Source organism: Cherax quadricarinatus, chromosome 18, assembly GCF_038502225.1.
Source record: "Cherax quadricarinatus isolate ZL_2023a chromosome 18, ASM3850222v1, whole genome shotgun sequence".
Classification (NCBI taxonomy): domain Eukaryota; kingdom Metazoa; phylum Arthropoda; class Malacostraca; order Decapoda; family Parastacidae; genus Cherax; species Cherax quadricarinatus.
Window position 1 is genome coordinate 40,229,170 of NC_091309.1, and position 72,089 is coordinate 40,301,258.

General features: G+C 43.3%; 2 protein-coding genes across 10 annotated transcripts in view; both read left to right on the forward strand.

Annotated features, from left to right (window-relative positions):
• Positions 1–12,692: 12,692 nt before the first annotated feature.
• Positions 12,693–50,822, forward strand: LOC128689499 (arylalkylamine N-acetyltransferase-like 2). 9 transcript variants are annotated; one of them, XM_053777863.2, is made up of 7 exons: positions 12,747–12,834; positions 14,438–14,564; positions 14,804–14,904; positions 41,572–41,703; positions 41,880–42,062; positions 42,212–42,358; positions 47,231–50,822. In XM_053777863.2, exons 3-7 carry the CDS (start codon positions 14,890–14,892, stop codon positions 47,432–47,434), a joined length of 681 nt encoding a protein of 226 aa, XP_053633838.1. In that variant the 5' UTR covers positions 12,747–12,834; positions 14,438–14,564; positions 14,804–14,889; the 3' UTR covers positions 47,435–50,822. The 9 variants fall into 9 exon arrangements, with proteins under 9 accessions (XP_053633840.1, XP_053633841.1, XP_053633844.1 ...); XM_053777862.2 differs by lacking the exon at positions 12,747–12,834 and adding an exon at positions 12,874–13,013; XM_053777864.2 differs by lacking the exons at positions 12,747–12,834; positions 14,804–14,904 and adding an exon at positions 12,875–13,013.
• Positions 50,823–69,401: 18,579 nt separating this feature from the next.
• Positions 69,402–72,089, forward strand: part of LOC128689246 (peroxisomal N(1)-acetyl-spermine/spermidine oxidase-like) — a 504,316-nt gene continuing 501,628 nt past the window's right edge. Inside the window, exon 1 of the mRNA XM_070086437.1 lies at positions 69,402–69,540. The gene's annotated coding sequence lies outside the window, so the exon portion shown is untranslated. The remainder of the gene's footprint in view (positions 69,541–72,089) is intronic.

Sequence of the window (72,089 nt, forward strand, 5' to 3'; positions counted from 1 at the left end):
TTTCCTGTCCACATGTCTTTCAACACTGCGAGAGGACCACGCACTTGGTGTCCGAATATTAATTCAAATGGACTAAATCCGAGACTTTCTTGCTCACTTTCTCTCATAGCAAACAGAAGAAAAGGTATACCCTCATTCCAGTCTCTAGAAAAATGTTCACAATAAGCTCTCATCATGGACTTCAGTGTCTGATGAAATCTCTCTAGAGCACCTTGTGACTGTGGATGATAACTGGTTGAAAGTACAGACTTTATTCCTAGGTGGGATAATGCTTCTCGAAAGATCTTAGAAGTGAAGTTAGATCCCTGATCTGATTGTATCTCTTGTGGCAATCCAACCTGGGAGAAAAATTTCATCAGCGCTCTCACAATAGCACGAGCATTAATTTTTCTCATAGGAATAGCTTCGGGATAGCGTGTTGCAGCGTCCATAATAGTAAATAAATATTGGTTTCCTAGTTTGGTTCTAGGCAAAGGACCAACACAATCAATGATAAGACGTGAGAATGGTTCACCATGCACGGTGATAGGAATGAGAGGTGCAGGTGGAGGTGTGTGCGCTGGCTTGCCTGTCACTTGACACACGTGGCAACGTCACACATGATCAGCAACTGTTTCCTTCATCTTTGGCCAAGTAAAATGTTTTACCAGTTTACCGAGTGTCTTCTTGACACCCAAATGTCCTCCTATGGGACTATTGTGAGCAAAATCAATGGCTCTGGTGGCCTGGTGGTTAACGCTCTCGCTTCACACGGCGAGGGCCTGGGTTCGATTCCCAGCCAGAGTAGAAACATTGGACGTGTTTCTTTCCACCTGTTGTCTATGTTCCCCATCAGTAAAATGGGTACCTGGGTGTTAGTCGACTGGTGTGGGTCGCATCCTGGGACACTGACCTAATTTGCCCGAAATGCGGAGCATAACAAGGGACTTTCTATATAGTAGTATGTCATTGTTATCAGCTAGGACTGTATACCTTGTACATGTACTTGTAGTAAAATAAAGATATTATTAAATGTAACTGGTAACACTACGAGATGCTTGACTGTGGTGGAAACACTATCAGCTGACAACTTACATGTATTTTTCTCCATCAGTACACCGTTGCTATAATAGTAACAATTATCGAGATCCTTTGCTTCACTCTCAGTAACTGCTATATCTCTCAGTCTTTCCAGTGACTGATCAACAAACTGATCCTTGATTAAATCATCATGAGTTAGAAATTTAACGTCAGTTGTGTCCTGACTAGGTTGATGACAGGGGGGAGTCAGTGTTAATGATCCGGGGCGCAGAGCGTCACTAAACAACATATTCAACCCCAAATCATTGTCATCAACTAACTCAACAGGAGACAGGGATGGTTGTTGCATCTTTGACATAGCTCTAGTAATTGTGCTGAGAGGAAATAAAATAGGTTTCTCTTTACAGGCTTCAATGGCATAAATATCATCAGTGTTATTATCAATCACAAGTGGTTCTTTTCATATACCAGCATGAAGGATATCGTTCCCTATCAACAAGTCCACCGACCTGATGGGAAATACACTACTGGATATACCCACTGAAATATAACCAGTATAATAGCTTGTTTCAACATAAACTTTGTGCAGAGGCACTTTTATAACAGCCCCTCCATAGGCTTCTAACAATACATCTATTTTGCAATAGGTATCATCAGTTATGGGCAGAACATCTTCTCTTAGTAACGCGAGATAACTGCCAGTGTCTCTGAAAGTAACTATTTCAGTTAGATGTGATTCGTCAAATCCTATTCTACCTCTTGAAAAGTAAGGACTCATCGCTGAACGAATCTTTTCGTCAGATACACTTTCTGACGCTAGTCATCTGTTCTGAGTAACATTATCTAAAACAGTAGGATCAGAGGTATTACTAGGATTTTGGTGCCTTTGTTGCTCGGAAGAGGATACGACTTGTGTGGGGGCGCCAGCCGCACGACTGCTTCTCGTATCTCTTTCTAATTTATAGCAATACTCTCCAGCATGTCCTTTTCTGTTACAATAGGTACATTTAACTTTCTTCTTCTCGATATCAGATTTCTGTCTAGCCACAGAGACAGATTCAGGATTGTGAGTTTTCCTGGTAAAGGTACGAGAAGTTACAGTAGCAGGTACATCAGGCCGGCAATGAGCAGCTGATTTAGGTTGCCAACTTCTAGGACAATTTTTAGTTACCTTGTTTCTGTGTGTTTTAGTACATACAGGTTTGTGAGAAATCTCGTAATTGTCTGCTAATGCTGCAGTTTCCAGAATATCCGAGGTAGTATGATCGATCAGATATTCTTGTATGTCAGCAGGCATACAGTTGTTAAACTCTTCATGTAGTAACAACTGAACAAGGCTGTTGTAGTTGTTACACTTGGCAGCTCTAGACCATCTCTCAAAAGCAACTTTTTTCTGTAATAAAGTTGGTAGAATTACCGACAATATGTAAAGTAAAAGGACACAAGTGCAACTAATGTGACATTTATTGGGTAACTTGTTACCCAAGTAATAGCTTTTATATCGTTAGGTAAGACACATGTGCAACAGTTGGGTGTCTTTGTTTCGAAACGTTTCGCCTACACAGTGGGCTTCTTCAGTCGAGTACATAAGAACATAAGAACGAAGGAACACTGCAGAAGGCCTACTGGCCCATGCGAGGCAGGTCCAAGTCTCCTACCGGCTTAAGCCAATGCACCCAACCTAGTCAGGTCAGGTCACATTGACTTAAGGGAGGAACACGGCAACTGACCTGGTAGCACAAGCTATCAGGTCTAACTCACACCCACCCACATCTACTCATGTATTTATCCAACCTATTTTTAAAGCTACACAACGTTCTAGCCTCTATAACGGTACTTGGGAGTTTGTTCCACTCATCCACAACTCTATTACCAAACCAGTACTTTCCTATATCCTTCCTGAATCTGAATTTTTCCAACTTAAAACCATTGCTGCGAGTCCTGTCTAGGCTAGATATTTTCAGCACACTATTTACATCCCCTTTATTTATTCCTGTCTTCCATTTATACACCTCAATCATATCCCCCCTAATTCTACGTCTTTCTAGAGAGTGCAGTTTCAGGGCCCTTAGTCTATCCTCATAGGGAAGGTTTCTGATACATGGGATCAACTTTGTCATCCTCCTTTGTACATTTTCCAGAGAATTTATATCCATTCTGTAATACGGTGACCAAAACTGTGCAGCATAATCTAAATGAGGCCTAACCAAGGATGTATAGAGTTGAAGAACAACCTGAGGACTCCTATTATTTATGCTTCTTGATATGAAGCCAAGGATTCTATTAGCTTTATTGCGAACACTTATGCACTGTTGTCTTGGTTTCAGATTACTGCTAACCAGAACTCCTAAATCTTTTTCGCAATCCGTAATATTAAGATCTACATTATTTAGTTTATATGTGGCATGGTTATTGTCCTGTCCAACATTTAGAACTTTGCATTTGTCTATATTAAACTGCATCTGCCACTTCTCCGACCACTGCATCAGTCTATTCAAATCTTCCTGGAGTGCTCGAATGTCCTCTTCAGAATGAATTCGACGGCCTATTTTGGTGTCATCGGCAAACTTGCCGATGTCGCTCTTTATGCCCTCATAAAGGCGTTTCGAGGTAGAGATGCCTAACTGTTGCATACCTGGAGTTTACCTGGAGAGAGTTTCGGGGGTCAACGCCCCCGCGGCCCGGTCTGTGACCAGGCCTCCTGGTGGATCAGCGCCTGATCAACCAGGCTGTTGCTGCTGGCTGCACGCAAACCAACGTACGAGCCACAGCCCGGCTGATCAGGAACTGACTTTAGGTGCTTGTCCAGTGCCAGCTTGAAGACTGCCAGGGGTCTGTTGGTAATCCCCCTTATGTGTGCTGGGAGGCAGTTGAACAGTCTCGGGCCCCTGACACTTATTGTATGGTCTCTTAACGTGCTAGTGACACCCCTGCTTTTCATTGGGGGGATGGTGCATCGTCTGCCAAGTCTTTTGCTTTCGTAGTGAGTGATTTTCGTGTGCAAGTTCGGTACTAGTCCCTCTAGGATTTTCCAGGTGTATATAATCATGTATCTCTCCCTCCTGCGTTCCAGGGAATACAGGTTTAGAAACCTCAAGCGCTCCCAGTAATTGAGGTGTTTTATCTCCGTTATGTGCGCCGTGAAAGTTCTCTGTACATTTTCTAGGTCGGCAATTTCACCTGCCTTGAAAGGTGCTGTTAGTGTGCAGCAATATTCCAGCCTAGATAGAACAAGTGACCTGAAGAGTGTCATCATGGGCTTGGCCTCCCTAGTTTTGAAGGTTCTCATTATCCATCCTGTCATTTTTCTAGCAGATGCGATTGATACAATGTTATGGTCCTTGAAGGTGAGATCCTCCGACATAATCACTCCCAGGTCTTTGACGTTGGTGTTTCGCTCTATTTTGTGGCCAGAATTTGTTTTGTACTCTGATGAAGATTTAATTTCCTCATGTTTACCATATCTGAGTAATTGAAATTTCTCATCGTTGAACTTCATATTGTTTTCTGCAGCCCACTGAAAGATTTGGTTGATGTCCGCCTGGAGCCTTGCAGTGTCTGCAATGGAAGACACTGTCATGCAGATTCGGGTGTCATCTGCAAAGGAAGACACGGTGCTGTGGCTGACATCCTTGTCTATGTCGGATATGAGGATGAGGAACAAGATGGGAGCTAGTACTGTGCCTTGTGGAACAGAGCTTTTCACCGTAGCTGCCTCGGACTTTACTCTGTTGACGACTACTCTCTGTGTTCTGTTAGTGAGGAAATTATAGATCCATCGACCGACTTTTCCTGTTATTCCTTTAGCGCGCATTTTGTGCGCTATTACGCCATGGTCACACTTGTCGAAGGCTTTTGCAAAGTCTGTATATATTACATCTGCATTCTTTTTGTCTTCTAGTGCATTTAGGACCTTGTCGTAGTGATCCAGTAGTTGAGACAGACAGGAGCGACCTGTTCTAAACCCATGTTGCCCTGGGTTGTGTAACTGATGGGTTTCTAGATGGGTGGTGATCTTGCTTCTTAGGACCCTTTCAAAGATTTTTATGATATGGGATGTTAGTGCTATTGGTCTGTAGTTCTTTGCTGTTGCTTTACTGCCCCCTTTGTGGAGTGGGGCTATGTCTGTTGTTTTTAGTAACTGAGGGACGACCCCCGTGTCCATGCTCCCTCTCCATAGGATGGAAAAGGCTCGTGATAGGGGCTTCTTGCAGTTCTTGATGAACACAGAGTTCCATGAGTCTGGCCCTGGGGCAGAGTGCATGGGCATGTCATTTATCGCCTGTTCGAAGTCATTTGGCGTCAGGATAACATCGGATAGGCTTGTGTTAATCAAATTTTGTGGCTCTCTCATAAAAAATTCATTTTGATCTTCGACTCTCAGTCTGGTTAGCGGCTTGCTAAAAACTGAGTCATATTGGGACTTGAGTAGCTCACTTATTTCCTTGCTGTCATCTGTGTAGGACCCATCTTGTTTAAGTAGGGGCCCAATACTGGGCGTTGTTCTCGATTTTGATTTGGCATAGGAGAAGAAATACTTTGGGTTTCTTTCGATTTCATTTATAGCTTTTAGTTCTTCCCGCGATTCCTGACTCCTAAAGGATTCTTTTAGCTTAAGTTCGATGCTTGCTATTTCTCTGACCAGTGTCTCCCTGCGCATTTCAGATATATTGACCTCTTTTAGCCGCTCTGTTATTCTTTTCCGTCGCCTGTAAAGGGAGCGCCTGTCTCTTTCTATTTTACATCTACTCCTCCTTTTTCTTAGAGGAATAAGCCTTGTGCATACATCGAGTGCCACCGAGTTAATCTGTTCTAGGCATAAGTATGGGTCTGTGTTGCTTAGTATATCTTCCCAGCTTATATCGGTTAGGACTTGGTTTACTTGGTCCCACTTTATGGTTTTGTTATTGAAGTTGAATTTGGTGAATGCTCCCTCGTGACTAGTCTCATTTTGTCGGTCTGGGGCTCCTCGCATACATGTCTGAACCTCAATTATGTTGTGATCTGAGTATATTGTTTTTGATATGGTGACATTTCTTATCAGATCATCATTGTTAGTGAATATGAGGTCTAGTGTATTCTCCAGTCTAGTAGGCTCTATTATTTGCTGGTTTAAATTGAATTTTGTGCAGAGATTTAAAAGCTCGTGTGAGTGTGAGTTTTCATCAGAGCTGCCTCCTGGTGTTATTACTGCAACAATATTATTTGCTATATTCCTCCATTTTAGGTGCCTTAAGTTGAAATCCCCGAGGAGCAAGATGTTGGGTGCAGGAGCTGGAAGATTTTCCAGACAGTGGTAAATTTTTAACAGCTGTTCCTGGAATTGCTGGGATGTTGCATCCGGAGGCTTGTAGACTACCACAATGACTAGGTTTTGGTTCTCGACCTTTACTGCTAAAACTTCCACTACGTCATTTGAGGCATTAAGCAGTTCTGTGCAAACAAGTGACTCTGCATAAAATACAGTCTGTTGTCTTCCCAGACGAACATTTTCTCTTTGGAAATCTTCTTCGTTCAATTTCCTCTGTGCCTCTATTTGTGCAGTCTGCAACATTATGAGGCGTTCATACCTCTCAAACTGTTCCTGAGAGATAGGACCAGTGGGTAATGGAGGAGTAAGGAAATTAACGTGGTCTGGACGGTCCTTAGGTCGGACACTTCGTCCAGCCGTCTCTAGAGAGTCTAGATCTGGTCTAGGATAAGTAGATACAGGTGTAGCATACACTGTACTAGTATTAGGCTGCGTCATCCAACCAGCTACACTCTGTACTATAGTGTCAGTGAGGCGGGAAGGTGTGAGCGGAGGTTCACTAGGCTCAGACACTTCTGCCATAGTTGCTCTTTCTTCTACGTCATCAAATAGAGTCATACTTCCTAATTGTGACACTAGACTTTCTGAATCTGAATCATAATCAGACATCTCTGTAGGAGCAGGAAACAATATATCTTTAATCAACGCTCTGACAGTTTCTGCGGTGTAATTCCTGTTATACGTCACACCGAGATATTTGGCTACTCGCCAACACGTCTGAAGTTTAATGTACTTAACTCAGACAAAGTCAGAGTATCAATTGTTTCACTTTGGCATACATCACGAAAATAATTGTACTACGAGAGAGTGATTATGGGAAACTATAATCCTAATAGGAACTTTAGTGTTGGTTATCTTAGAGTTAGAACTCATAAACAGTATTTCCATCTCCTTGGATCAAGAGACTCAGTCAGGTACATACATCCACCTGGTATGTTGTACAAGACTAAACTCAAAGTCTTCAGATTAGGAAAGTACTCAAAGTGTTTGACCATAGAGTTACTAGTATGTCAAACTGGACAATTTCTCCAACACCTTGGATCAAGAGCCTCCCGGACAGGCCCCCATTTGTTACAAAAAACGCGATTCTAAAAGCTTAGAGATCTCCAGTGAATACTAGAAAGGACTGCCCTTCTAGCATCCAGCCTGTTACTGGGTTTTCGTAACAAGTAGTCAGTATCCTTGTCCAATTATCCATTAAAATTTAATATTATTCAGTAGTGCTTCAGGATTACAACTGGTAGGCTACTAACTAGAGAAATTAAAATTTAATAATTTTATTAAGTCTAGAGGTATATTATCAAATTAAATTAAATTAAATTAATCACAATAATCAAAATAATATCACTTCTCTCGAGTTCAATATTATTGTGCTGAAAGCACATATCACATTTATAATTCTTAAGTACCGTCTGGTACATTAACATTTAATAAGATATTACAAATATGTACAAGTAAGTATGTATATGTGTAAGTGCTCTAAGTAGTTCTCTGTCTCACGACTCGACTAGACTTAAACAAGTGACTGACAAAGTCCTCACATAAACTAACTTGAACATTAAAATGGTATAAAATACCGACAGGTTGTTAGGTAAGACACATATGCAACAGTTAGGTATCTTTATTATGAAACGTTTCGCCTACACAGTAGGCTTCTTCAGTCGAGTACAGAAAAGTTGATAGAAGCAGAAGATACTTGAAGACGATGTAATCAGTCCATCACCCTTAAAGTTTTGAGGTGATAGAAGCAGAAGATACTTGAAGACGATGTAATCAGTCCATCACCCTTAAAGTTTTGAGGTGATAGAAGCAGAAGATACTTGAAGACGATGTAATCAGTCCATCACCCTTAAACTTTAAGGGTGATGGACTGATTACATCGTCTTCAAGTATCTTCTGCTTCTATCAACTTTTCTGTACTCGACTGAAGAAGCCTACTGTGTAGGCGAAACGTTTCATAATAAAGATACCTAACTGTTGCATATGTGTCTTACCTAATAAACTAACTTCTTGACCTACTGGCAACCAGAACAGTCTGCTTGAACAACAAAAAGTATGCTAAGCCCAATAGCAATATAACAAGCAACTGCGACACAGAATTAGGAACAAGGAGATAATATAACGACACTAAGTAGGGACCATCAGCAGATCCTCCACAAAAGTTACAAAACTCCCATACTACTGAATCTAAGTTCAGCATAAGAAAATCCCAGACTGTGATAATACACAGAAACCAGTACAAATTAGGTCATAAGCTATAGTTCAGGACCTGAGTTACTCAGAGTGTCTATGAGACACACAACCTCAGTACAACGTCGAAAATCACTAAGTCTATACAAGGTTCTGTTAACAGAACTCTACAGAACTAACAAGAATAATGAGACAGACAATCTGTCCAACCACCAAGCGAGTCTAGAGCAGACTGAATACTTCAGACGAGGTGAGGACACCCCCCCTCGATCACGTGATAGCTCCGTGGACAGCAGTCGCCCAGCAAGAAGCCGGCAATATAACGAGCAAACAGCGATAATTACAGTAGTTAGACAATCAAGACTTGAACTGAGCACATAACATGTTACATCCTACCTAACAAAGGAAACTACGTCAAATAACAATATAAAGCAATACATTTACGATTTAGCTATTATCGCAAATATAAGCAATATAAAATTAAATGAAAAAGTAATAATTGTATATATACATAACAATCATTGCAACCATTCAGGGGTTGCAACACCTCTGCCCCCGCACTATCCCCTGCCCTGCTGTTTTCTGTAACCTACTGATCATCCCTCCCCCCTTCTGCAGCCCAATACCCTGGCTTCCTTCCCTACCCTGAAGCGCTGTATAGCCCTTGTGGCTTAGCGCTTTTTTTTTATTATAATAATCAGGTATACACAAATACAGTTACATAGATCATCATACATAGCAGCATATGTGTAGAGAACCTGGGATAACCCAAAATAGTCAAAGTGACTTATTTCAAAAATAACGAAAATGCAGGAAAGTAAAACCTGTGTCATCCTCACACATGGAGAATGTGCTGATTAAAGCGGGAGGTGAACAAACATGGAGGATAAATAAACAAGATGAGAAGCTGGTTACACCCAGGCATCAGACGACGCCATTAACATTGTTCTGTAAGTAGCTCACTAGTAGGCTTTTTTTTTTTTTTGTCAAAATAATATTTATGGAGTTTAGTCAGAAAAATGCACCCTAACATACGTCTTTGTCAAATAATTAGTCTTCCAGTGATTAGTCTCCACTGGTTTACCCCCCCCCCCCTAAGTTTACATATTTTAAAAAAGCAGAGTATTATTACATAGTAATGTTGATAAGTAAAACACGTGTGCAACAGTTATGAATCTTTATTGGAAACCCTGGACCCGTTATGTACCACTAACCTGTAAATACCTGTAAATACCATGATTGTGACCAAATCTACCTGGAGTTCATTACCTTCGTAACTAGTTCAGTTATCATAACTTTGGGGCCCAGTCCCTGGACCCATTGTATACCTCTGTAATCTTTTAACTACCACCCACAGGATGGGTATGGTGTGACTACCGCCCACTGGATGGGTATGGTGTGACTACCGCCCACTGGATGGGTATGGTGTGACTACCGCCCACTGGATGGGTATGGGGTGACTACCGCCCACAGGATGGGTATGGTGTGAATACCGCCCACTGGATGGGTATGGGGTGACTACCGCCCACAGGATGGGTATGGTGTGACTACCGCCCACTGGATGGGTATGGTGTGACTACCGCCCACAGGATGGGTATGGTGTGACTACTGCCCACTGGATGGGTATGGGGTGACTACCGCCCACAGGATCGGTATGGTGTGACTACCGCCCACAGGATGGGTATGGTGTGACTACCGCCCACAGGATGGGTATGGCGTGACTACCACCCACAGGATGGGTATGGTGTGACTACCGCCCACTGGATGGGTATGGGGTGACTACCAACCACAGGATGGGTATGGTGTGACTACCGCCCACAGGATGGGTATGGTGTGACTACCGCCCACAGGATGGGTATGGTGTGACTACCGCCCACAGGATGGGTATGGTGTGACTACCGCCCACAGGATGGGTATGGGGTGACTACCGCCCACAGGATGGGTATGGTGTGACTACCGCCCACAGGATGGGTATGGTGTGACTACCGCCCACTGGATGGGTATGGGGTGACTACCGCCCACAGGATCGGTATGGTGTGACTACCGCCCACAGGATGGGTATGGTGTGACTACCGCCCACAGGATGGGTATGGCGTGACTACCACCCACAGGATGGGTATGGTGTGAGTACCGCCCACTGGATGGGTATGGGGTGACTACCAACCACAGGATGGGTATGGTGTGACTACCGCCCACAGGATGGGTATGGTGTGACTACCGCCCACAGGATGGGTATGGTGTGACTACCGCCCACAGGATGGGTATGGTGTGACTACCGCCCACAGGATGGGTATGGGGTGACTACTGCCCACAGGATGGGTATGGTGTGACTACCGCCCACAGGATGGGTATGGTGTGACTACCGCCCACTGGATGGGTATGGGGTGACTACCGCCCACAGGATGGGTATGGTGTGACTACCGCCCACAGGATGGGTATGGTGTGACTACTGCCCACAGGATGGGTATGGTGTGACTACCGCCCACAGGATGGGTATGGTGTGACTACCGCCCACTGGATGGGTATGGGGTGACTACCGCCCACAGGATCGGTATGGTGTGACTACCGCCCACAGGATGGGTATGGTGTGACTACCGCCCACAGGATGGGTATGGCGTGACTACCACCCACAGGATGGGTATGGTGTGACTACCGCCCACTGGATGGGTCTGGGGTGACTACCAACCACAGGATGGGTATGGTGTGACTACCGCCCACAGGATGGGTATGGTGTGACTACCGCCCACAGGATGGGTATGGTATGACTACCACCCACAGGATGGGTATGGTGTGACTACCGCCCACAGGATGGGTATGGGGTGACTACCGCCCACAGGATGGGTATGGTGTGACTACCGCCCACAGGATGGGTATGGTGTGACTACCGCCCACTGGATGGGTATGGGGTGACTACCGCCCACAGGATCGGTATGGTGTGACTACCGCCCACAGGATGGGTATGGTGTGACTACCGCCCACAGGATGGGTATGGCGTGACTACCACCCACAGGATGGGTATGGTGTGACTACCGCCCACTGGATGGGTATGGGGTGACTACCAACCACAGGATGGGTATGGTGTGACTACCGCCCACAGGATGGGTATGGTGTGACTACCGCCCACAGGATGGGTATGGTGTGACTACCGCCCACAGGATGGGTATGGTGTGACTACCGCCTGTTGAACAGCGGTTTACTGCCGATGGAGGTAGCGTAGGTAGCAATGATATGGCCGTGGACTAGTTTGGCTTTAATTGGAAAGGAGTACACAACGGGCAATGTGAGGGAATGACCGCTAGCCAGTCCGTGGAGGGGAAGCACTTGTGGCTATCAATTCGGTCGGCCGGGGAGTGAGGGCGAATGGGCCCAGCCTCCCACTGACCTGGGTGAGCCTACAGAGGGCAGCACTTAAATGCCGCAAAATATGAACTAGCCAAAACAGACGGCTTAGGCTGTCTGTTCTGACAGTAAAGGCTGTCTACACGCCCACAGGATGGGTATGGGGTGCATAATAAACATATTAAACTAACTAAACTAAACTACACACTAAGCGTCTTTAGTCAAGTACAGTGTAAGTGAAACATTTCCGAATAAAGATACTTAAATGTTACAACCAGCTTGTGCTGTATACCATCCTCATATCAACAGTGTGGTGGCGGGTGTAGTGGTGAGTCACAAGACTGTGAGAGCTGGTACAGTGTGGTGGCGGGTGTAGTGGTGAGTCACAAGACTGTGAGAGCTGGTACAGTGTGGTGGCGGGTGTAGTGGTGAGTCACAAGACTGTGAGAGCTGGTACAGTGTGGTGGCGGGTGTAGTGGTGAGTCACAAGACTGTGAGAGCTGGTACAGTGTGGTGGCGGGTGTAGTGGTGAGTCACAAGACTGTGAGAGCTGGTACAGTGTGGTGGCGGGTGTAGTGGTGCGTCACAAGACTGTGAGAGCTGGTACAGTGTGGTGGCGGGTGTAGTGGTGCGTCACAAGACTGTGAGAGCTGGTAGTGTGGTGGCGGGTGTAGTGGTGCGTCACAAGACTGTGAGAGCTGGTACAGTGTGGTGGCGGGTGTAGTGGTGCGTCACAAGACTGTGAGAGCTGGTAGTGTGGTGGCGGGTGTAGTGGTGCGTCACAAGACTGTGAGAGCTGGTACAGTGTGGTGGCGGGTGTAGTGGTGAGTCACAAGACTGTGAGAGCTGGTACAGTGTGGTGGCGGGTGTAGTGGTGCGTCACAAGACTGTGAGAGCTGGTACAGTGTGGTGGCGGGTGTAGTGGTGCGTCACAAGACTGTGAGAGCTGGTACAGTGTGGTGGCGGGTGTAGTGGTGCGTCACAAGACTGTGAGAGCTGGTACAGTGTCAGGGAAGCTGTCACAAGTGTACACTGTTAAGTTTAAATAAGGGACATATTGGCCTTTTGAGAAATTATTACATATGTAGTTATTGTACACATACGTGAAGCTTAGCCAGGGTAGACTTGAGAAGATGTGTTTATTTGTTGTATTGTAAGTACCGTTAACAATTATTATACAGCCTTACATGGTTAATATGTCAGTGAACGAGGTTGTGGCACTGTTATGTACAGTTGTTGATCACGTCACCATCACATGTCAGTGCATCTCAGTATACATGTCAGTGCATATCACTGCACATTCACCTGACGTTAACGCCTGAAATAAGATTATTGTTGACAATGAACAATGTCTATTTGTTTGTAAAACTTACAATGTGTGCTATATATGTTATAAAATATTTATTACACAGAAGGTCACTGGTCCTGTCGGGCAGACTAATAATAATTCTTACTCTGTGTTGATGTAACTCACGGAGACGTATATTTGAACATATATTATTAGATATATACATAGATACATAATTAGATACACAGATCATTACATTTATAATAAGTAGTATAAGCATATAACAATATTACAAATGGTAAATTTAGTAATGTATTGTATTTGCATGATTCACTGTTTCTGTGTTACTGTGACATTCTAGCTATCTGTTCGTTCTTGTATTATGACGTAATGTAATATTACCATACGTTATGATCATTGTGCAATTATGATAGTTATATCAGTGACGTCACACTTGCTCCTCCTATCTCTCTCTCCCTCCCTCTCTCTCTCTCTCTCTCTCTCTCTCTCTCTCTCTCTCTCTCTCTCTCTCTCTCTCTCTCTCTCTCTCTCTCTCTCTTCTTCTCCTTCATTCGCCTGGTGTCAGTAGGAGGGAAACAATAAGTCAGGGTCAAGACGCCTTAACAACAAGTACATAATTATAATCCTGATTTTTAAAATTGTGGAGGGATGAGTGGAAGGTCTCGGTCAGATCACCGAAACTCTCCAGTGGAGGATCATGGTACAACTCAGGGGTGGTATAAGCGTGCCAGGGAAAAAAAATCGAAAAAAAATACAGAAATTGAGTTAATCGCCTAGAAAAATAGCTTAACTGATTTTAGAATCAATGTTCTAAAATGTTCGTATATTGAATTATAGTCATTTATAACATGTATGGTGACACCGCAGCTTCTAACATCCACATGCACATCCAGTGTGGAAATTTATTTGGTCCAAATAGTTCCACAGCTCAGATCCAGTATGGCCGTCAGGACGGCCGAGCCGGACGGCCCTTAAACCCTCCCAAACCAACGAAGCATTCTCTGGTTGGCGGTTGTTGGTAAGCTTATTTAATTTATAGATTTACTCTTCAGGGAAGGAGTAGGTAGTTTTACTGGTAGTACACTAATATTAGGTTTACTAAGGCATCTGTAGATAATGATAAAGTAGACCTAAGACCTTAACATAGGTAGTTATAGGCCGATAATGTAGGCAAACACTAGGATAAGTTAGCTAGGGAGAACTGGCAGCCCTAGCTTGATTGAGGAGGCGCGGGTCACAAAGACAGAATAGCGCCCTTCTTACAACAGACACCGACTGGACAAGACGTGCCGTGAACAGCAGACGGCGCCCCCACGTGTCTTCACATCTGAGACCTGGGAATCTGGTAGAGGCACCTCGATGTACCGTAGATGATCTCCTCCATCAGCCCATACAGTAAGACAAGATCTTCACTTTTTCCCGTAGGTTCTGGCCAGTGTCTTGGGAGATTGTGGGTTGAGTTAACTGTGGGCCCGGCATGCTACAGAGAGAGCATGCCCAGTAAGTACCAGTGTCTCAGAGCCGTCTGAAGCTAGTGTCTGAGTCTGCATAGTTATACTAGGGGATACATACCCTCTTGGATATAGGAATTTCTGAGGTGCAGGCAGGACACTAATTACGATTGAATATTGCAGGAATTAATGCTCCCGGTTGCACGTGGTTTCTGAGGGGAAGTCCAAAGGGGCTAAAGCTAGGCTTAGGAAGTTGAAGATCAGGATATATGCTGCAACACCAAGTAAGTTAGTCCTTTATACATGCATGCAGGCGAGGTTTCTTGCAATACCAATCATTTGTGAAAATCTGTTCCATAAGCCACTTGTGAGGCTGAGGTACCCACCTCAGAGCTCGGTGTCAACAGAGTTTGCCAGGGTAGGCGACTCACTTGGAGGCAGTCCACACAAATTTTCACATCCAGTAAATTTTTAGATTTTTTCCCTTTTTTTGTTTTGCTATGTCTTGTATTATTCTTTGTAATATAATTGAGGATTTGTGATGATAAGAGAGTAGGTGGTGCTACTACATAGTCTGAGAGTTAATTAGGAACAGTCTGGGAACATTTGCTTACGTCAGTGGAATTCCTGAGTCTCGAGGGGAGTTTACTTAGTAATATATTTATTATGCACACCATACCCATCCTGTGTGGGGCGCAGGAAGGAGTTCTTAGTCCCATGCTATTTAATATTCTGATTAATGCTCTCCTAAATGCTCTACCTGCCTCACCTAAACATATAGCTATAAGCTATGCTGATGATATCATGATCCATACAACAGGGCATAAGAAGATGAATACCATTCTTAATGAAGTTCAAGCAATTTGTAATCGACTAGGCCTCATAATATCTTCCTCTAAAACAAAGATATTAACAAGCAAACGACATCCCCCACCCATCTATTTGCAGGGTGAAATCATTAGCTACGTTAAAACTTACAGATATCTTGGTGTAGATGTACCCTTTAACAAATCCACTATACCACAACTAAACAAGAAATGTAAAGCTAGGCTAAATGCTCTCAAAGCTGTTGCTGGCTACAATCCCAACTATGGTGCTAATGTGAGAATCGTGAGAATGATGTACATAGCCTATGTTAGGTCCTTAATTGATTATGCTGCTCCCATGTTGATATTAGCTAGAGAAAGTTCCCTCCGACCCTTGGAGTTAATGCAAAATGAAGCTCTCAGGACTATTCTTGGCTGTCCTAGATCTACAAAAGTTCTTAACATGAGGAAGGAGCTTGGTATTTCTAGTATCAGTGATAGGATTGTTGAAATTAACACTGTACTCGGTATTAGAATGTTGAGAAACGAACCAGACACTGTCACAGTGAATCTTACCAAGTGTCTAGAGGTAAATACACACAGATCTAAATGGATTGTGAAAACGTGCAATTGCATTAAGTTTTATAACCTGCATGAACTGTATCACTGTAGGCAACAAGAGCATTTCACCCCTCCATGGAAGATGTGTTCATTTAATATCACATACCTACAAGTCCCTCCCAAGAAGCTCATTGCTAGTAATCCCTTCCTTAAATCTCTTGTTAGAGCAACTGCTCAAGAAGAAATTTTTCGCCTAGCTGGTAGTAATAAGTTATCACAAGTTATATACACTGATGGATCTAAACAGGAGTCTTCTGGCAGGGCTGCATCTGCTCTTGTTGCCACCTCCCTAGTTAAGAACGATAATAAATTTGTTGAGTTAGGCATAAGAATTAACAACTGGGCGTCTACACTGCAAACTGAATTGTTTGCAATCCTAATGGCGCTAAAGCTAACCTATGACACTGAGCTTGACTCTATCATCATTACTGATTCTATGTCATCATTGAAGGCTCTTGGCTCATATAATGACTCCAACAACATGCTCATTGGGGAAGCCAGGTATAGATACTCAAAAATTAGGGACAAAGGAATTAATGTACAATTGCTATGGATCCCATCACACATTGGATTACTCCTTCATGATAAAGTTGATATGTTAGCCAAGAAGAGTATCCAGAAGGAGAACGTAGAATATAACTTTGGTATAACTGTGTCTAGCATTAGGAATAATATTAGGAGAGAAGTAAATAATGAAGATGATTGTTATAGGAATGCAGTTAGAAGCCTGAGTAGATCTATAACCCACTATGATAACATGAACGTAGATAAGTATGTTTATGGAGCAACTTGCAATGTGAACAGACTGACTGATGTTGTAGTGGCCAGGCTTAGGCTTGGTTACAAGTACTTCTGGCAGTTTGGGAGACACACAGATGATGATCAAACTAAATGTAAATTATGTGATCAGGCATATGGTCACTCTCTTGAACACTATGTGCTTAATTGTCCACTTATTGAGGAATACAGAGACAGACAGTATAATAACCTATGTGACATGTCAAGATATCTTATTAATGAAAATAAGATACCAGATATACTAAGCAAATTTCCTAAATTTGCTTGTAACAGATAAGTGAACTATAGATATGTAGATATAAATCCATATGTATTCCTGTTAACCCTTTGGGGCCTAGTTCCTAGGCATTTTGTGTATCCACATGCTCTCGCGCTACCGTCCACAGGATGGATATGGGGTGCACAATAAACTAGCCACTTCGGTGGCAAAATCTAAATCTAATCTAATCTATCCTGTGGGTGGTAGTTACCCCATACCCATCCTGTGGGTGGTAGTCACACCATACCCATCCTGTGGGTGGTAGTCACACCATACCCATCCTGTGGGTGGTAGTCACACCATACCCATCCTGTGAGTGGTAGTTACCCCATACCCATCCTGTGGGTGGTAGTCACACCATACCCATCCTGTGGGTGGTAGTTACCCCATACCCATCCTGTGGGTGGTAGTCACACCATACCCATCCTGTGAGTGGTAGTTACCCCATACCCATCCTGTGGGTGGTAGTCACACCATACCCATCCTGTGGGTGGTAGTCACACCATATCCATCCTGTGGGTGGTAGTCACCCCATACCCATCCTGTGCGTGGCAGTCACACCACACCCATCCTGTGGGCTGTAGCCACACCATACCCATCATGTGGGTGGTAGTCACCTCATACCCATCCTGTGGGTGATAGTCACCCCATACCCATCCTGTGGGCGGTAGTCACACCATACCCATCCTGTGGGTGGTAGTCACACCATACCCATCCTGTGGGTGGTAGTCACCCCACACCCATCCTGTGGGTGGTAGTCACACCATACCCATCCTGTGGGTGCTAGTCACACCATACCCATCCTGTGGGTGGTAGTCACCCTATATCCATCCTGTGGGTGGTAGTCACCCCGTAGCCATCCTGTGGGTGGTAGTCACACCATACCCATCCTGTGGGTGGTAGTCACACCATACCCATCCTGTGGGTGGTAGTCACACCATACCCATCCTGTGGGTGGTAGTCACACCATACCCATCCTGTGGGTGGTAGTCACACCATACCCATCCTGTGGGTGGTAGTCACCCCATACCCATCCTGTGGGTGTTAGTCACACCATACCCATCCTGTGGGTGGTAATCACCCCATACCCATTCTGTGGGTGGTAGTCACCCCATACCCATCCTGTGGGTGGTAGTCACCTCATACCCATCCTGTGGGTGATAGTCACCCCATACCCATCCTGTGGGCGGTAGTCACACCATACCCATCCTGTGGGTAGTAGTCACACCATATCCATCCTGTGGGTGGTAGTCACCCCATACCCATCCTGTGGGTGGTAGTCACCCCATACCCATCCTGTGTGTGGTAGTCACACCATACCCATCCTGTGGGTGGTAGTCACCCCATACCCATCCTGTGGGTGGTAGTCATCCCATACCCATCCAGTGGGTGGTAGTCACACCATACCCATCCCGTGGGTGGTAGTCAAACCATACCCATCCTGTGGGTGGTAGTCACACCATATCCATCCTGTGGGTGGTAGTCACCCCATACCCATCCTGTGGGTGGTAGTCACCCCATACCCATCCTGTGTGTGGTAGTCACACCATACCCATCCTGTGGGTGGTAGTCACCCCATACCCATCCTGTGGGTGGTAGTCATCCCATACCCATCCAGTGGGTGGTAGTCACACCATACCCATCCCGTGGGTGGTAGTCAAACCATACCCATCCTGTGGGTGGTAGTCACACCATACCCATCCTGTGGGTGGTAGTCACCCCATACCCATCCTGTGGGTGGTAGTCATCCCATACCCATCCAGTGGGTGGTAGTCACACCATACCCATCCCGTGGGTGGTAGTCAAACCATACCCATCCTGTGGGTGGTAGTCACACCATATCCATCCTGTGGGTGGTAGTCACCCCATACCCATCCTGTGGGTGGTAGTCACCCCATACCCATCCTGTGTGTGGTAGTCACACCATACCCATCCTGTGGGTGGTAGTCACCCCATACCCATCCTGTGGGTGGTAGTCATCCCATACCCATCCAGTGGGTGGTAGTCACACCATACCCATCCCGTGGGTGGTAGTCAAACCATACCCATCCTGTGGGTGGTAGTCACACCATACCCATCCTGTGGGTGGTAGTCACCCTATACCCATCCTGTGGGTGGTAGTCACCCCATACCCATCCTGTGGGCGGTAGTCACACCATACCCATCCTGTGGGTGGTAGTCACCCCATATCCGTCCTGTGGGTGGTAGTCACACCATACCCATCCTGTGGGTGGTAGTCACTCCATACCCATCCTGTGGGTGGTAGTCACCCCATACCCATCCTGTGGGTGGTAGTCACCCCATACCCATCCTGTGGGTGGTAGTCACCCCATACCCATCCTATGGGTGGTAGTCACACCATACCCATCCCGTGGGTGGTAGTCACCCCATACACATCCTGTGGGCGGTAGTCACACCATACCCATCCTGTGGGTGGTAGTCATCCCATACCCATCCAGTGGGTGGTAGTCACACCATACCCATCCCGTGGGTGGTAGTCAAACCATACCCATCCTGTGGGTGGTAGTCACACCATATCCATCCTGTGGGTGGTAGTCACCCCATACCCATCCTGTGGGTGGTAGTCACCCCATACCCATCCTGTGTGTGGTAGTCACACCATACCCATCCTGTGGGTGGTAGTCACCCCATACCCATCCAGTGGGTGGTAGTCACACCATACCCATCCCGTGGGTGGTAGTCAAACCATACCCATCCTGTGGGTGGTAGTCACACCATACCCATCCTGTGGGTGGTAGTCACCCTATACCCATCCTGTGGGTGGTAGTCACCCCATACCCATCCTGTGGGCGGTAGTCACACCATACCCATCCTGTGGGTGGTAGTCACCCCATATCCGTCCTGTGGGTGGTAGTCACACCATACCCATCCTGTGGGTGGTAGTCACTCCATACCCATCCTGTGGGTGGTAGTCACCCCATACCCATCCTGTGGGTGGTAGTCACCCCATACCCATCCTGTGGGTGGTAGTCACCCCATACCCATCCTATGGGTGGTAGTCACACCATACCCATCCCGTGGGTGGTAGTCACCCCATACACATCCTGTGGGCGGTAGTCACACCATACCCATCCTGTGGGTAGTAGTCACACCATATCCATCCTGTGGGTGGTAGTCACACCATACCCATCCTGTGGGTGGTAGTCACTCCATACCCATCCTGTGAGTGGTAGTCACCCCATACCCATCCTGTGGGTGGTAGTCACCCCATACCCATCCTGTGGGTGGTAGTCACCCCATACCCATCCTGTGGGTGGTAGTCAAACCATACCCATCCTGTGGGCGGTAGTCACACCATACCCATCCTGTGGGTTGGAGTCACACCATACCCATCCTGTGGGTGGTAGTCACACCATACCCATCCTGTGGGTGATAGTCACACCATACCCATCCTGTGGGCGGTAGTCATACCATGCCCATCATGTGGGTGGTAGTCACCCCATACCCATCCTGTGGGTGGTAGTCACAACATACCCATCCTGTGAGCGGTAGTCACACCATACCCATCCTGTGAGCGGTAGTCATACCATACCCATGCTGTAGGTCGTAGTCACAATATACCCATCCTGTGGGCAGTAGTCACACCATACCCACCCTGTGGGCGGTAGTCACACCATACCCATCCTGTGGGCGGTAGTCACACCATACCCATCCTGTGGGCGGTAGTCATACCATACCCATCCTGTGGGTGGTAGTCACACCATACCCATCCTGTGGGCGGTAGTCATACCTTACCCATCCTGTGGGCGGTAGTCACACCATACCCATCCTGTGGCAGTAGTCACACCATACCCACCCTGTGGGCGGTAGTCATACCATACCCATCCTGTGGGCGGTAGTCACACCATACCCATCCTGTGGGTGGTAGTTAAAAGATTACAGAGGTATACAATGGGTCCAGGGACTGGACCACAAAGTTATGATAGCTGAACTAGTTACAAAGGTAATGAACTCCAGGTAGATCTGGTCACAATCATGACAAGTTACAAAGGTAATGAATCAACCTCACTCCTATACATGGTTACAGTCATGAACAAATTACAAAGTAATGAGCCACTGATACGTCCACACCTGGTCACAATTGTAATGAGTTATAAATACAAATGTTAAGGGGGTCATACATCCACACGAGCGCGCTCGCACACACACGGGGGCGCACGCACAGACACATGGGCACGAGCGTACAAATATATGCATACACACAAGCCCGCACACCCACACACACACACACACACACACACACACACACACACACACACACACACACACACACACACACACACACACACACACACATCATAGCAGTCACAGAAACAAAACTCGCTGAGACAATAACAGACACAATCTTCCCAACGGGATATCAGATCCTGAGGAAAGATAGGAGTAGAGGGGGGAGGAGGGGTTGCACTGCTCATAAAACAGCGATGGGGATTTGAGGAAATGGAAGGCATGGACATGATTGGAGAAAGATACTACATTGTAGGTACAATTCCTTCCGGAGAACATAAAGTAGTCATTGGAGTGATGTATAACCCACCACAGAACTGCAGGAGGCCAAGAGAGGAGCACGAAGAAAACAACAGGGTGATGGTGGACACACTGGCTGAGGTGGCAAGAAGAGCTCACTCGAGCAGAGCAAAGTTACTGGTAATGGGCGATTTCAACCACGGGGAGATCGACTGGGAAAACCTGGAGCCACATGGGGGTCCCGAAACATGGAGAGCCAAGATGATGGATGTGGTACTTGAAAACTTCGCGCATTAACATGTCAGGGACACTACCAGAGAGAGAGGGGAGGATGAGCCAGCAAGACTGGATCTTGTGTTCACCCTGCTCACCTGGAGTTTACTCCAGGTAAACTCCAGGTGAGCAGTTCAGACATTGAGGACATCACTTACGAGAGGCCCCTTGGAGCTAGCGATCACGTGGTTCTGAGTTTTGATTATATAGTAGAGTTACAAGTGGAGAAGGTAACAGGAATTGAAGGGGACAGGCCAAACTATAAAACGGGGGACTACACAGGTATGAGAAACTTCCTGCAGGAGGTTCAGTGGGACAGAGAAATGGTAGGAAAATCAGTAAACGAGATGATGGAATATGTGGCAACAAAGTGCAAGGAGGCAGATGAAAGGTATGTTCCCAAAGGAAACAGAAATAATAGGAAGACCAAAACGAGTCCTTGGTTTACCCGAAGGTGTAGGGAGGCAAAAACTAAGTGCAACAGAGAATGGAAAAGGTACAGGAGGCATAGGACCCAGGAAAACAAGGAGATTAGTAGAAGAGCCAGAAACGAGCATGCACATATAAGGAGGGAGGCCCAGCAACAGTATGAAAACAACTTAGCATCGAAAGTCAAATCTGACCCAAAACTGCTGTGTAGCCACATTAGGAGGAAGACAACAGTCAAGGACCAAGTGATAAGGCTGAGGAAAGAAGGTGGAGAACTCACAAGAAACGATCAAGAGGTATGTGAGGAGCTCAACATGAGATTTAAGGAAGTATTTACAGTGGAGACAGGAAGGCCTCTGGGGGGACAGACCAGATGGGGACACCAGCAAGAAATACACCAACAAGTGTTGGACGACATACATACAGTTGAGGAGGAGGTGAAGAAACTGCTAAGGGACATCGATACCTCAAAGGCAATGGGACCGGACAACATCTCCCCGTGGGTCCTTAGAGAGGGAGCAGATATGCTGTGCGTGCCACTTACCACAATCTTCAACACGTCCCTGGAAACTGGGCAACTACCTGAGGTATGGAAGACGGCAAATGTAGTTCCCATTTTTAAAAAAGGAGACTGAAAAGAGGCACTAAACTATAGACCTGTGTCATTGACGTGTATAGTATGCAAAGTTATGGAGAAGATTATCAGGAGGAGAGTGGTGGAGCACCTGGAACGGAACAAGAGTATAAATGCCAACCAGCACGGATTCATTGAAGGCAAATCCTGTGTCACAAACCTTCTAGAGTTTTATGATAAAATAACAGAAGTAAGACACGAGAGAGAGGGGTGGGTTGATTGAATCTTCTTGGACTGCAAGAAGGCCTTTGACACAGTTCCTCACAAGAGATTAGTGCAGAAGCTAGAGCATCAGGCGCATATAACAGGAAGGGCACTGCAATGGATCAGAGAATACCTGACAGGGAGGTAACAGCGAGTCATGATATGTAATGATGTATCACAGTGGGCACCTGTGACGAGCGGGGTCCCACAGGAGTCGGTCCTAGGACCATTGCTATTTTTGGTATATGTGAACGACATGATGGAAGGGTTAGACTCAGAAGTGTCCCTGTTTGCAGATGATGTGAAGTTAATGAGGAGAATTAAATCAGATGAGGACCAGGCAGGACTTCAAAGAGACCTGGACAGACTGGACACCTGGTCCAGCAAATGGCTTCTCGAATTTAATCCTGCCAAATGCAAAGTCATGAAGATAGGGGAAGGGCACAGAAGACCACAGACAGAGTATAGGCTAGGTGGCCAAAGACTGCAAACCTCACTCAAGGAGAAAGATCTTGGGGTGAGTATAACACCGAGCATGTCTATGGAAGCACACATAAACCAGATAACTGCTGCAGCATATGGGCGCCTGGCAAACCTGAGAACAGCATTCCGATACCTTAGTAAGGAATCGTTCGACAGGAGGGTCAGGGGAGACATGATAGCGACATGTAAAATACTGCGTGGAATAGACAAGGTGGACAAAGACAGGATGTTCCAGGGAGGGGACACAGAAACACGAGGCCACAATTGGAAGTTGAAGACACAAATGAGTCAGAGAGATATCAGGAAGTATTTCTTCAGTCATAGAGTTGTCAGGCAGTGGAATAGCCTAGAAAATGACGTAGTGGAGGCAGGAACCATACACAGTTTTAAGACGAGGTTTGATAAAGCTCATGGAACAGGGAGAGAGAGTGCCCAGTAGCAACCGGTGAAGAGGTGGGGCCAGGAGCTAAGACTCGACCCCTGCAACCACAAATAGGTGAGTACACTATTGGTAAGCTTTAGAATTACTGGTATTACTACTGGTATTTATTAGCAGTATGAATACTTAGAAGTGGGGGCACACACACACACACACACACACACACACACACACACACACACACACACACACACACATACACACACACAGGAAAGGGCAAAGAAGACCGCAGACGGAGTACAGTCTAGGGGTCCAGAGACTACATACCTCTCTCAAGGAAAAAGATCTTGGGGCGAGTATAACACCAGGCACATCTGAAGCGCACATCAAACCAAATAACGGCTGCAACATGTGGGCGCCTAGCAAACCTCAGAACAGCATTCCGACACCTTAATAAGGAATCGTTCAGGACCCTGTACACCGTGTACGTTAGGCCCTTATTGGAGTATGCGGCACCAGTTTGGAACCCACACCTAGCCAAGCACGTAAAGAAACTAGAGAAAGTTCAAAAGTTTGCAACAAGACTAGTCCCAGAGCTAAGAGATATGTCCTACGAGGAGAGGTTAAGGGAAATCAACCTGACAACACTGGAGGACGGGAGAGATAGGGAGGACATGATAACGACATACAAAATACTGAGAGGAATTGACAAGGTGGACAAGGACAGGATGTTCCAGAGATTGAACACAGTTGGAAGTTGAAGACACAGATGAATCACAGGGATGTTAGGAAATATTTCTTCAGCCACAGAGTAGTCAGTAAGTGGAATGGTTTGGGATGCGATGTAGTGGAGGTAGGATCCATACATAGCTTTAAGCAGAGGTATGATAAAGCTCACAGTTCAGGGAGAGTGACCTAGTAGTGACCAGTGAAGAGGCGGGGCCAGGAGCTTGGACTCGACCCCTGTAACCTCAACTAGGTGATTACAACTAGGTGAGTACACTAGAGAGCTAGGAAGTCCTCTCTCAATGTGAGCAAGGAATAGGATAATAACCAGCAGTAATTGATACTTAAATCCAGAAAGGACAATAAGTGGAGAGACTCAAATTTCATACACATATACAACAAATTTCTAAGAAAATTTCCAAGACTGTAGGCATACTATCGAAGATACTATGTTCCACAGTCAGCCCTCCTGGCCCTATATCACTCTCTTATTTACCCCTATCTCACCTATGGAATTTGTGCATGGGGCTCAACAACAAGTAACCATCTCAGACCACTAATTACCCAACAAAAGGCTGCAGTTAGAATGATAACAAATTCTCACTATAGGCAGCACACTCCACCAATATTCAATACACTAAACCTACTCACCATACAAAACATCCATACTTATTACTGCACCTATTACATACATAGAACACTTAACTCTGATATTAACCCTCCCCTCAAACATCTCCTTGCCAACCTCAACAGAACACATGACCATAACACAAGGCACAGATCACTCTTTGATGTTCCTCGTGTCCATCTCACACTATGCAAAAACTCAATGCACATAAAAGGCCCTAAAATCTGGAATTCATTACCTGTAAATATAAAAGAAACACTACCTGTTTATAAATTCAAGTCTCTTCTCAAAGATCACTTACTCACCCAAAACCAAATAAATACTGAATAACTGAACCTTATAAATTGTATATCTTAAATGTTTCTCACAATTATATCACATAAATGTTAAACCTAAAACCCAATCTAACTTTATTATTTTTTAAATACACTACCTAACAGAATACTCCATTCTACTGAATGTACAACAATGCATACAACCATAAGTTTATATTATAATTCCTACCATCTGTCCATTTAACTTTGCTTACCATTACTTAATTTTAGTCCCTTATATATTTTCTCCTTTATTTTAGCTTTATATAACTATCCTAGTTTATATATTCACAATTGTTAAAATAATCAAGGTGCTATTCTTAGGTGCTAAAGTAGAATAAATTCACAATTTTGCCATTATATTCCAAAGCTCATTTATTAGATTACCACTTTATTATTCACCACAACCTATATTAGTCCCTTTTATATTATAATTTTATACTATAATTCTAACTTTAAAAAATTACCTTTATAGTACTACCTACTATCATATTCCCAAGCTCCACTATTTGATCATCACTTTATTTGTATTAGTCCCTTAGCTCATTATTTTACATTTGTTAAATAATCCAGGTGCTATTTTTTAGCTTAAGACTATTTACTTTGTTTTTATACTTAATTCAAACTATAGATTCACTACAAATCTTATGATTACAAGCATTGATCCTGATACCAACCTCTTATCTAATGACTTAAATGAATCAAACAGTTACTGTAATTACTACACTGCAGAACAATCAAAGGCACTTCTCAGTGCCAACAACAACATAACTATCTTTAACTACAATATCAGATCTTTAAGCAAGCATTACGATGACCTCATAGCATTACTAAATTCCTTACATGCCAATATGTCCATCATTACACTAACTGAAACCTGGCTAAAGCCTGATAGTACAGATGTCTATGCCATTCCTGGATACACAGCCATACACAACTGTAGGCCAGACCAACAAGGGGGTGGCACAGCCATATACTACTCAGACCAACTAGAATGTATCATTAATACTTGCACAAGGGATGAACATGGGGAATATATAATAGCTAAATTCAAATCCAAGTACCTACAAAAACCTCTCACATTGATAAACATCTACAGAGTTCCACAGTCAAACATTAGCCAATTTAGTCAAAATCTAGGAAGTATGATAACTGATGCACGCATGAACAAAGATCACTTACTACTCTCAGGTGACTTCAATATAAATCTCCTGCAAGACCAGGACCCACACGTTACTGAATTCACAAACACAATGAGTAACTGTATGTTACTACCAACAGTAACAAAACCTACAAGAGTTACAGAGACTAGTGTTTCTCTACTTGACCACATCTGGACCAACACCATATCCCCTTTAAAATCAGGCATAATTACAGATAATACCACAGACCACTACCCTACTTTCCTCATAACAACTCTTGGTAAACTACCCCAAGACACTACTAAAGTCACCTTCAGACTTCACAATGAGGCAGCCATTAATAACTTCACAACAGCAATAGCAAACATTGATTGGCACACCGAGCTAGAAACTTATACAGATATTGACGAATGTATTAATAATTTTCTAAAAAAAAAACCAATACCTCTATAACAAGCACTGCCCTAAAAAAACTAAACAGATGACAGCAAAGAGACTGAACAGTCCCTGGCTAACACCCAGCATTCTCAAATCCATAAATACAAAACACCAATATGAAAAACAGTACAGAATGGGTCACATAACCAGAGACCAAACAAAACGTTACTCGTCAATCCTAACCAGCCTGATAAGAAGGGCAAAAAAATTGTATTATGAGAACAGATTATCCAACTTACGAGGTGATATAAAAAAAGACCTGGAAAACCCTATCAGAAATTCTGGGAACAAAAAAGATATCACGAAATAGCGAAATAAAATTAGCAAAATCAGATGAACCCCAACTCCCACCAACAGAAACAGCAAACAGACTCAATGATTTCTTCTCCACTATAGGACAAAACCTTGCCAATAAAATCCCAAGCTCAGATACCCCACCAAATGACTACCTCACCGGCAACTACCCGAACACTCTGTTCCTAGCTCCGACTAACCCATACGAAGTCTCCCTTATTATCAACGCACTAAAAAACAAGGCAGGAGATTTAAATACCTTACCACCCTTTATATACAAAAAAGTGTCACGAGTGCTATCACCAATCATTGCAACACTCTTTAACAAATCCACTGAATCCTCCACCTTCCCTACAGTTCTCAAAATAGCAAGGGTCACCCCGATCCACAAAGGAGGAGACCAAACAGAGTTGAATAACTATAGGCCAATATCCAACTTACACCCTCTCTCAAAAATCTTTGAAAAATTAATTCATAAACGAATCTACTCCTACCTTATCTCCCAAAACATACTCAACCCCTGCCAATTTGGATTCAGGCCTAATAAAAATACTAATGATGCTATTATACACATGCTAGAACATATATACACTGCAATAGAGAAAAAAGAAGTCCCACTGGGGATCTTCATTGACTTACGTAAAGCTTTTGATACAGTTGACCATGACTTGCTCCACGTAAAATTGTCACACTATGGTATAAGAGGGCACTCCCTCAACTACCTCAAGTCATACCTCAGCAACAGAAGCCAATATGTGTACGCAAATGGGGCAAACTCTTCTGCGCAACCAATTACAGTTGGTGTCCCACAGGGAAGTGTCCTTGGCCCTCTTCTCTTTCTCCTATACATAAATGACCTTCCAAATGCTTCGCAATTACTCAAACCCACACTATTTGCAGATGACACTACATACGTCTTCTCTCACCTGAGCCCAGTCACGCTAGCCAATACTGTAAATACCGAATTACAGAAAATATCTACCTGGATGAGGACTAACAAACTTACACTAAACATTGACAAAACCTACTTCATTCAGTTTGGTAACAGAGCTACAGATGTCCCTCTCAACATAATGATAAACGGATCACCTATCACAAAACTAACAGAGGGAAAATTCTTAGGAATCCACCTTGATAATAGACTCAAATTTCATACACATATACAACAAATTTCTAAGAAAATTTCCAAGACTGTAGGCATACTATCGAAGATACGGTACTATGTTCCACAGTCAGCCCTCCTGGCCCTATATCACTCTCTTAGTTACCCCTATCTCACCTATGGAATTTGTGCATGGGGCTCAACAACAATTAACCATCTCAGACCACTAATTACTCAACAAAAGGCTGCAGTTAGAATGATAACAAATTCTCACTACAGGCAGCACACTCCACCATTATTCAATACACTAAACCTACTCACCATACAAAACATCCATACTTATTACTGCACCTATTACATACATAGAACACTTAACTCTGATATTAACCCTCCCCTCAAACGTCTCCTTGCCAACCTCAACAGAACACATGACCATAACACAAGGCACAGATCACTCTTTGATGTTCCTCGTGTCCATCTCACACTATGCAAAAATTCAATGCACATAAAAGGCCCTAAAATCTGGAATTCATTACCTGTAAATATAAAAGAAACACAACCTGTTTATAAATTCAAGTCTCTTCTCAAAGATCACTTACTCACCCAAAACCAAATAAATACTGAATAACTGAACCTTATAAATTGTATATCTTAAATGTTTCTCACAATTATATCACATAAATGTTAAACCTAAAACCGAATCTAACTTTATTATTTTTTTAAATACACTACCTAACAGAATCACTACCTAACTGAATGCAACCATATGACCTGTCTTTGTAATACTCACTTGTGCTTTATAGTAATCTGTTTACATTAATGTTTTATCACTGATTTCATCATTGCTTAGTTAATCTTAAGTTAATTTTAAGCCAGCCCGTAATGCTATGCATAGTATAAGTGGCTTTGGCATACTGCTCTTATCTGTATTTTTTTTGTACCTCTGTAAGTGTGCTCAAATTATAAATAAATAAATAAATAAATAAATATGACCTGTCTTTGTAATACTCACTTGTGCTTTATAGTAATCTGTTTACATTAATGTTTTATCACTGATTTCATCATTGCTTAGTTAATCTTAAGTTAATTTTAAGCCAGCCCGTAATGCTATGCATAGTATAAGTGGCTTTGGCATGCTGCTCTTATCTGTATTTTTTGTACCTCTGTATGTGTGCTCAAATTTTTAAATAAATAAAAATAAATAAATAAAAGAGTAGCGTTACTAGGAAAGACAACTGGGACTAAATTTCAGCCTACGGTATAACGGATTTTTCAACCACAACTACCCCTCCGCTACCCCCCAACCATCTCTCCCTCACACACACACACACACCAGTGGGGTTTTGGGGAAATGGAAGGAATGGATGACACGGGTGAAAGGGACTACTTAGTAGGAACAATCCAGTCTGAGGGACATAAGGTGATAATTGCAGTAATGTACAACCCACCACAGAGCTGCAGGAGGCCAAGAGAAGAATACGATGAGAGCAACAGAGCAATGGTCGACACACTAGCCGAGGTGGCCAGGAGAGCACACATGGGGGGAGCATAGTTACTAGTTATGGGTGATTTCAATCACAAGGAGATTGACTGGGAAAACCTGGAGCCCCATGGGGGTCCCGAAACATGGAGAGCCAAGATGATGGATGTGGTACTGGAAAACCTCATGCATCAACATGTTAGAGACACTACCAGAGAGAGAGAGGAGAGGATGAACCAGCAAGACTGGACCTTGTATTCACCTTGAGTAGTTCAGACATCGAGGATATCTTGTATGAAAGGCCCCTGGGAGCTAGTGATCATGTGGTTCTGTGCTTCGACTACATAGTTGAGCTCCAAGTGGAGAGTAGCAGAAATAGGGTGGGAAAAACCAAACTAAAAAAGGGGGAACTACTCAGGCATGAGGAACTTCCTTCAAGACATTCAGTGCGAGAGGGAACTGACAGGAAAACCAGTACAAGAAATGATGGACTATGTGGCAACAAAATGCAAGGAGGCAGAGGAGAGGTTTGTTCCCAAGGAAACAGAAATAATGGGAAGAACAGAACGAGTCCTTGGTTCACCCAAAGGTGTAGGGAGGTAAAAACTAGGTGTACTAGAGAATGGAAAAGGTACAGAAGGCAAAGAACTCAGGAAAATAAAGAGATTAGCCGAAGAGCCAGAAACGAATATGCACAGATAAGAGGGGAGGCTCAGCGACAATATGAAAATGACATAGCATCGAAAGTCAAGACTGACCCGAAGCTGTTGTACAGCCACATCAGGAGGAAAACAGCAGTCAAGGACCAGGTAATCAGACTGAGGAAGGGTGATGGGGAATTCACAAGAAACGACCGAGAGGTATGTCAGGAGCTCAACACGAGATTTAAAGAAGTATTTACAGTGGAAACCAGTAGGACTCCAGGAAATCAGAACAGGGTGGTACACCAGCAAGTGCTGGATGAGGTACATATAACCAAGGAGGAGGTGAAGAAGCTGCTATGCGAACTTGACACCTTAAAGGCGATGGGACCAGACAACATCTCTCTGTGGGTCCTTAAAGAGGGAGCAGAGATATTGTGTGTGCCATTAACAAAGATCTTCAACACATCATTTGAAACTGGGCAACTCCCCGAGGTATGGAAGATGGCAAATGTAGTCCCAATTTTTAAAAAGGGAGAGAGACATGTGGCACTAAACTACAGACCTGTATCACTAACGTGTATAGTATGCAAGGTCATGGAGAAGATCATCAGGAGGAGAGTGGTGGAGCACCTGGAAAGAAACAAGTGTATAATTGACAACTAGGATGGTTTCAGGGAAGGAAAATCCTGTGTCACAAACCTAATAGAGTTTTATGACAAGGTGACAGAAGTAAGACAAGAGAGAGAGGGGTGGATCGACTGCATTTTTTTGGACTGCAAGAAGGCCTTCGACACAGTTCCTCACACGAGGTTACTGCAAAAGCTAGAGGATCAGGCACACATAACAGGAAAGGCACTGCAATGGATCAGAGAATACCTGACAGGGAAGCAACAACGAGTCATGGTACGTGACGAGGTGTCAGAGTGGGCGCCTGTGACAAACGGGGTTCCACAGGGGTCAGTCCTAGGACCTGTGCTGTTCTTGGTATATGTGAATGACATAACGGAAGGGATAGACTCAGAAGTGTCCTTGTTTGCAGATGATGTGAAGTTAATGAGAAGAATCAAATCGGATGAGGATCAGGCCGGACTACAAAGAGACCTGGACAGGCTACAAGCCTGGTTCAGCAACTGGCTCCTTGAGTTTAACCCTGCCAAATGCAAAGTCATGAAGATTGGGGAAGGGCAAAGAAGACCGCAGACACAATATAGTTTAGATGGCCAAAGACTGCAAACCTCACTCAAGGATAAAGATCTGAGGGTGAGTATAACACCGAGCATATCTCCTGAGGCACACATCAATCAGATAACTGCTGCAGCATACGGGCGCCTGGCAAACCTACGGATAGCGTTCCCATACCTCAGTAAGGATTCGTTCAAGACTCTGTATACCATTTACGTCAGGCCCATACTGGAGTATGCAGCACCAGTTTGGAATCTACACCTAGTCAAGCACGTCAAGAAATTAGAGAAAGTGCAAAGGTTTGCAACAAGACTAGTCCCAGAGCTACGGGGATTGGCCTACGAAGAAAGGTTGAGGGAAATCGGCCTGACGACACTGGAGGACAGGAGGGTCAGGGGAGACATGATAACGACATATAAAATACTGCGCGGAATAGACAAGGTGGACAAAGACGGGATGTTCCAGAGAAGGGACACAGAAACAAGAGGTCACAATTGGAAGTTGAAGACTCGAATGAACCAAAAGGATGTTAGGAAGTATTTCTTTAGTCATAGAGTAGTCAGGCCGTGGAATAGCCTAGAAAGTGACGTAGTGGAGGCGGGAACCATACATAGTTTTAAGGCGAGGTATGATAAAGCTCATGGAGCAGGGAGAGAGAGGACCTAGTAGCAATCAGTGAAGAGGCGGGGCCAGGAGCTATGAATCGACCCCTGCAACTACAAATAGGTGAGTACACACACACACAGGGTATTTCTCCAGGATGGTCCAAAAGGCACTGGACAGGCACCTAAAGTCAGTACCTGACCAACCGGGCTGTGGTTTGTACGTCAGTTTGTGTGCGGCCGGCAGTAACAGCCTGGTTGATCAGACCCTGATTCACCACGAGGCCTGGTCTCAGACCGATCCGTGGGGGCGCTGACCCCCGAAACCCTCTCCAGGTAATATACCACTGAGGATAAAATACTTTGCCATTTCTTGAACTTTTCTGAGTGAGTTGTCTCAAAATTCATTAATTTGATCACACTCCAGTACATAATGACGCAGGGTGTGACAATAGTCCATCTGGCAAAGTTTACATTTCGTTTGGTCTACATCTGGTGGTGGTGATTTAACTTGCCATAGGGGAAGGAGAAAATATTTCATTATTACGCTAATATCAACTCTACGGCTTAAGTCACTCTGACTTTTTTGGGTTATCCCAGGTTCTCTACACATATGCTGCTATGTATGATAATCTATGTAACTGTATTTGTGTATACCTGAATAAACTTACAACAAAACGGAATCAGAACCTCTGCCGATAGCATGTGGAGTTCCAGGTAGTATTCTGGGTCCCTTATTATTCTTATGCTATTCAAAGTTTATTCTCTATAAGGATTACAATGCTGAGTTTACAGAAATTTGGTTATTGTGTGGTTTACATGTAGTAAAATTGTGATTACAGAGTATACCACTAGAACGCTTAGCATGGCTAGGCATTTCGGGCAGACTTAGTTTTATTCTTAATTGTAAAATATTACAAATTATGAGGTAAGTTGGTATTATGGCTAAGTGACTAAATACTAGTTTGTGAGTTTAGCAATGTGAATGCTTTTGTTTTGGCACAGTACATAGTTTCAGTATTGGAGTATCACAGGATTCATTATTTTAAGATTGAGATTAATATTTCTGTTTATGGTCAAATGAGTGAGTGAGTGTAAGTGTGAACCACCAGGTGGTATTCGTGTAGTTAGTTGACGGGGTGTATCAGGGAAATAAGATGTTTTCTAATGGTAGTTTTGAAGGTGATGAATGTGTCTGCAGTTCTAGAGTTCTCAGGTAGGGTATTCCAGATTTTAGGGCCTTTGACATACATTGAATTTTTGTAAAGGTTTAGTCGGACACGGGGAATGTCGTAGAGATGTTTGTGTCTGGTGTTATGCCTGTGGGTTCTGTCACAACTATCAAGAAAGCGTTTTAGGTCAAGGTTGATATTAGAGTTTAAGGCCCTGTAGATGTAGAATGCACAGTAGTAAGTGTGGATGTACTGAACTGGGAGTAAGTTTAGGTCTATGAAGAGTGGGGGGGTGTGTTGCCAGGGATGGGATTTAGTGATTATTCTTACTGCAGCTTTTTGTTGGGTTATTATTGGCTTTAGGTGTGTTGCTGCAGTTGATCCCCAAGCACAAATAGCATAGGTGAGGTATGGATAAATAAGTGAGTGGTATAGTGTGAGAAGGGCATTTTGCGGCACGTAGTATCGTATCTTGGAGAGGATCCCAACCGTTTTGGATACTTTTTTGGTTATATGCTGGATATGGGTGCTGAAATTCAGGTTGTTGTCAAGGTATAAGCCTAGGAATTTGCCCCCATTATTTCTGGTAATTAGAGTGTTGTCAGTCTTAATGTTAATTTGTGCATCTCCTGCTCTGCTACCAAACATAATATAGTAGGTTTTGTCAGTGTTAAGCGTAAGTTTATTGGCTGTCATCCAAGTCGATATTTTAATCAGCTCCTCATTCACAATGGTGTTGAGGGTGGCAAGATTAGGGTGAGAGATGACATAAGTCGTGTCATCAGCAAAGAGAATGGGTTTCAGGTGTTGGGATATGTTTGGAAGGTCATTGATGTATATGAGGAAGAGCAGGGGACCAAGGACACTTCCCTGCGGAACTCCAGTATCAAGTGGCCGTGTTGCTGATGCTGTGTCTTTAATGGTGACGTACTGATACCTATTAGTAATGTAAGATTTGAAATAAGCAAGCGCATGGCCTCTTATACCGTAATGATCAAGTTTGTGGAGTAGGATGTCGTGGTCTACTGTGTCAAAAGCTTTTCTTAGGTCAATAAAAATTCCTAGTGGATATTCCTTATTTTCCAATGCTGTGTAAAGCAGATCTACCATTTTTATGATTGCATCATTAGTGCTTTTATTTTTCCTGAATCCAAATTGGCAGGGGTTGAGTATGTTTTGAGCCGTTATAAATGAATACAGTCTCCTGTGCACGAGTTTCTCAAAGATTTTGGATAGCAATGGTAAGTTAGATATTGGCCTATAGTTGTTTAAGTCTGTAGGGTCACCACCTTTATGTATTGGTGTAACCCTTGCCATCTTGAGTAGTTTCGGGAAGGTGCTAGTCTCTAGTGACTTGTTAAAAAGTAATGAAATAGCATGCGAAAGGACATGGGCCGCTCGCTTGTACAGTAATGGTGGGACATGAGACAGATTCCCCAAGTTATTTTTAAGTGACTTTATAATCTCAGTGACTTCCGTGGGCCCAGTTGGTGCAAGATAGAAGGAATTAGGGAAATTCCCATCTAGGTAGTCCCCGGCATGGGCATTGGTATGTGGGATTTTACTGGCGAGATTAGATCCTATGGTTGAGAAGAAGTCGTTTATCTTATTAGCTGTGTCAGTGGGATGTAGTGGTGTTTCATTAGGTTTAGTTAGGACAATATTCTTGGTTTTTCTCAGTTTGTGGGTCCCTAGAATCTGAGAGAGTGTTTTCCAGGTCTTTTTTATATCTCCTCTAGTGTCTGTGAATCTACTGGAGTAGTATAGTTGTTTGGCTTTCTTTATTACTTTGGTGAGAGCTGATGAATAGTGTTTAAGAATATCTTTGTGTATTAAGCCCTGTCTATATTGCTTTTCATATTGGTGTTTCTTGTCAATGGATTTCAGAATGGTGCTGGTTAGCCATGGGCAACCAAGCCGTTTGTTTGTGATCTGTTTTGTTTTTATAGGACAATGTTTGTTGTATAGTCTAAGTAATTTGTTAAGAAAAATGCCTGTCCAGTCATCAATACCATTGGCCTTGGAGAATTCTGTAGGCCAATCAACAGTCTCTAGGTCAGCTGTGAACTTCCTTACTGAGGCCTCGTCATGGAGTCTAAATGAGACTTTGTTGTATTCAAGTGGTGGTTTACTAATGTTTGTCAGGAGGTAGGTAGGGTAGTGGTCTATAGTGATATCTGTGATTATCCCTGATTTAAGGGGGGCTAGTATATTGGTCCATATGTGGTCTATTATGGTTGCACTTGTCTCAGTGAGCCTGGTTGGTTTAGTTATTGTTGGTATGAGAAGTGTGTTGTTCATATTGTTGATGAAATCAGTTACAGGCTGATCATCTAGTAAGCCAAGGTTGATGTTGAAGTCTCCAGCTAAGAGAAGGTGGTGCTTATTCATTTGTCTGTTTGTTATTAGTGACTTTAATTTCTCACTGAAATTTGGGATGTTTGTGTGAGGTATCCGGTAAATGGCACCGATTGTTATAGGCGTCTTAAGGTTTTTTACAGTAAAATTAGCAAAAATGTATTCCCCATATTCATCACTAAAGCAAGTGGTGCTAAGACAAGATAAATGGTTAGAGTAATAGATTGCAATACCACCCCCAACTTGGTTTGGTCTGCAGTTGTGAATTGCTGTGTATCCTGGTAGAGGGTAGATATCTATTGTGTCCTGCTTAAGCCAGGTCTCAGTAAGAATAATGCAGGAGAAGGGTGTCTTTAGTGATTCAAGGAGTGCTAGGAGGTCATCATAGTGTTTGCTTAAGGACCTGATGTTGTAGTTAAGTACTGATAGACTTTTAGCATTGTTTAGGATAGTGGTGGCTTGTGATGCTGTGTAATAAAGGCAGTTACTTTCCAATAGGTTTTGATTGGGTGTCAGATTATGGAGGTTTAGATCAGGGTCAACGTGATCAATCATCTTCTAGGTTTAAATTATGGTTATTTATATCCTGAGTTGTGTTTACCTGGAGTTTACCTGGAGAGAGTTTCGGAGGTCAACGCCCCCGCGGCCCGGTCTGTGACCAAGCCTCCTGGTGGATCAGCGCCTGATCAACCAGGCTGTTGCTGCTGGCTGCACGCAAACCAACGTACGAGCCACAGCCCGGCTGATCAGGAACTGACTTTAGGTGCTTGTCCAGTGCCAGCTTGAAGACTGCCAGGGGTCTGTTGGTAATCCCCCTTATGTGTGCTGGGAGGCAGTTGAACAGTCTCGGGCCCCTGACACTTATTGTATGGTCTCTTAACGTGCTAGTGACACCCCTGCTTTTCATTGGGGGGATGGTGCATCGTCTGCCAAGTCTTTTGCTTTCGTAGTGAGTGATTTTCGTGTGCAAGTTCGGTACTAGTCCCTCTAGGATTTTCCAGGTGTATATAATCATGTATCTCTCCCTCCTGCGTTCCAGGGAATACAGGTTTAGAAACCTCAAGCGCTCCCAGTAATTGAGGTGTTTTATCTCCGTTATGCGCGCCGTGAAAGTCCTCTGTACATTTTCTAGGTCGGCAATTTCACCTGCCTTGAAAGGTGCTGTTAGAGTGCAGCAATATTCCAGCCTAGATAGAACAAGTGACCTGAAGAGTGTCATCATGGGCTTGGCCTCCCTAGTTTTGAAGGTTCTCATTATCCATCCTGTCATTTTTCTAGCAGATGCGATTGATACAATGTTATGGTCCTTGAAGGTGAGATCCTCCGACATAATCACTCCCAGGTCTTTGACGTTGGTGTTTCGCTCTATTTTGTGGCCAGAATTTGTTTTGTACTCTGATGAAGATTTAATTTCCTCATGTTTACCATATCTGAGTAATTGAAATTTCTCATCGTTGAACTTCATATTGTTTTCTGGAGCCCACTGAAAGATTTGGTTGATGTCCGCCTGGAGCCTGTGGTGGGAAGCTTGGACAAGTATATAGCTAGAGTATTTTGGTCATGTAGGGTATAGTCACTACTACACATAATGAAGTTGATGTTGTCTATGTGTTGTGCTGGAATGAACTAAAGTACAACTAGGTATAAAAATACAAATTAAAAATAGAACAAGACTCTCACTTGTAATTGCACTAAGGTCTAATAATGACTTTTGTGGAGTCTACGCTTTGAGCTAGAATGAGCTATAGTACAATAGGTTTAATCTAATAATATAAAAATACAAATTAAAAATAGCACTAGTCTCTCACTAGTAATTGCACTATGGTCTAATATAGTGAATTTGGTATTGACTATGTATTGAGTTAGAATGAGCTATGGTACAACTGAATTTAATCTAATAATATAAAAATACAAATTAAAAATAGCACCAGTCTCTCACTAGTAATTGCACTATGGTCTAATATAGTGAATTTGGTATTGACTATGTATTGAGCTAGAAAGAGCTATAGTACAACTAGGTTTAGTCTAATAATATAAAAATACAAATTACAAATAGCACCAGTCTCTCACTAGTAATTGCACTATGGTCTAGTATAGTGAATTTGGTATTGACTATGTATTGAGCTAGAATGAGCTAGAGTAAAACTGTGATTAATCTAATAATATAATAAATGAACAAGACTCTCAATTGTAATTGCACTAAGGTCTTATATAAGTTGTTTACAAGAATTAGAGTATAATTAGATTTAAATTGACAGGATAAAATTATAGTGTCAAGTGCAAACTCCTACTGTATGCAGATGACAGTGCTCTGTTAGTGTCAGGTAAAGACCCACAAGATATAGCTAATGTTTTAACACTGGAACTGGAGTCCTGCAACATTTGGTTAGTAGACAACAAACTATCATTACGCCTCGGGAAAAACTGAAGCCATTCTCTTTGGCACGAAACATAAACTGAGAAGGGTAAATAATTTTAATGTCCAGTGTATTGGGGAGCCCATCACTTTGGTTTCATCAGTAAGATATATGGGAACCCCCTTTGACCCATGCATGTCAGGAGTCGATAGGGAACAGTGTAGTAAAGAAAGCGAATGCCAGACTGAAGTTCCTCTAAAGACAAGCACAGTGTCTACCTACTGAGGCTCGCAGGACCCTATGTCTAGCCCTTATACAATGTCATATGGATTACGCTTGCTCTTCATGGTACTCTGCCTTAACAAAAAAACTGAAAGATAGACTGCAAATCACCCAGAACAAAATGGTAAGATTCATCCTGGACCTTGGTCCAAGAGAATATGTAGGCCAGGATGAATTACAACAATTGGATATGCTGAATGTTGAGGACAGAGTAAAACAACTGAAGCTAAATCATGTTTATAAAATTGCTCACAAACAGTGTCCAGAATATCTTGCTGTCAATTTTGTCAAAGTTGGGAACCAAAGCAATCATAGTACTAGGGGGAGAGAGCACAACTTTGTAGTACCCACAGTCAGTGGCCAGGCTTCAAACACCTTTTATTGTACAGCAATAAAGAAATGGAACAGACTACCTGCACATGTCAAAGCCAGTCATAGCATGAACCAGTTCAAGAAGAGTGCCAAAAGGTGTCTGATGAATGTAGCTACAGAAAGGGAGGGGAATGATTTTTTATTTTTTAGCTAACACACGTGTAATTTTACCTTATTCCTAGTAATGACCCTCGTATTGTAGATAGTCTTAATGACCCTCGTGTAGTAGATAGTCTTAATGGCCCTCGTGTAGTAGATAGTCTTTTTATTATGATAAGATGTTATCTTCATTATATTATAATAATAAGGTAAAAGGACCCCAATGGAAATAAGTCACTCTGTCTGACTTTTTTGGGTTATCCTAGGTTCTTTACACATGCTGCTATGTATGATAATCTGTGTAACTGTATTTGTGTATATCTGAATAAACTTACCATTCCTGAGATAAGATTATTATCACTCTTAACTATATCTTCTCGTTCTTTCCCTTCTGAGGTCCTGGGTAAGAGAAAACGGAGTGTTTGTGACGCTAACTGCACTAGATCACTAGTTTCATACGGAAAACTCTGAAACATAAGTCATGAGGTATGCGCACTTGTTGATCAATATCTGGGAAGTAAGTTATTGACTTATTTCATGAAGCATTTATTATTGACGTAATTTAAATGATTTTCACAGGAATCATAAAACAATGATTGTTGTACAATGTGGCTTTGGGAAACTGGAAACATTCCAAATATTTTGGGATTTGTGTGGGAGTAAAGGGCAAGATATTTTGCAACATGTCAAAAACTTAGCAACTTTATTTTTTTGTAGAATAAAGATAAGATATTTACAGGGTCTCCCAAAGTAAAAAATTCGCATTATCATTGTTTCATGAGTATCAAGTCCCAAAACAACTTTTCATAGTGCCATTTAGGACGGGGGTCTTGCCAAATGTCATTTTCAGTAAATATTTTTTTTTTCAGTTTTTTTTTGGCTATCTTATTGAAACATACACAAAATAAGGAGAGTGAACAGTTCTTCACGTACACCAAAAATGAAAGAAATCGGACGGGCAAAAAAAAATAAAGGTCAAGAGTGGTCATACCTCCTGTAAGACCCGTGTCAGGAAACATTTGTTGTGTTTCCTGTCTAAATCTTACCTAAGTAGTGTAGTATATTGTGTCATCACTGGTGGCTGTTCACCATCCATAGTTTCTTTATGTACTCTTGCACAGTAGTACTATATCTATGGAAAATTTTATAGGGGTTTACCTGTATGTACCTCAACATTACATGCATACAAGTAATCTCATTGGGAGACAACAACCATATTGTTTACTGTAGTCACCCCGTGTAGACATGTGAGAAAACTTAACCACCCCTGGTCACTGCAGGTGGCCCTTCGACCTCGCAATCATATCCATATCTAACCGAGACCAGTATGAATTGGATAGCACCCACAAGTACGGCGCTACTAATTAATTGTGGACTGTATAGATTATATTAGTTTAACTGAATGAAGGGGGGGTAGGTTGCACATGTACATATCCATCAAGGAAAAAACACTTGTATATAATACCACCACTTACCAGATATTCTCTGGTGGTCACTTGATGTAGCTGGATCACCCACAACCTATCCAATTACAACATACCTAACTGGCCAGTATCAGTCTGCTATAACTAGAAGGGTTACTTAACTGTGGGTGATTGATGTTCCTTATTTCCTCCATTCACCATCTCATTTCGATGTCCTGCTACACCGACACGGTTCTTATTTAAACAGCACGAGGTATCCGTTGGTTTGTCCCGGTTTAGAAGTTGGGACTCCATAAAAACTTCACTATCCTCGGGACAGGAACCACGAAGTCTACACGCATTCATTTGGAGCAAGGCGACTTATTTCACGTCACGCATTCTCTTAACTTAGTGTTAATATCAGCGATTACATTACAATTCACACGACGATTTAATGTCTCATAATTATTATGCACATTAGAGGTCACTCCATTAAGATCTGAGACCGATGAGTGATGCTTAAATCACGGGTATTTTCCCCTGGACACACTCCATGGCTTCGCACCAGTCACTACTGGTCCTACCATTATTCACTAATTTTACCACTTTATTACAGTGGTCCCGTATATCCCGTTCCCTCACTCTTCACCAGGAACAGTTACGACACTTCCTATTATGAAGTGAGGCCTGTATTAATCCTTAGGCTGCCATGAACGCCAATTTCCTGGTCCCATGCTTTCCCAGCCACTTAACTCCATTCCAAACACTCCTGCTCCCTGATGCCCCGTCTCGACCTCTCCCTGCCCATCAGCGCAGGCGCAGATGGAACCTCTTGGTTCTCTTCCATTTTCAAATACATTTTTGACCCATATCGACACATTAAACACCTGTTAGGAACTGTAGCTTCGGAAGATTAAAATATTTTCCACTATCTAAATGTTCTCTGACATGTGTTCTAGAGTGCTCTATTAATTATTCTCAGAAACAGTTACCTACCGCTCAGGCTACCATGGCTGAGGATTTACAGAACATAGAGTTAGTGATGCTGACTCTTGAAGACTTTGAAGAGGTTGTTGTACTTACTAAACATCACTTTCTCAAGAGGAACCCTCTTGTAAGTCTCTTTACTGTCTGGTATATATTTTTCTGGTGTTTATATTACAGTTATTGTATTTTTACTTTAAAGCAGCAAATATTTCCATTACAAAGACCTTTGAAACAATTTCAGCGTTGTTTATTAAAAAGTCTTTATTCCTTTATTTTAAGCAATTTTATATAATATTTTTGCAGTTCATTGCGGCCAAAGAAACATCTGAGAGTTATGGAGAATCCAGTGAGTTGACAATAAAATCAGCTCTTGATTCCGGCTTTTCTCTCGGCTTCCGGGAGAAGACGAAGAAGAAGTTGGTGGGTGTGAATTTAACTTTGGTGCAAAATGTGAATCAACTGCTCAAACATGATACATATAAATTGGTAAGTAAATTGTGAGACAATTTACCTATTACGTCACTGAGTGAATTTCACTTGGCTTTTATTTCTTAAAACGTTGCTATAAAGATTTCTTGTGTATAACTGCTTGTGTAAAGTCTCGTGTCAGGTACTAATAAGATGACTTTACTCAGACCAAGCAAAGTGCTGTGTACCGCATCCTCGCCATGATTGATGCTGACGCCACTATGTTCCCGGATGTCACATGCTGCCTTTACCTGTTGATGGTGTGTGTTCATGCTGACTACTGTGGCCGAGGTCTCGCACGCATGATGACCCAGGTAATATAATAAAATTATTATTATTATCTTTATTTCTACAAGTACATGTACAAGGTATACAGTCCTAGTTGACATCAATGACATACTACTATATAGAAAGCCCCTTTTTATGCAGGGTATTTCGGGCAGATTTGATCAGTTTTGTCCCAGGATGCGACCCACACCAGTCAGACTAACACCCAGGTACCCATTTTGCTGATGGGTGAACACAGACAACCGGTGTTTACCTGGAGAGAGTTTCGGGGGTCAACGCCCCCGCGGCCCGGTCTGTGACCAGGCCTCCTGGTGGATCAGCGCCTGATCAACCAGGCTGTTGCTGCTGGCTGCACGCAAACCAACGTACGAGCCACAGCCCGGCTGATCAGGAACTGACTTTAGGTGCTTGTCCAGTGCCAGCTTGAAGACTGCCAGGGGTCTGTTGGTAATCCCCCTTATGTGTGCTGGGAGGCAGTTGAACAGTCTCGGGCCCCTGACACTTATTGTATGGTCTCTTAACGTGCTAGTGACACCCCTGCTTTTCATTGGGGGGATGGTGCATCGTCTGCCAAGTCTTTTGCTTTCGTAGTGAGTGATTTTCGTGTGCAAGTTCGGTACTAGTCCCTCTAGGATTTTCCAGGTATATATAATCATGTATCTCTCCCTCCTGCGTTCCAGGGAATACAGGTTTAGAAACCTCAAGCGCTCCCAGTAATTGAGGTGTTTTATCTCCGTTATGCGCGCCGTGAAAGTTCTCTGTACATTTTCTAGGTCGGCAATTTCACCTGCCTTGAAAGGTGCTGTTAGAGTGCAGCAATATTCCAGCCTAGATCGAACAAGTGACCTGAAGAGTGTCATCATGGGCTTGGCCTCCCTAGTTTTGAAGGTTCTCATTATCCATCCTGTCATTTTTCTAGCAGATGTGATTGATACAATGTTATGGTCCTTGAAGGTGAGATCCTCCGACATAATCACTCCCAGGTCTTTGACGTTGGTGTTTCGCTCTATTTTGTGGCCAGAATTTGTTTTGTACTCTGATGAAGATTTAATTTCCTCATGTTTACCATATCTGAGTAATTGAAATTTCTCATCGTTGAACTTCATATTGTTTTCTGCAGCCCACTGAAAGATTTGGTTGATGTCCGCCTGGAGCCTTGCAGTGTCTGCAATGGAAGACACTGTCATGCAGATTCGGGTGTCATCTGCAAAGGAAGACACGGTGCTGTGGCTGACATCCTTGTCTATGTCGGATATGAGGATGAGGAACAAGATGGGAGCTAGTACTGTGCCTTGTGGAACAGAGCTTTTCACCGTAGCTGCCTCGGACTTTACTCTGTTGACGACTACTCTCTGTGTTCTGTTAGTGAGGAAATTATAGATCCATCGACCGACTTTTCCTGTTATTCCTTTAGCGCGCATTTTGTGCGCTATTACGCCATGGTCACACTTGTCGAAGGCTTTTGCAAAGTCTGTATATATTACATCTGCATTCTTTTTGTCTTCTAGTGCATTTAGGACCTTGTCGTAGTGATCCAGTAGTTGAGACAGACAGGAGCGACCTGTTCTAAACCCATGTTGCCCTGGGTTGTGTAACTGATGGGTTTCTAGATGGGTGGTGATCTTGCTTCTTAGGACCCTTTCAAAGATTTTTATGATATGGGATGTTAGTGCTATTGGTCTGTAGTTCTTTGCTGTTGCTTTACTGCCCCCTTTGTGGAGTGGGGCTATGTCTGTTGTTTTTAGTAACTGAGGGACGACCCCCGTGTCCATGCTCCCTCTCCATAGGATGGAAAAGGCTCGTGATAGGGGCTTCTTGCAGTTCTTGATGAACACAGAGTTCCATGAGTCTGACCCTGGGGCAGAGTGCATGGGCATGTCATTTATCGCCTGTTCGAAGTCATTTGGCGTCAGGATAACATCGGATAGGCTTGTGTTAATCAAATTTTGTGGCTCTCTCATAAAAAATTCATTTTGATCTTCGACTCTCAGTCTGGTTAGCGGCTTGCTAAAAACTGAGTCATATTGGGACTTGAGTAGCTCACTCATTTCCTTGCTGTCATCTGTGTAGGACCCATCTTGTTTAAGTAGGGGCCCAATACTGGACGTTGTTCTCGATTTTGATTTGGCATAGGAGAAGAAATACTTTGGGTTTCTTTCGATTTCATTTATGGCTTTTAGTTCTTCCCGCGATTCCTGACTCCTATAAGATTCCTTTAGCTTAAGTTCGATGCTTGCTATTTCTCTGACCAGTGTCTCCCTGCGCATTTCAGATATATTGACCTCTTTTAGCCGCTCTGTTATTCTTTTCCGTCGGATAGCCTACACGTACAATGTTTCCACCCCTTCGGCGGGAATCGAACCCGGACACACAGTGAGAAGTTAGTTGTTAGTTTAATATGTTTATTATGCACCCCATACCCATCCTGTGGGTGGTAGTCAAAAGATTACAGAGGTTACAGTCATGAACAAATTACAAAGTAATGAGCCACTGATACGTCCACACCTGGTCACAATTGTAATGAGTTATAAATACAAATATTAAGTGGGTCATACACCCCACACGAGCGCGCGCGCGCACACACACACACGAGGGCGCACGCACAGACACATGGACATGAGCGTACAAATATATGCATACACACAAGCCCGCACCCTCCCCCCCACACACACACATACACACACACACATGCACATACAACAGGTCTAGTGTCTAATCGACATGTGCCTAGGACCAAATGGTAACTAACACACACACACATACACACACACACACACACACACACACACACATACACACACACACACACACACACACACACACACACACACACACACAAACAAACATACACACACACACAAACATACACACACACACACACACACACACACACACACACACACACACACACACACACACACACACACACACACACACACACACATACACATACACACACACACACACACACACACACGCACACAAACATACGCACACAAGCACACACACACAAGCACACACACACACACACACACACACACACACACACACACACACACACACACACACACACACACACACACACACACACACACACAAAGCACACACACACACACACACACACACACACACACACACACACACACACACACACACACACACATACACACACACACCCACAAAGCACACACACACACACACACACACACACACACACACAGGGAAGCCAGTTAATGAGATGATGGAATATGTAGCAACAATGTGCAAGGAGGCTGAGGAGAGGTTTGTATCCAAGGGTAACAGGAATAATGAAAAAGCCAGGATGAGCCCATGGTTCACCCAAAGGTGCAGGGAGGCAAAAACCAAGTGTGCTAGGGAATGGAAGAAATACAGAAGGCAAAGGACCCAGGAGAATGAGGAGAGCAGTCATAGAGCCAGAAAAGAATATGCACAGATAAGAAGGGAGGCCCAACGACAATATGAAAACGACATAGCAGCGAAAGCCAAATCTGACCCGAAGCTGTTATACAGCCACATCAGGAGGAAAACAACAGTCAAGGACCAGGTAATCAGGCTAAGGAAGGAAGGAGGAGAGACAACAAGAAATGACCGTGAAGTATGTGAGGAACTCAACAAGAGATTCAAAGATAAATTAGACACATGTGCAACTCTTGGGTATCTTTATTAAGGAAACGTTTCGCCACACAGTGGCTTCATCAGTCCATACACAGGAGAAGCTTGAAGAACAGGAGGAGAATGAGGTAATGCAGTGTCTGACAATCCTGTCAGACACTGCAACTTCTTGGGATCTTATTGGGAATTCTTCGCTTGCCTAACCCTTGGGCACGACCTACTTCCACATTGGGCAAATGTGACACCACCTACGACTGCTGCACCTCTCCTTCTCCATCACTCTGTATGACAACAACAGCACTACCAGCTGCACCAGTGGATTGGTGAACAGAACCATCAACGTAAATAATTTGTGACAGAGTGTTCTGCGTGACTAAGTTATCAATACAGCTTAAGGCATCATGTTTGGCTCCAGGCCGAAGATTTGGTTGTGATTTAAGGAGTTTTGGGGGGAAATGGAGGAATGGTAGTTTGGAATGTGGTAATATCCCATGGAGCGTGGTAGTGCTGCTGTTGCCTTACTTGACATTGATCATGTAAGTGGTTCATGCGGAGGTCGGTTCTAGTTTTTTCAATCTATCTGGAGGAGTGATACCAGTGCTGAGGAAAGTTTGGAGGGCTTCTGTGCAGGGGTTTGACCTGGCTTGCATGAGCATATCGACCCCAATGAGGATATTTCTTTCAGTAACACGATCTCTGATGCTTGGAATATCAAGTTCTTTCCGCATATTTAAAATTCTGGCAGTACGAGGGCATCCTAGGATGATCCTTATTGCTTCGTTCTGCAGTTTTTCCAGCCCTTCAGGCTTCCAGTCAGACACAAGAACAAGTAATTGCCCAGCATAATCAACCAATAATCTAATACAAACACGATACATCATTTTCACAATTTTAACATTAGCACCGTACCTGGGGGGAAAGCTTGCCACAACTCTAAGTGCTCTCAGCCTTTGTATTGACCGTGTGAAGCGAGAGCTTTTGCCACCAGGCCACTGGGTAATGAGGTAAAAAGTGGTGATTTAACACCAACGAGTATGTAAGACATAAGGTAACTAGGATATTTTATTAAGATATATCGTTAATGAGTGCCTATACCAATCTAGTCATTCTTATGTTATGATCCAGGTAATCGTATTTTACCTGTAAAGGAGGGAAGAGGTACTTGAATGCTGGTGAAGAATTCTTTACGTAGGAGATATTGATCCAGGAAATTGGACCAAATATAAGAAATCACTAATGGTTTCGTATACAAAATCTTTCTACAGAAGGTGCTGGAGATGGGGCGTGAGCGTGGCATAGATGCAGCTTGTGTGCAGGCGATCAACACCTTGTCTGCCAGGATCTACACCCGTCTGGGTTTTGAAACTGTGAAGTCTCTGGACCTGTCAACCATCACTGATGAGTTGGGCCTTGACCTCTCCCTCATACCTCAGCAGGAAACTACCATCAAACTTATGCTCAAAAGATAGATTGGCTTTGTAGGAAGTTCTGTACTACTGATCATATCTTTATTTCTACAAGTACATGTACTAGGTATACAGACCTTAGCTGACATCACTGACATAATACTGCATAGAAAGTCGCTTTTTATGCAGAGCATTTTGGACAAATTAGGTCAGTTTTGTCCCAGGATGCGACCCACGCCAGTCGACTAACACCCAAGTACCCATTTTACTGACGGGGAAAATAGACAACCAATGTAAGGAAACGTGCCCAATGTTTCTACCCTCACCGGGAATCGAGCCCTGACCCTCGCCCTGTGAAGGGAGAGTTTTAGCCACCAGGTCATGGGGCACGGGGCACGGGGGGCTTTAAGCTTATGCTTACCTTCCAGTGTGGTCTTTGACCACCAGGTCTGTGTTGTCCAGAGAATGGGAAATGAAAAGTAATCAAAAGTAATGCAAGGGACGATAGGATAGCAGTAATTCCCTGAAACAAGAACTGGCAACATGTGAGATGCCCGCTCTGGCAAACACTGTTGACGCAGATAACAACAGACTCAAGTCCTGTTCTCACAAGCACCTCTATGATAGTACATTTCTTTTCTATATAGACAGACAATGGTTATAAATGACCATAATTTTTAAAGGGGTGGACCGGTAAGCCAGCGGAAGGCCTCGGTCAGATGACCAAAAGCTCCAAAGGCGGGTCATCATCTGACTAAAACCCGCGTCAGGAAACATTTGTCCTGTTTCCTGACGAACCTTACCTAACCTAACCTGGTACATTTCTTTAGAGAGGGTTAACTGACCTGCAGGAAATTCCTGCCTCCATACACAAACTAAAACAGACTTACGTGTAGATGAATGGTTCAGAGAACCGACAAGTTGATAAATTAGACACATGTGCAACACTTGGGTATCTTTATTGAAGAAACATTTAGCCACACAGTGACTTCATCAGTCCATACAGAGGAGAATGGTGAAGAACAGGAGTTTGAGGTAATCAGTCCTTCAGCCTTGAGTCGATATAGTCAGTCCATCAATCTTCTTCGCACATATGCTGTATTCTTTTCAAGATTGATTGATTACATCGACTCAAGGCTGAGAGACTGATTACCTCAAACTCCTCCTGTTCTTCACCATTCTCCTTTGTATGGACTGATGAAGCCACTATGTGGCGAAACGTTTCCTCAATAAAGATACCCAAGTGTTGCACATGTGCCTAATTTTACAGACATACTTGTATTGTGGAGTCTATCCTAGCTAGAAATCCCAGACTAACTAAACTTCTAATGACTTTCTCTCTCTCTCTCTCTCTCTCTCTCTCTCTCTCTCTCTCTCTCTCTCTCTCTCTCTCTCTCTCTCTCTCTCTCTCTCTCTCTCTCTCTCTCTCTCTCTCTCTCTCTCTCTCTCTCTCTCTCTCTCTCTCTCTCTCTCTCTCTCTCTCTCTCTCTATCTATCTATCTATCTATATCTCTCTCTCTCTCTCTCTCTCTCTCTCTCTCTCTCTCTATCTCTCTCTCTCTCTCTCTCTCTCTCTCTCTCTCTCTCTCTCTCTCTCTCTCTCTCTCTCTCTCTCTCTCTCTCTCTATCTCTCTCTCTCTCTCTCTCTCTCTCTCTCTCTCTCTCTCTCTCTCTCTCTCTCTCTCTCTCTCTCTCTCTCTCTCTCTCTCTCTCTCTCTCTCTCTCTCTCTCTCTCTCTCTCTCTCTCTCTCTCTCTCTCTCTCTCTCTCTCTCTCTCTATCTATCTATCTCTCTCGTAGATGCCACGTGCACAGAACAGAAGAATGCTTTCTGTAAGCAGTTAGAATGTGTTCAGTGATCTCAGCACATATAAGAGTCCCTATATTCCCTGGGGCTTCCCTAATATTTTATGTTCATAAAAATAATTATTATTATAATCATGGTGAAGTGCTAAACCAGTAGGGATTATACAGCGCTTGTAGGGAGGGGGATGATGGAAGGTATTCAAATCAAATCAAATCAAGTTTATTCTCTATAAGGGTTACAATGTGGGGTTTACAGGATTTGGATATTGTGTGGTTTACATGTTTTAAAATACTAATTACAGAGGGGGCCACTAGGACACCTAGCATGGCTAGGCATTTCGGGCAGACTTAGATTAATTCTTAACACTAAATCCTTACTGATTATGGTATTAAGGCTAGGTGACTACATTATCATTTGTGAGTTTAGCAATGTGAATGCTTTTGTTTTAGCACAATACAAAGTGTCTGTATTGGAGTATAATAGGCAAACTTATGACTAGTTAGGATTTATTATTTTAAGACTAAGATTAGTATTTCTGTGTTTATAGTCAGTGGGTGAGTGAGTGTAATTGTGAACCACCAGGTGGTTATCATGTTAGTTGTCGGGGTGTATCAGGGAGATAAGACGTTTTCTAACGGTAGTTTTGAAAGTGATGAATGTGTCTGCAGTTCTCGAGTTTTCAGGTAGGGTGTTCCAGATTTTAGGCTCTTTGACACACATTGAATTTTTGTAAAGGTTTAGTCGAACACGGGGAATGTCATAGAGATGTTTGTGTCTGGTGTTATGCCTGTGGGTCCTGTCACAACTATCAAGAAAGCGTTTTAGGTCAAGGTTAATATTGGAATTTAAGGTCCTGTAGATATAGATTGCACAGTAGTAAGTGTGGATGTTCTGAACAGGGATTAAGTTTAGATCTATGAAGAGTGGGGGGGGGGTGTTGCCAGGGATGGGATTTAGTGATTATGCTTACTGTGGCTTTTTGTTGGGTTGTTATTGGCTTTAGGTGTGTTGCTGCAGTTGAACCCCGAGCACAGATAGCATTCAGGGAACTGGAGCACTGATTCAATTACCTAGATCAAGAGCCCATCACCGGCGTCAAGGAACCTTCCTTGAGAGGATGTTCACAGACAGATCACTAGCTTTTGGCCTAACATTCAAAGATATTTACTCAGCAATCTTGGCTGCTAGTTGCCTTAGTGTGGGCATATGGCCTGTCCATAACCTGTAACTAACTTACCCTGTGTTACACAAAATAGTGCCAACTGGCTATTACTAAGTTGAAAACAGGAGATTCTGACGATGTTAGCCTGGTGAAGACACCGGGTGTTACACTGCAGGGATTCCTCTCCTTTTTCGTTGGTCGCCGGGATAAATATTTTGTGGACCGTGTGTAGACGAACTCAACTCTGTACTCTGCAGTATCTCTGACCAGAAGAACGAGTTATTAAGTCTCCCCACGACCACTTCACTAAAATATTTACATAAGAGCCCGACGGTGGGGATTTGTACCAGTAAATTTCCTCAAAAACCTTCCAGTGGCACGAAGAACTCTTCCTGTGACGAGTTGGGCTCCCACTGGTATGTCGTATTTTTATCAGGATGTATTATCAATATGTTTGTTCTAAATAAAAAATATTCTTCATGACTTCTAACTCTTCTTGAGACCTTATTATTATTATTGTTCTTGTTCAGTTGTTTTTGTTGCATATATCTTTGGCATAAAATGAGACTAAAATACAGCACAGAAGCTCGATATGTCTGCAAAGTTTTTCGAAATCGTCTTTTAGACCAAGTAAAAGGTCGCCAGATTGATTCTGACCATTCCCTGGGAGGCAACGTTTTTGGCTCAGTGTACGTGGTTCGATCCCCTGCAAGAGTGGAAATAGAGATCTGAGCAAAGTTCAGATCTGTGCAACACAATTGTCTTCAAACATTTGTTAAGTTATACCATGAATTAAGGAAAGATCCTGGACTTCACCTTACGAAAGCAGACAAAGCAAACGTGATAGTAATTATGGACAAGGTAGATTATAGACATCCCATACCCATGGTGTGTGTGGTAGTCACCCTATACCCATGCTGTGGGTGGTAGTCACCCTATACCCATGGTGTGTGTGGTAGTCACCCTATACCCATGCTGTGGGTGGTAGTCACCCTATACCCATGGTGTGTGGTAGTCACCCTATACCCATGGTGTGTGTGGTAGTCACCCAGTACCCATGGTGTGTGTGGTAGTCACCCTATACCCATGGTGTGTGTGGTAGTCATCCTATACCCATGGTGTGTGTGGTAGTCACCCTATACCCATGGTGTGGGTGGTAGTCACCCTATACCCATGGTGGGGGTGGTAGTCACCCTATACCCATGGTGTGGGTGGTAGTCACCCTATACCCATGGTGTGGGCGGTAGTCACCCTATACCCATGGTGTGGGTGGTAGTCACCCTATACCTATGGTGTGGGTGGTAGTCACCCTATACCCATGGTGTGGGTGGTAGCCACCCTATACCCATGGTGTGGGTGGTAGTCACCCTGCACCCATGGTGTGGGTGGTAGTCACCCTATACCCATGGTGTGGGTGGTAATCACCCTGCACCCATGGTGTGGGTGGTAGTCACCCTATACCCATGGTGTGGGGGGTAGTCACCCTGCACCCATGGTGTGGGTGGTAGTCACCCTATACCCATGGTGTGGGTGGTAGTCACCCTGCACCCATTGTGTGGGTGGTAGTCACCCTATACCCATGGTGTGGGGGGTAGTCACCCTGCACCCATGGTGTAGGTGGTAGTCACCCTATACCCATGGTGTGGGTGGTAGTCACCCTGCACCCATGGTGTGGGTGGTAGTCACCCTATACCCATGGTGTGGGTGGTAGTCACCCTGCACCCATGGTGTGGGTCGTAGTCACCCTATATGTTATTGCTGTTCTTGTTGCTGAACAGCGGTTTACTGCCGATGAAGGTAGCGTAGGTAGCAATGATACGGCCGTGGACTAGTTTGGCTATAATTGGATAGGAGTACACAACGGGCAGTGTGAGGGAGTGAGTTAGTTTAATATGTTTATTATGCACCCCATACCCATCCTGTGGGCGGTAGTCAAAAGATTACAGAGGGCGTGACCGCAAGCCAGTCCGTGGAGGGGAAGCAGTTGTGGCTATCAATTCGGTCGGCCGGGGAGTGAGGGCGAATGGGCCCAGCCTCCCACTGACCTGGGTGAGCCTACAGAGGGCAGCACTTAAATGCCGCGAAATATGAACTAGTCAGAACAGACGGCTAGGCTGTGTGTTCTGACAGTACAGGCTGTCTACATATACCCATGGTGTGGGTGGTAGTCACCCTATACCCATGGTGTGGGTGGTAGTCACCCTGTACCCATGGTGTGGGTGGTAGTCACCCCATACCCATGGTGTGGGTGGTAGTCACCCCATACCCATGGTGTGGGTGGTAGTCATCCTATACCCATGGTGTGGGTGGTAGCCACCCCATACCCATGGTGTGGGTGGTAGTCACCCTGTACCCATGGTGTGGGTGGTAGTCACCCCATACCCATGGTGTAGGTGGTAGTGACCCCATACCCATGGTGTGTGTGGTAGTCACCCTATACCCATGGTGTGTGTGGTAGTCACCCTATACCCATGGTGTGTGTGGTAGTCACCCTATACCCATGGTGTGTGTGGTAGTCACCCTATACCCATGGTGCGTGTGGTAGTCACCCTGTACCCATGGTGTGTGTGGTAGTCACCCCATACCCATGGTGTGTGTGGTAGTCACCCCATACACATGGTGTGTGTGGTAGTCACCCCATACCCATGGTGTGTGGTATTCACCCCATACCCATGGTGTGTGTGGTAGTCACCCCATACCCATTGTGTGGGTGGTAGTCACCCTATACCCATGGTGTGGGTGGTAGTCACCCTGTACCCATGGTGTGGGTGGTAGTCACCCTATACCCATGGTGTAGGTGGTAGTCACTCTATACCCATGGTGTAGGTGGTAGCCACCCCATACCCATGGTGTGGGTGGTAGTCACCCCATACCCATGGTGTAGGTGGTAGTCACCCTATACCCATGGTGTGGGTGGTAGTCACCCTATACCCATGGTGTGGGTGGTAGTCACCCTATACCCATGGTGTGAGTGGTAGTCACCCCATACCCATGGTGTGGGTGGTAGTCACCCTATACCCATGGTGTGGGTGGTAGTCACCCTATACCCATGGTGTGGGTGGTAGTCACCCTATACCCATGGTGTGGGTGGTAGTCACCCCATACACATGGTGTGTGTGGTAGTCACCCCATACCCATGGTGTATGTGGTAGTCACCCCATACCCATGGTGTGTGTGGTAGTCACCCCATACCCATGGTGTGGGTGGTAGTCACCCTATACCCATGGTGTGGGTGGTAGTCACCCAGTTCCCATGGTGTGGGTGGTAGTCACCCTATACCCATGGTGTAGGTGGTAGTCACCCTATACCCATGGTGTAGGTGGTAGTCACCCCATACCCATGGTGTGGGTGGTAGTCACCCCATACCCATGGAGTAGGTGGTAGTCACCCTATACCCATTGTGTAGGTGGTAGTCACCCCATACCCATGGTGTGGGTAGTAATCACCCCATACCAATCTTGGGCGGAAAACATTATATACTGAGTCAAAAAAGGAGAATTAGTGCACTACCTAGCAGAGTTTACTGCCAGAGGGGAATCATAGGCCTGTGTTCCGTTTGCAAAATAATAATAATAGAACTTTTCGTGTCAGAGGAAAGAAAGTCTCCCTGATAACATTGTGTATACATAGTGTATAGTGTATACTACAGTGGCTCCCTAGTATATAGATGATAAAGGCTAAAGTGTCATTTGAAAACAGGTGAATTTGTAAATGAAGTGATAAGCCTATAGAGGCAGGTGCCAGAAGTCGCCAGAAACTTACCACACTGGTCAGCTGTTTTAATAATCTTCCTGGCCTGCTAGTGTACTCGCATATAATCTAGTGATACCAGTGAATAGCAGAATACAGTGTTGTAGTAGCAACTAACCAGTATTATAATGGTACTTAGTGGAGTGGAGTAACTTTCATTAGTTTCTTTTTTCTTGAAATACCAGACATATACTGTGAATTTCATATAACCTGTAGTTACCAGCGGTCGCAATATACACAACGAGAAGCAATTATTACTACAGAAAAAGCGTCCTTCCTCCAAAATTTCCACCAGTCAACTATAGTGATAATATAGCATTTATTGTGGTGGAGACGAAAAAAACCTAGAAAAGTTAGATACAGCCATTGATAAACAAGGGTTGAGGTCGACCGTTCGTCATTGCAGGAGCTGCCAGAAATCACCGGTTCTTCAACACGCAAGTTATACTTTTGTATCAATCAAATCACATATTACTCGGGTAGATAATTTCAAGTAGATCCTACATGTATTAGCCCAAATCACCGACCAGTATGTTTTAAATAAGTGACCCACTGATCAGATCAGATCGACTGGTCCGAACCCTCAACTGGTCCGAACCCTTGATGGTCTGAACCCTTGATGGTCCGAACCCTTGACTGGTCCGAACCCTTGACTGGTTTCAAACGGATTCGTTGGACAATAAAGCAGACTGTAAACGGATGGGGTTGTAGGCGCCCTTATCAAACACAAACAATAAATATAAATCAGGAACATACACTGTAAGCTGTCCAATATACAAGTACAGTTAGAAATAGAAATACAAATAGCTAGAGCTTCATTTAAGGAGGTTATTAATAGAGTATTCAAGAGGTTGCTAGTAGAATTACAGTAAATCAACGATTCAAATCATTATGAAGCTCTGTGTAGTCTGCAGTCAATCAAACAAACAGGCTTCCACATGGATAAATTGTCATTTTTGTGGAAATTGGTGTCACACCCCTTGTGCAGATATCCAAGAACTAGCTACAAGCAGTATTAAAACAGGGAAGTGTTTTTGGGTATGCCCAAATGAGATAAATCTGTGGACTAAAATCACAAGGATATTAAAAGAGGATAACATCAAAGCTGCTTTCATAGACAACCTGGAAGCTTTCTACAACAGATGGGAACATAAAAAGCCTGGGCTGAATGATACTGCCCTTGATACTGGCCATGTAGTCAGAAACTGTAAGGCTGGAGGTGATGTCCTGGTAGTCAGTAAATGTGGGGCTGATAGTGCTGTCCTGGGAGACAGTAATGGTGAAGCTGGAGGTGCTGTCCTGGGAGACAGTAATGGTGAAGCTGGAGGTGCTGTCCTCGGAGACAGTAATGGTGAAGCTGGAGGTGCTGTCCTGGGAGACAGTAATGGTGAAGCTGGAGGTGCTGTCCTGGGAGACAGTAATAGTGAAGCTGGAGGTGCTGTCCTGGGAGACAGTAATGGTGAAGCTGGAGGTGCTGTCCTGGGAGACAGTAATGGTGAAGCTGGAGATTTTGTCCTGGTAGTCGGGAATTATACGCAGGAAGGAATACATATAAATGACCTCATAGGGGACAGGAGCCGTAGTGGGGAAACAAGTGTAGTCAAAGATAAGATAAAACCAATATTGCAGACTAGAAATACCACAGGAAATAGCAAACAAGAGGACTCCACTAGCAATAGTGAGGATACATTACCAAAAACAACTGGTGGGAGCTCCATTGTTGGTGCTAGGGAGGGTAGGAATAAGACAGGGAAACATGCACCAACAGGGAATACAGTCACAGAAACCCAAGGCAAACGGAAACCAAGCCTGTGCACATACTATGCACTTGGTATCTGCAGACATGGGAAATCTGGAAAAACAGACGGGACGTGCAACTATGACAACCCTAGAAAATGCCATGCTCATATGACAACAGGAAAATGCAAACTCCCTTCCTGTAAGCTTTTTCACCCTGAAATGTGTACCTCTTCAGTACAGGAAAGACTGTGCTATAACTTAAATTGCCAGGCACACCATCTAAAGGGGACAAAAAGATACAAAACATCCAGGCCATGGGAAAACCTGGGTAGCCACAGCCACTCAAGAGGGAGAGGGTTTTTAGTGCCAGGAAGGAAAAAAAACTGGCAGGAAATGGCAGAAATCGTACACCAAATCCGGTCATTCCTGGAGTGGAACCACAGTCGATGGCCTCCACTCCAAACCAACAGATACAGATACTAATGCCGGAAAAAAATCCCCCCCCAGTACCAACAATACCACCAGTCCGATGACATTCTTCTTTGCAAATATACAGGGTCTAAAGTCAGCAACAAACAACAAAATACCTTTTATCCGTGGACTGCTTGCAGAGGCATAGGCAATGTTCGCAGCTTTCACTGAGACCCACATAAAGGATCACTTGGACAACGAAATATGGATCCCAGGTTACAACCTGTACAGATGTGACAGAGTGAACAGACAAAAGGGGGGGGGTTGGCCTGTACATTGCAGAGTCACTTGTTTGCACAGAACTGCTTAATGCCTCAAATGATGTAGTGGAAGCTTTAGCAGTAAAGGTCGAGAACCAAAACCTAGTCATTGTGGTAGTCTACAAGCCTCCAGATACAACATCCCAACAATTCCAGGAACAGCTGTTAAAAATTGACCACTGTCTGGAAAATCTTCCAGCTCCTGCACCCAACATCTTGCTCCTGGGGGATTTCAACTTAAGGCACCTAAAATGGAGGAATATAGCAAATAATATTGTTGCAGTAATAACACCAGGAGGCAGCTCTGATGAAAACTCACACTCACACGAGCTTTTAAATCTCTGCACAAAATTCAATTTAAACCAGCAAATAATAGAGCCTACTAGACTGGAGAATACACTAGACCTCATCTTCACTAACAATGATGATCTGATAAGAAATGTCACCATATCAAAAACAATATACTCAGATCACAACATAATTGAGGTTCAGACATGTATGCCTGGAGCCCCAGACCGACATAATGAGACTAGTCACGAGGGAGCATTCACCAAATTCAACTTCAATAACAAAAACATAAAGTGGGACCAAGTAAACCAAGTCCTAACCGATATAAGCTGGGAAGATATACTAAGCAACACAGACCCCAACTTATGCCTAGAACAGATTAACTTGCTGGCACTCGATGTATGCACAAGGCTTATTCCACTAAGAAAAAGGAGGAGTAGATGTAAAAGAGAAAGAGACAGGCGCTCCCTTTACAGGCGACGGAAAAGAATAACAGAGCTGCTAAAAGAGGTCAATATATCTGAAATGCGTAGGGAGACACTGGTCAGAGAAATAGCAAGCATCGAACTTAAGCTAAAGGAATCTTATAGGAGTCAGGAATCGCGGGAAGAACTAAAAGCCATAAATGAAATCGAAAGAAACCCAAAGTATTTCTTCTCCTATGCCAAATCAAAGTCGAGAACAACATCCAGTATTGGGCCCCTACTTAAACAAGATGGGTCCTACACAGATGACAGCAAGGAAATGAGTGAGCTACTCAAGTCCCAATATGACTCAGTTTTTAGCAAGCCGCTAACCAGACTGAGAGTCGAAGATCAAAATGAATTTTTTATGAGCCACAAAATTTGGTTAACACAAGCCTATCCGATGTTATCCTGATGCCAAATGACTTCGAACAGGCGATAAATGACATGCCCATGCACTCTGCCCCAGGGCCAGAATCATGGAACTCCGTGTTCATCAAGAACTGCAAGTAGCCCCTATCACGAGCCTTTTCCATCCTATGGAGAGGGAGCATGGACACGGGGGTCGTCCCACAGTTACTAAAAACAACAGACATAGCCCCACTCCACAAAGGGGGCAGTAAAGCAACAGCAAAGAACTACAGACCGATAGCACTAACATCCCATATCATAAAAATCTTTGAAAGGGTCCTAAGAAGCAAGATCACCACCCATCTAGAAACCCATCAGTTACACAACCCAGGGCAACATGGGTTTAGAACAGGTCGCTCCTGTCTGTCTCAACTATTGGATCACTACGACAAGGTCCTAAATGCACTAGAAGACCAAAAGGATGCAGATGTAATATATACAGACTTTGCAAAAGTCTTCGACAAGTGTGACCATGCGTGCTAAAGGAATAACAGGAAAAGTCGGTCGATGGATCTATAATTTCCTCACTAACAGAACACAGAGAGTAGTCGTCAACAGAGTAAAGTCCGAGGCAGCTACGGTGAAAAGCTCTGTTCCACAAGGCACAGTACTCGCTCCCATCTTGTTCCTCATCCTCATATCCGACATAGACAAGGATGTCAGCCACAGCACCGTGTCTTCCTTTGCAGATGACACCCGAATCTGCATGACAGTGTCTTCCATTGCAGACACTGCAAGGCTCCAGGCGGACATCAACCAAATCTTTCAGTGGGCTCCAGAAAACAATATGAAGTTCAACGATGAGAAATTTCAATTACTCAGATATGGTAAACATGAGGAAATTAAATCTTCATCAGAGTACAAAACAAATTCTGGCCACAAAATAGAGCGAAACACCAACGTCAAAGACCTGGGAGTGATCATGTCGGAGGATCTCACCTTCAAGGGCCATAACATTTTATCAATCGCATCTGCTAGAAAAATGACAGGATGGATAATGAGAACCTCCAAAACTAGGGAGGCCAAGCCCATGATGACGCTCTTCAGGTCACTTGTTCTATATAGGCTGTAATATTGCTGTACACTAACAGCACCTTTCAAGGCAGGTGAAATTGCTGACCTAGAAAATGTACAGAGAACCCTCACGGTGCGCATAACGGAGATAAAACACCTCAATTACTGGGAGTGCTTGAGGTTCCTAAAACTGTATTCCCTGGAACGCAGGCGGGAGAGATACATGATTATATACACCTGGAAAATCCTAGAGGGACTAGTACCGAACTTGCACACGAAAATCACTCACTACGAAAGCAAAAGACTTGGCAGACGATGCAACATCCCCCCAATGAAAAGCAGGGGTGTCACTAGCACGTTAAGAGACCATACAATAAGTGTCAGGGGCCCAAGACTGTTCAACTGCCTCCCAGCACACATAAGGGGGATTACCAACAGACCCCTGGCAGTCTTCAAGCTGACACTGGACAAGCACCTAAAGTCGGTTCCTGACCAGCCGGGCTGTGGCTCGTACGTTGGTTTGCGTGCAGCCAGCAGCAACAGCCTGGTTGATCAGGCTCTGATCCACCAGGAGGCCTGGTCACAGACCGGGCAGCGGGGGCGTTGACCCCCGGAACTCTCTCCAGGTAAACTCCAGGTAATACCCATGGTGTAGGTTGTAGTCACCCTATACCCATGGTGTGGGTGGTAGTCACCCCATACCCATGGTGTGGGTGGTAGTCGCCCCATACTCATGGTATGTGTGGTAGTCACTCCATACCCATGGTGTGGGTGGTAATCACCCCATACCCATGGTTTGGGAGGTAATCACCCCATACCCATGGTGTGGGAGGTAATCACCCCATACCCATCTGCGACAGTAATTAAAAGATTACAGATGTACATAATGGTTCCAGGAACTGCACCTCAAGGTTTTAAAAGCTAAACTAGTTACAATGGTAAGAACTATTTGATTATTTTTTATCACTACGTAGGTAGGTAGGTAGGTAGGTAGGTAAGTAGGTAGGTAGGTAGGTAGGTAGGTAAGTAGGTAGGTAGGTAGGTAGGTGAGGGTCGTCATGAAACAGGACAAGTGTTTCCTGACGCGGGTCTTAGTCATATGATGACCCGCCGTTGGAGCTTTTGGTTATCTGACCGAGGCCTTCCGCTGGCTTACCGGTCCACCCCTTTAAAAATTATGGTCAGTTATGACCATTTAGCGTATATCTGTATCACCAGTAATACACGTGACAATGTTGTCGTCTTGTCCTACATTAAGACGACAAAGTCTCTTATTTAGGAGTTCGTGTGCGTGTATAGCATTACTGTCTTACTGTCATTTCTCAAAATCACCAGCGGAAGGTAGAGGTCCATCTAGTTCCCCCTCTGGTTACTGAGCTGCTTCACAACCTCATCAGAGGAAATATTATAGTAAAAGGCCAGATAATCTGAAGAAGGAAGGTCACGAGAAACGACGGAAATCTTCCAAGTGTTGAATGACCAGTTTAAAGAGGTCTTCTCAGGGAAATAATAATTAGCAGTAGGTAGGTAACTGGGTGTGTCTCTTTACACCTTCTGTCCCTGTTCACCTAGCAGTAAGTAGGTAACTGAGTCACTTTACACCTGATGTCACTGTTTACCTAGCAGTAAGTAGGCAACTGAGTCACTTTACACCTGCTGTCACTGTTTACCTAGCAGTAAGTAGATAACTGGATGTTAGTCACCTTACACCTGCTGTCACTGTTTACCTAGCAGTTAGTAGGTAACTGGGTGTTAGTCACGTTACACCTGCTGTCACTGTTCACCTAGCAGTAAGTAGGTACAAGGTGTTAGTAGACTGTTAGGAATCGTATCCTAGGGGACAAGAATGAAGGACCACAAAGGAAATAAGACAGACAGTCTTCGACGACGCACTGACTTTCTTGGGTTATTCTGATTGCCTCTTCACTGAGTATGAATTACATAATGCATTAACTAAAGGTCGATCAACTGCTCCTGGAGAGGATGGTATAACCTATGATATTCTCAGAACTCTTAGGCACGTGCCTGATAACCCTTTGTTGGCACTGTATAATACCAGTTACATTGAGGGAGTTCTTCCTACTTCCTGGACCAATAGTCTCATCGTGCCATTTCCCTAGCCCCAACAGCCTGATACATTTAGACCGATCTCCTTAACTAGTTGTCTTTGTAAAACTTTTGAAAGAATGATACTTAACAGACTGTACTACAGAATCAGACACCAACTTTTCCCCTACCTCTATGGGCTCATGAAAGGTAAAAGTGTTCAGAACTGTATTTCCAGTTTCTCACTGCATACACCTCTACTAGTTTTACCACTTTTCTTGATCTAAAATCTGCATTTGATATTGCGAACAGAACCGTTATAGTACAAGAACTAGCCAAAATTAATATTGGTGGTAACTTACTGTGCTGGATAACAGGATACCTGTCAAACAGAGTATCCTCTGTCCTCTACCAAGGTTTTAGAAGTGAGTCGAAAGAAATGTCTTTAGGTACACCGCAGGGAGGAGTTCTTAGTCCCATGTTATTTAATATTCTGATTAATGCTCTCCTAAATGCTCTACCTGCCTCACCTAAACATATAACTATAAGCTATGCTGATGACTTCATGATACATACAACAGGGCATAAGAAGATGAGTACCATTCTAAATGAAGTTCAAGCAATTTGTAATCGACTAGGCCTCATATCTTCCTCTAAAACAAAGATATTAACAAGCAAATGACATCCCCCACCCATCTATTTGCAGGGTGAAAACATTAGCTACGTTAAAGCTTACAGATATCTTGGTGTAGATGTACCCTTTAACAAATCCACTATACCACAACTAAATAAGAAATGCAAAGATAGGCTAAATGCTCTCAAAGGTGTTGCTTGCTACAATCCCAACTATGGTGCAAATGTGAGAATCGTGAGAATGATGTACATAGTCTATGTACAATTGCTATGGATCGCATCACACATTGGATTACACCTTCATGATAAAGTTGATATGTTAGCCAAGAAGAGTACCCAGAAGGAGAATGTAGAATATAACTTTGATACATCTGTGTCTAGCATTAGGAATAATATTAGGAGAGAAGTAAATAATGAAAATGATTGTTATAAGAATGCAGTTAGAAGCCTGAGTAGATCTATAACCTATATGATAAGATGAACGTAGATAAGTATGTTTATCTATGTTTGTATGCTTGTATGTTTGTCTATCTAGGCTGGAATATTGCTGCACACTAACAGCACCTTTCAAGGCAGGTGAAATTGCTGACCTAGAAAATGTACGGAGAACCTTCACGGCGCGCAGGCGAGAGAGATATATGATTATATACACCTGGAAAATCCTAGAGAGACGAGTACCAAACTTGCACACGAAAATCACTCCCTACGAAAACAAAAGACTCGGCAGACGATGAAACATCCCTCCAATGAAAAGCAGGGGTGTCACTAGCACGTTAAGAGACAACACAGTAAGTGTCAGGGGTCCAAGACTGTTCAGCTGCCTTCCAGCATATATAAGGGGGATTACCAATAGACTCCTGGCTGTCTTCAAGAAGGCACTAGACAGGCACCTAAAATCGGCACCTGACCAGCCGGGCTGTGGCTCGTACGTTGGATTGCGTGCAGCCAGCAGTAACAGCCTGGTTGATCAGACCCTGATCCGCCATGAGGCCTGGTCACAGACCGAGCCGCAGGGGCGTTGACCCCCGGAACTCTCTCCAGGTAAACCTGCAATGTGAACAGACTGACTGTTGTAGTGGCCAGGCTTAGGCTTGGTTACAAGTACTGACTGATGTTGTAGTGGCCAGGCTTAGGCTTGGTTACAAGTACTGACTGATGTTGTAGTGGCCAGGCTTAGGCTTGGTTACAAGTACTGACTGATGTTGTAGTGGCCAGGCTTAGGCTTGGTTACAAGTACTTCTGGCAGTTTGGGAGACACACAGATGATGATCAAACTAAATGCAAATTATGTGATCAGGCATATGGTCACTGTCTTGAACACTGTGCTTAATTGTCCACTTATTGAGAAATACAGAGACAGACTAGATGAATGGTTCAGAGAACCGACATGTTGATAGATGGACTAAACACATCGACTCAAGACTGAGGGACTGATTACCTCATACTCCTCCTGTTCTTCAAGATTCTCCTCTGTATGGACTGATGAAGCCACTGTGTGGCGAAACGTTTCCTCAATAAAGATACCCAAGAGTTGCACATGTGTCTAATTTATCAACATGTCGGTTCTCTGAACCATTCATCTACGATATGGAACTCTATCGAAAGTCTTACTGAAGTCCATATACACAGTATCATATTCATTACCATGATCTACCTCCTCAAACACCTTAGTGAAAAAAGTTAGTAAACTCGTAAGACAGGAACGCCCCTTTGTAAAACCGTGTTGAGATTCATTAATCAATTTAAGCCTATCAAGATGGCTACGAATTGTTTCGGCAGTCATAAGAACATAAGAACATAAGAAAGAAGGAACACTGCAACAGTCCTACTGACCCATGCGGAGCAGGTCCATGTCCCCCCCAGATTAGACCAATGACCCCCCCCGGATTAGCCCAATGACCCACCCAGTCTGGTCATCTCCACTCAAGGATGGAGCACGGCACCATACCCAGCATCACAAGCTAGTCAGGTCCAACTCACACCCACCCACACCCACTCATATATTTATTTAACCTATTTTTAAAACTACACAACGTTTTAGCATGAATAACTGTACTCGGGAGTTTGTTCCACTCATCCACAACTCTATTACCAAACCAGTGCTTTCCTATATCCTTCCTGAATCTGATTTTTTCCAATTTGAAACCATTGCTGCGAGTCCTGTCTTGGCTGGAAATTTCCAGCACGCTATTTACATCCCCTTTATTTATTCCTGTTTTCCATTTATACACCTCGATCATATCCCCCCTAATTCTGCGCCTTTCGAGAGAGCGCAGATTCAGGACCCTCAGTCTATCCTCACAGGGAAGATTTCTGATATATGGGATCATCTTTGTCATCCTCTTCTGTACGTTTTCCAGAGCATTTATATCCATTCTGTAATACGGTGACCAGAACTGAGCAGCATAGTCTAAATGAGGCCTAACCAAAGATGTATAGAGTTGAAGAACAACCTGAGGACTTTTATTATTTATACTTCTAGATATGAAGCTTTATTGCGAACACTAATGCACTGTTGTCTTGGTTTTAGATTACTGCTAACCAGAACTCCTAAATCCTTTTCGCAATCAGTAGTATTAAGATCTATATTATTTAGTTTATATGTGGCATGGTTATTTAACTGTCCAATATTTAGAACTTTGCATTTGTCAATATTAAACTGCATCTGCCACTTCTCCGACCATTGCATCAGTCTATTCAAATTATCTTGGAGTGCTCTAGTGTCCTCATTAGAATGAATTGGACGGCCTATTTTGGTGTCATCAGCAAATTTGCTTATGTCGCTATTTATTCCCTCATCTATGTCGTTTATGTAAATTGTGAACAACAACGGACCCAACACTGACCCCTGAGGAACACCGCTTGTGACGTGCCCCCATTCTGATTTCTCCCCATTTATGCAAACTCTCTGCTGTCTATTTGTTAGCCATGCCTCTACCCAGGAAAAAAATTCTCCTCCTATTCCGTGTGCCTTAAGTTTCTTCAATAGCCTCTGGTGTGGAACTCTATTGATAGCCTTACTGAAGTCCATATACACAATATCATATTCATTACCATGATCTACCTCCTCAAACACCTTAGTGAAAAAAATTAGTAAATTCGTAAGACAGGAACGCCTCTTTGTAAAACCGTGTTGAGAATCATTAATCAATCTGTGCCTGTCAAGATGGCTACGAATTGCTTCGGCAATTATTGATTCCATAAATTTTCCCACTATGGAGGTAAGGCTTATTGGTCTATAGTTCGAAGCCAAGGACCTGTCACCTGCCTTGTAAATAGGTATTACATTTGCCATTTTCCACTTATCAGGCACTATGCCAGTTTGTAGTGATATGTTAAAAAGATTAGCCAAAGGTATGCTAAGTTCCTCATTACATTCCTTTAACATCCTTGCAAACAGTTCATCAGGGCCTGGGGATTTGTTAGGTTTTAGTTTCTCTATTTGTCTGAGGACCATGTCCCAACTTTTATGGCAAACATGATATGTATGCAAGGGATGGGGTACATCTCTCTGGGGCTGGGGTGGTAGCACTTGCAGACTCGATTGAGAAGGCCATTGGTGAAATGCCTATGATTTTAAACTGATGGAAGATAGAGGTATGGGTGTGTGTGGGAAACAAGCAGGTTGCAACACTTGGGTTGGAAACAGTAAATGTATAAAAGGCATTCAGCATGAAGTTATAAATAAAGACAATAGATCAGGTCAGCAAACAAAGGGGGACAGCAGAGGGCAGCAAGGGACTAGCTCCCTTAAGGTTTACTATACTAATAGCAGGAGTGTAAGAAATAAGATAGATGAGCTAAGATTAATTGCAAGTGCAGGAAACATAGATATTATTGCTATAACAGAGACCTGGCTCAATCTGAAAGATAGAGAGATGCCCTCTGAATGTCACATACAAGGCTATAAATTATTCCACACTGACAGGGTCAACAGGAAAGGTGGTGGAGTAGCGATGTATGTCAGAGACAATTTAAATTGTTGTGTTAGACAAGATATTAAATTAGAAGCGTCAGCCACTGAATCTGTTTGGTTACAGCTTCTCGAGGGCCGAGAAAAACTAATTTTGGGTGTGATTTACAGGGCCCCAAATCTTGATAAGGAGTGCAGTAAACTTCTATGGGACGAAATTCGTAAGGCATCTACATACGAAAATGTTGTGCTAATGGGAGATTTCAACTATAGACAGATTGACTGGAGCAATTTGACAGGAAATTTAGAGTCAGGTGACTTTCTTGATACGATCCAGGATTGTTTTTTAAAACAGTTTGTGACAGAGCCAACTAGGGGAAATAACCTCCTTGACTTGGTTCTTGCCAGTAGGGAAACACTAATTAATAATCTTGAGGTTAATGATGAGCTTGGGGAAAGTGATCACAAATCACTCAGTTTTAATATATCATGGAATTCCCCTAATAATGGCAATCAAGTCTCCGTCCCTGACTTTCGCTTGGCTGATTTCATAGGACTGAAAAATTACTTAGGTGGGCTGAACTGGAATGACCTGACTAAGGGTCAGGTAGGTGGTGATGGTTGCCGATATGATGCTTTCCAGGGCATAATTCTAGCTGCTCAGTCAAATTATGTTCCAAATAGGGAAATCAGATCAAACAAAAATGATCCTAAATGGATGAACAATAGATTAAAATATCTGATTGGTCAAAAGAGAGGCATATATAGGCAAATCAAAAGAGGAGAGGGGCAATTGAGAAATCGATATATTCAGTTAAAGAGAGAAATAAAAAAGGGAATTAGAAAAGCAAAAAGAGATTATGAGGTTAAAGTTGCAAGAGAATCGAAGACTAACCCAAAAGGATTCTTTCAGGTATACAGAAGTAAGATCAGGGACAAGATAGGCCCACTCAAAAGTTCCTCGGGTCAGCTCACTGACAGTGATAAGGAAATGTGTAGAATTTTTAACACATACTTCCTCTCAGTTTTTACACAGGAGGATACCAGCGATATTCCAGTAATGATAAATTATGTAGAACAGGACGATAATAAACTGTGCACTATTAGGGTCACAAGTGACATGGTCCTTAGGCAAATAGATAAATTAAAACCTAACAAATCCCCAGGCCCTGATGAACTGTATGCAAGGGTTCTAAAGGAATGTAAAGAGGAGCTTAGCACACCTTTGGCTAATCTTTTCAACATATCACTACAAACTGGCATGGTGCCAGATAAGTGGAAAATGGCAAATGTGATACCTATTTTCAAAACAGGTGACAGGTCCTTAGCTTCGAACTATAGACCAATAAGCCTAACCTCCATAGTGGGAAAATTTATGGAATCAATAATTGCCGAGGCAGTTCGTAGCCACCTTGAAAAGCATAAATTAATCAACGAATCTCAGCATGGTTTTACAAAGGGGCGTTCCTGCCTTACGAATTTATTAACTTTTTTCACTAAGGTATTTGAGGAGGTAGATCATGGTAATGAATATGATATTATGTATATGGACTTCAGTAAGGCTTTTGACAGGGTCCCACATCAGAGACTATTGAGGAAAATTAAAGCACATGGAATAGGAGAAATTTTTTCCTGGATAGAGGCATGGTTGACAAATAGGCAGCAGCGAGTTTGCATAAATGGGGAGAAATCAGAGTGGGGAAGCGTCACGAGCGGTGTTCCACAGGGGTCAGTGTTGGGCCCCCTGCTGTTCACAATCTACATAAACGACATAGATGAGGGCATAAAGAGCGACATCGGCAAGTTTGCCGATGACACCAAAATAGGCCGTCGAATTCATTCTGACGAGGACATTAGAGCACTCCAGGAAGATTTGAATAGACTGATGCAGTGGTCGGAGAAGTGGCAGATGCAGTTTAATATAGACAAATGCAAAGTTCTAAATGTTGGACAGGACAATAACCATGCCACATATAAACTAAATAATGTAGATCTTAATATTACGGATTGCGAAAAAGATTTAGGAGTTCTGGTTAGCAGTAATCTGAAACCAAGACAACAGTGCATAAGTGTTCGCAATAAAGCTAATAGAATCCTTGGCTTCATATCAAGAAGCATAAATAATAGGAGTCCTCAGGTTGTTCTTCAACTCTATACATCCTTGGTTAGGCCTCATTTAGATTATGCTGCACAGTTTTGGTCACCGTATTACAGAATGGATATAAATTCTCTGGAAAATGTACAAAGGAGGATGACAAAGTTGATCCCATGTATCAGAAACCTTCCCTATGAGGATAGACTGAAGGCCCTGAAACTGCACTCTCTAGAAAGACGTAGAATTAGGGGGGATATGATTGAGGTGTATAAATGGAAGACAGGAATAAATAAAGGGGATGTAAATAGTGTGCTGAAAATATCTAGCCTAGACAGGACTCGCAGCAATGGTTTTAAGTTGGAAAAATTCAGATTCAGGAAGGATATAGGAAAGTACTGGTTTGGTAATAGAGTTGTGGATGAGTGGAACAAACTCCCAAGTACCGTTATAGAGGCCAGAACGTTGTGTAGCTTTAAAAATAGGTTGGATAAATACATGAGTAGATGTGGGTGGGTGTGAGTTAGACCTGATAGCTTGTGCTACCAGGTCGGTTGCCGTGTTCCTCCCTTAAGTCAATGTGACCTGACCTGACTAGGTTGGGTGCATTGGCTTAAGCCGGTAGGAGACTTGGACCTGCCTCGCATGGGCCAGTAGGCCTTCTGCAGTGTTCCTTCGTTCTTATGTTCTTATGTAGTTACCGCAATCGTACATAGTTTATTATCGTCCTGTTCTACATAATCTATTATTTCAGGAATATCGCTAGTATTTTCCTGGGTGAAAACTGAGAGAAAGTAGGTATTTAGAATTTCACACATATCCTTATCACTGTCAGTGATTTGACCCGAGTTACTCTTAAGTGGGCCAATCTTGTCCCTAATCTTACTTCTGTATACCTGAAAGAACCCTTTTGGGTTAGTCTTTGAATCCCTTGCGACCTTAGCCTCATAATCCCTTTTTGCTTTTCTTATTCCTTTCTTTATTTCTCTCTTTAATTGAACATATTGATTTCTTAACTGCCCATCCCCTCTTTTGATACGCCTATATATGCCTCTCTTTTGACCAATGAGATGTTTTAATCTATTGTTCATCCATTTGGGATCATTTTTGTTAGATCTAATTTTCCTACTCGGAAGAAAAGTTGTCTGGGCAGCTAGAACTATGCTCTGAAAAAACGTCATATTGATTCCATAAATTTTCCCACTATGGAGGTAAGGCTTATTGGTCTATAGTTCGAAGCTAAGGACCTGTCACCTGCCTTGTAAATAGGTATTACCTTTGCCGTCTTCCACCTATCAGGCACTATGCCAGTTTGTAGTGATATGTTGTCGGAGGCACACAGCAACTCAGTGATCTCGGCAGCCAATGCTCGTTTTGTAAAACGAGCAGCCTTCAGGAAACTCAGTAGTCATTCATGGCCCATTATATAACAAATGTCAGGCCCATCCTGGAGTAAGCAACACCAGCATGGAACTCATATGTCAAGAAACTAGAGATAGTGCAAAGGTATGTAACGAGGTTAGTCCCAGAGATAAGAGATATAAACTATGATGAGAGACTAAAGGAACTGAGCCTGACAATATTAGAGGACAGAAGAACCAGGGGAGACATGATAACAATACACACAATACTCAGAAGAATTGATAGGGAAGACAGGGATAGACTATTATACATTGGGGCACAGCTGGAAGTTAAAGACACAATTAAGTCATGTAAGTATTAAGAAGTATTTCTTTAGCTTCAGGGTGGTGTAGAAGTGGAATGAACTGGACGAAGTGTTGGAGTCTGGCTGTATACATAGTTTTAAGAGCAGGTATAACGGTCCACGAGACAAGAAGAGAGTGAATTGGGCAAGCGTACAGTTGAGAGGCAGGGCTAAGACTCAACCCCCTGCAACCACATATAGATCGGTATGCATGGATGAGTACAGATGCAGCTGGTTAACTATAAATGTACCAGTTTACACTGCTCCTACTCTGGAGCAACACTTATCATCCAGCACTCACGCACTCAGGGTGGACGTTGTGAATATTCTCAGGTGTTACACAGTGTATCAGGTTTATCTCAAGTATTTCAGCTATACTTATAAAGCAACAAACTTATCTCGATGATTCCAAGTGTGAGTACAAACGCAGATTTTAGATATCATTAATAATGAAATGACTTGTATAATGTTGGAAGAATTACCAACAATATGTTAAGTAAAAGAACACAAGTGGTAACGGCTTGACAAAGCTCCTGGAGACAGAAACGTTGCCACGGTAAAATGTCGCATTAGTTGCACTTGTGTCCTTTTACTTAACGTAAAGTGACTTGTTAGGTCCTCTCTCTCTTTCTCTGTCCATACTACATTTCCTATGACTGACATCGCCATACACTCAAGTGTCAAAGATACTTATTGGCTAGCCTCAGTCTAGCAGTGACATCGTCTTATCTATAAATAATCTTACTTTATTCATAAACTTGTTTAACTTGACTTCTTTCATTATAATGGACAATGGATCTATCTGCTAGTTCTTATCTATATTCTTTTAATTTCATACCTGTTTGTTAGTTTCAGTTAATAGTTTTTATTTTTTTGGCAAATTAAAATTAAATTATATTATTTTTATTTATGCAAATTTAGCCAAAGTATCTATCTACTGTGTAATGCTATGGGAGGCTTTTTTGAGAGGGAATCTACAACAGTTTAGCTTTAATCTCTAATGTCAAGATTTTTTAGACTTTGCCACCGAAGTGACTAGTTTATTGTGTACCCCATATCCATCCTGTGGACGGTAGCGCAAGAGCATATGGATACACATAAGGCCTAGGAATTAGGCCCCAAAAGGGTTAACAGGTGTACACATGGGTATTTATTTATCTACATATCTACAGTTCACTTATCTGTTACAAGCACATTTAGGAAATTTGCTTAGTATATCTGGAATCTTATTTTCATTAATAAGATATCTTGACATGTCACATAGGTTATTATACTGTCTGTCTCTGTATTTCTCAATAAGTGGACAATTAAGCACAGTGTTCAAGACAGTGACCATATGCCTGATCACCTAATTTGCATTTAGTATGATCATCATCTGTGTGTCTCCCAAACTGCCAGAAGTACTTGTAACCAAGACTAAACCTGGCCACTACAACAGTCAGTCTGTTCACATTGCAAGTTGCTCCATAAAGATACTTATTTACGTTCATGTTATCATAGTGGATTATATATCTACTCAGGCTTCTAACTGCATTCCTATAACAATCATTTTCATTATTTACTTCTTTCCTAATATTTATTCCTAATGCTAGACACAGACATACCAAAGTTATATTCTGCATTCTTCTTCTGTAATCCAATGTGTGATGGGATCCATAGCAATTGTACATTAATTCCTTTGTCCTTGATTTTTGAGTATCTATACCTGGCTTCTCCAATGAGCATGTTGTTGGAGTCATTATATGAGTCAAGAGCCTTCAGTGATGACATAGAATCAGTAATGATGATAGAGTCAAGCTCAGTGCTATAGGTTACCTTTAGCGCCATTAGGATTGCAAACAATTCAGTTTGCAGTGTAGACGCCCAATTATTAATTCTTATGCTTAACTCAAAACAAATTTATTATGGTTCTTAACTAGGGAGGTGGCAACAAGAGCAGATGCAGCCCTGCCAGAAGACTCCTGTTTAGATCCATCAGTGTATATAACTTGTGATAACTTATTACTACCAGCTAGGCGAGAAATTTCTTCTCGAGCAGTTGCTTTAACAAGTGATTTAAGGAAGGGATTACTAGCAATAAGCTTCTTGGGAGGAACTTGCAAGTATGTGATATTAAATGAACACATCTTCCACGGAGGGGTGAAATCTCTTATCTACAGTGATACAGTTCATGCAGGTTATAAAACTTAATGTAATTGCGTGTTTTCACAATCCATTTAGTTCTGTGTGTATTTACCTCTAGACACTTGGTAAGATTCATTGTGACAGTGTCTGGCTCATTTCTTAACATTCTAATACCGAGTACAGTGTTAATCTTAACAATCCTATCACTGATACTAGAAATGCCAAGTTTCTTCCTCATATTAAGAACCTTTGTACATTTGGGACACCGAAGAATAATCCTGAGAGCTTCATTTTGCATTAACTCCAAGGGTCGGAGAGAACTTTAACTAATATCAACATGGGAGCAGCATAATCAATTAAGGATCCAACATAGACTATGTACATCATTCTCACGATTCTCACATTGGCACCATTGTTGGGGTTGTAGCAAGCAACACCTTTGTGAGCATTTAGCCTATCTTTGCATTTCTTATTTAGTTGTGGTATAGTGGATTTGTTAAAGGGTACATCAATACCAAGATATCTAAGTTTTAACGTAGCTAATGTTTTCACCCTGCAAATAGATGGGTGGGGGATGTCGTTTGCTTGTTAATATCTTTGCTTTAGAGGAAGATATTTTTTTTTATATTTTATTTAAAATACAGTATACATTATACATGGAAGCAAACATATGTCACTAAACCAATCGACATGGAACAACAAAATTAAAGTACAACATACGTATACACAATCCAAAAGAAAAAGGAACACTTCACACAGGTGTACCAACAACATATCCAGATAATCTACTTCAGCACACTTATACATCTTATGCCAAGTTTTATATACAAAACAATTCT

Coding starts and splice junctions, on each gene's coding strand:
- LOC128689499 (XM_053777863.2), top strand. Junction 42,063..42,211: donor AACATGATACATATAAATTG/GTAAGTAAATTG, acceptor GACTTTACTCAG/ACCAAGCAAAGTGCTGTGTA. Junction 42,359..47,230: donor TCGCACGCATGATGACCCAG/GTAATATAATAA, acceptor ATCTTTCTACAG/AAGGTGCTGGAGATGGGGCG.